At 34.6% G+C, this 69,120-nt stretch overlaps 11 protein-coding genes across 21 annotated transcripts; 4 read left to right on the top strand and 7 right to left on the bottom strand.

The window, feature by feature from the left end:
- The first annotated feature begins 1,320 nt into the window (after positions 1–1,320).
- Positions 1,321–5,407, top strand: LOC18039892 (histone-lysine N-methyltransferase, H3 lysine-9 specific SUVH1). 5 transcript variants are annotated; one of them, XM_024181795.1, is made up of 4 exons: positions 1,321–1,381; positions 1,495–1,542; positions 1,657–3,941; positions 5,080–5,407. In XM_024181795.1, exon 3 carries the CDS (start codon positions 1,711–1,713, stop codon positions 3,874–3,876), a length of 2,166 nt encoding a protein of 721 aa, XP_024037563.1. In that variant the 5' UTR covers positions 1,321–1,381; positions 1,495–1,542; positions 1,657–1,710; the 3' UTR covers positions 3,877–3,941; positions 5,080–5,407. The 5 variants fall into 5 exon arrangements, with proteins under 5 accessions (XP_024037563.1, XP_024037564.1, XP_024037565.1 ...); XM_024181796.1 differs by having other exon boundaries at positions 5,172–5,407; XM_024181797.1 differs by having other exon boundaries at positions 5,227–5,407.
- Positions 5,408–9,590: 4,183 nt separating this feature from the next.
- LOC18039790 (nascent polypeptide-associated complex subunit alpha-like protein 1) lies at positions 9,591–11,534 on the top strand. Its single transcript, XM_006430390.2, has 4 exons — positions 9,591–9,742; positions 10,106–10,193; positions 10,715–10,842; positions 10,941–11,534. Exons 1-4 carry the CDS (start codon positions 9,683–9,685, stop codon positions 11,277–11,279), a joined length of 615 nt encoding a protein of 204 aa, XP_006430453.1. The 5' UTR covers positions 9,591–9,682; the 3' UTR covers positions 11,280–11,534.
- Positions 11,535–12,313: 779 nt separating this feature from the next.
- Positions 12,314–15,237, bottom strand: LOC18039791 (probable E3 ubiquitin-protein ligase RHC1A). 5 transcript variants are annotated; one of them, XM_024182191.1, is made up of 2 exons: positions 15,041–15,237; positions 12,314–13,525 (listed from the first exon to the last, which is right to left on the bottom strand). In XM_024182191.1, exon 2 carries the CDS (start codon positions 13,505–13,507, stop codon positions 12,578–12,580), a length of 930 nt encoding a protein of 309 aa, XP_024037959.1. In that variant the 5' UTR covers positions 13,508–13,525; positions 15,041–15,237; the 3' UTR covers positions 12,314–12,577. The 5 variants fall into 5 exon arrangements, with proteins under 5 accessions (XP_024037959.1, XP_024037958.1, XP_006430457.1 ...); XM_024182190.1 differs by having other exon boundaries at positions 12,314–13,588; positions 15,041–15,236; XM_006430394.2 differs by having other exon boundaries at positions 12,314–13,596; positions 15,041–15,236.
- Positions 15,238–16,982: 1,745 nt separating this feature from the next.
- Positions 16,983–18,610, bottom strand: LOC18039089. 2 transcript variants are annotated; one of them, XM_006430396.2, is made up of 5 exons: positions 18,453–18,610; positions 18,324–18,368; positions 17,660–18,059; positions 17,448–17,564; positions 16,983–17,210 (listed from the first exon to the last, which is right to left on the bottom strand). In XM_006430396.2, the coding sequence occupies exons 3-5, from the start codon at positions 18,032–18,034 to the stop codon at positions 17,133–17,135; spliced, it is 570 nt and encodes a 189-aa protein (XP_006430459.1). In that variant the 5' UTR covers positions 18,035–18,059; positions 18,324–18,368; positions 18,453–18,610; the 3' UTR covers positions 16,983–17,132. The 2 variants fall into 2 exon arrangements, with proteins under 2 accessions (XP_006430459.1, XP_006430458.1); XM_006430395.2 differs by having other exon boundaries at positions 17,660–18,066.
- A 1,781-nt stretch (positions 18,611–20,391) lies between these two features.
- Positions 20,392–21,666, bottom strand: LOC18040012 (vacuolar iron transporter homolog 4). The gene has a single exon (XM_006430397.2). It carries the CDS (start codon positions 21,249–21,251, stop codon positions 20,496–20,498), a length of 756 nt encoding a protein of 251 aa, XP_006430460.1. The 5' UTR covers positions 21,252–21,666; the 3' UTR covers positions 20,392–20,495.
- A 95-nt stretch (positions 21,667–21,761) lies between these two features.
- LOC18039722 (polyglutamine-binding protein 1) lies at positions 21,762–27,888 on the bottom strand. The gene is made up of 14 exons (XM_024182095.1): positions 27,525–27,888; positions 27,387–27,421; positions 27,213–27,291; positions 27,054–27,132; positions 26,765–26,842; positions 26,514–26,686; positions 26,164–26,220; positions 25,562–25,721; positions 25,150–25,369; positions 24,312–24,425; positions 23,316–23,435; positions 23,171–23,222; positions 22,446–22,614; positions 21,762–22,232 (listed from the first exon to the last, which is right to left on the bottom strand). The coding sequence occupies exons 1-13, from the start codon at positions 27,639–27,641 to the stop codon at positions 22,462–22,464; spliced, it is 1,437 nt and encodes a 478-aa protein (XP_024037863.1). The 5' UTR covers positions 27,642–27,888; the 3' UTR covers positions 21,762–22,232; positions 22,446–22,461.
- Positions 27,889–36,526: 8,638 nt separating this feature from the next.
- LOC18039545 (calmodulin-binding protein 25) lies at positions 36,527–37,653 on the top strand. Its single transcript, XM_006430401.2, has one exon. The coding sequence runs from the start codon at positions 36,644–36,646 to the stop codon at positions 37,358–37,360; it is 717 nt and encodes a 238-aa protein (XP_006430464.1). The 5' UTR covers positions 36,527–36,643; the 3' UTR covers positions 37,361–37,653.
- A 5,055-nt stretch (positions 37,654–42,708) lies between these two features.
- LOC18039546 (protein sym-1) lies at positions 42,709–46,361 on the bottom strand. The gene is made up of 8 exons (XM_006430403.2): positions 45,754–46,361; positions 45,068–45,155; positions 44,669–44,763; positions 44,279–44,351; positions 44,106–44,198; positions 43,856–43,942; positions 42,996–43,076; positions 42,709–42,748 (listed from the first exon to the last, which is right to left on the bottom strand). The coding sequence occupies exons 1-7, from the start codon at positions 46,134–46,136 to the stop codon at positions 42,996–42,998; spliced, it is 900 nt and encodes a 299-aa protein (XP_006430466.1). The 5' UTR covers positions 46,137–46,361; the 3' UTR covers positions 42,709–42,748.
- Positions 46,362–47,518: 1,157 nt separating this feature from the next.
- LOC18039547 (protein ROOT PRIMORDIUM DEFECTIVE 1) lies at positions 47,519–49,509 on the bottom strand. The gene is made up of 3 exons (XM_024182631.1): positions 49,304–49,509; positions 48,087–49,230; positions 47,519–47,989 (listed from the first exon to the last, which is right to left on the bottom strand). The coding sequence occupies exons 1-2, from the start codon at positions 49,507–49,509 to the stop codon at positions 48,231–48,233; spliced, it is 1,206 nt and encodes a 401-aa protein (XP_024038399.1). The 3' UTR covers positions 47,519–47,989; positions 48,087–48,230.
- Positions 49,510–50,542: 1,033 nt separating this feature from the next.
- LOC112097406 (putative F-box protein At1g32420) lies at positions 50,543–51,673 on the bottom strand. The gene has a single exon (XM_024182632.1). The coding sequence runs from the start codon at positions 51,671–51,673 to the stop codon at positions 50,543–50,545; it is 1,131 nt and encodes a 376-aa protein (XP_024038400.1).
- A 7,211-nt stretch (positions 51,674–58,884) lies between these two features.
- On the top strand, positions 58,885–65,154 carry LOC18039668 (aladin). 2 transcript variants are annotated; one of them, XM_006430406.2, is made up of 14 exons: positions 58,885–59,291; positions 59,378–59,433; positions 59,537–59,701; positions 60,387–60,501; positions 60,665–60,761; positions 60,855–61,034; positions 61,289–61,347; positions 62,100–62,187; positions 62,285–62,360; positions 63,087–63,186; positions 63,909–63,960; positions 64,091–64,228; positions 64,422–64,509; positions 64,744–65,154. In XM_006430406.2, the coding sequence occupies exons 1-14, from the start codon at positions 59,234–59,236 to the stop codon at positions 64,804–64,806; spliced, it is 1,335 nt and encodes a 444-aa protein (XP_006430469.1). In that variant the 5' UTR covers positions 58,885–59,233; the 3' UTR covers positions 64,807–65,154. The 2 variants fall into 2 exon arrangements, with proteins under 2 accessions (XP_006430469.1, XP_006430470.1); XM_006430407.2 differs by having other exon boundaries at positions 58,888–59,291; positions 60,662–60,761; positions 64,744–65,153.
- The last annotated feature ends 3,966 nt before the right edge of the window (positions 65,155–69,120 follow it).

Below are 69,120 nucleotides of genomic sequence, written 5' to 3' on the forward strand. Positions count from 1 at the left end.
CAGTTTGTAGACGGAAATAACTAAAAAAAAAATTAAAATTGTTGGCGCGAAAAGCACAAACCCTATTTTTTGACAATTTTATCGTTGTCAATTCCAAATATTTATAATATCATAGGTAAAGATTATAACTATTTTATTTTCAAGTTTTTAATTTTATCTTTTTTGTAGGAACTTTAAGAAAATATCAATAATTTAAAGAGGATTTTTCAAATTTTTAATTTTATCTTTCTTGTAGGAACTTTAAGAAAATATCAATAATTTAAAGAGGGTAAAATAGCCAATAATTTTAATTTTTTTTAGTTATTTCCGTCTACAAACTGTTGTTAAGGGTAATATTGTCTTTGCACAGTCAACTAACGGTCAATGTTAAAGTTAACTGACGGTAGGGGGTTTTTTACAAATAAATAAATTCTCGCCATCTACTTGCAACAAGCCCAAACTTCAGGGGAGGTTTTTAAAAATTACCCTCCGAAAAAAATGTAAATAAATAAATAACTATTTTTTTGGCAAACTCAGCCCGGTTAGCAGACTATTTGGGTTTGCATAGGCCCAGGCTTTGAAGCCGACACGCCCCATCAATTGGGCCTGTTATACCCACAGGCACAGCAGAATTGACAAAAGAAAAAAAAAAGGCGCGAATGATAGATAGGGATGCAAGTTTACTTTACAAACATATTTTTTACATAAATAAACGTGTTAATACATGATTGGTTTAACGATTTTCATACGAGCTCACTTTTTTAATACATCATTGAAATGACATATAATTTTGACGAAGTTTTGATTCTAATATTATTAGATTATGATAAAAAAATAAATAAATTTAAAGTTTAGATTACATATTCAAATACGTGTCTTCTCTATTAAGTATCGAGGAATTGATTAGAATTCTTCTAAAAAAATTTAAATAACTCACACATAAAAATGTGTAGTGTAAGAATATTAATTATTTTATATATATTATTTTAAAATTTCATCTTAAATAATAGGATATTAAATAAATAATAATATAACATAATTAATTCATTTAAGACTGGTGAAATTTATCAACTACTGTAAATCAGACGTCACACTCAAAATTATGTTAGATGAATTTTTAAGATAAAATTTTTTTGGATATGTATCATTCGCTAATAAAAGAAATAAACGGACCCGCCCCAATTGAATTCAAGTGCAAAAGAGGCGATCAGGATCTATAGACGATCTACACAGTCGCACCGAGAGCCCACTGGTCCGCAAAACACACGAATATTGCTGTCTGAGTAATAGTATGAATCAATAAAAACTATATATTGGGGTATTCAAATCAAAATTGGAAATCACTACAAAAATTAGAAATGAAATGATCAGGTAACGACAGTAGATGCAAATCCTCTCTTCGGTATTTGACTTTCCCCCTGATCTGTTTGAATATCGATTTCTTATTAATTATTTTATGTATTCTTGAATTGTTGCTTGACGACCTCTGCATCCATTTGCATGTTCATGTGGCAGGAATTCATTCTCTTCAACAAATTTAATTTAACCAAAGTTTGCTTGCCGGTATGAAAATGAAACCTCCTGTGACTTTTAACATTTTTGTTTCCATCTTATGTAGGCTAAGTAGCTTTTATCCATTTTGGTTTAATTTTCGTAACTGTCTTCGTCTAATATTAGGAGCTGATATTACTTGAAGAATTTGAGTTAGCATAACTGGGAATTTTGTTTATAATGGATCAAACTTTTGGGCAAGACTCGGTTCCTGTTTCTGGGCCATTGGATAAGTCTAGGGTTTGGGATGTAAAGCCATTGCGGCGTCTTGTTCCTGTATTCCCTTCTGCACCCAATTCATCTTCCTCTTCAGCTCCGCCAGGTGCTGCCCCATTTTTTTGCACCGCTCCTTTTGGTCCTTTCCCTTCAGAGGTTTCCCCCTTCTACCCGTTTTCTGCTTCAGTGGGGGCTCAGGGGCAGCCCCAACAAAATGCATCTTTTGGATATGGCAACCCAGTTACTGCTGCTGTTCCAATAACTTCATTTAGGACGCCGCCGCACTCAACAGCTCAGGTAAATGGAGATACTGGGCCATCTAGGAGTTCTAGAGGTCGTGTTCAATCACAATCCCAGGGCAGTTTTGGAGATGAGGATGGATACTGTGACAGCCAGAATCAGGGTGCCCAGTTTGTGAGTAGATATAGTATGCACATTGCTGATGCGGAGGTTAATAGTAAGGGTGGGAGGCGGAAGAATAAGCCCCAGAAGAGGACTAGAAGTGGGCGGGATATCAATGTTACCTTGCCAGATATTGATGTGGATTCAATAGTTAACAATATTCTCTCATCATATAATCTCATGGAATTTGACACGGTACGGCGAACTGATGGTGACAGGGACTCTGTGGGATATATACTTCTGATATTTGATTTGCTTAGAAGAAAACTATCGCAGATTGAAGATGTGAGAGAAGCAATGCCAGGGGTTGCTAGACGGCCTGACTTGAGAGTGGGTACAATCTTAATGAATAAAGGGATTCGAACCAACGTTAAGAAGAGAATTGGAGCTGTCCCTGGTGTTGAAGTTGGGGATATTTTCTTTTTCAGGATGGAATTGTGCTTGGTTGGGTTGCATCATCCAATTATGGCAGGAATTGGTTACATGGGTCTGACAGTTAATTTAGAAGAAGAGTCCGTGGCGGTTAGTGTTGTTTCGTCCGGGGGATATGAGGATAATGTAGAGGATGGGGATGTGTTGATTTACAGTGGACAAGGAGGGAATATTAATAGGAAAGACAAGGAAGTGACAGACCAGAAACTTGAGAGGGGTAATCTTGCTTTGGAGAAAAGCTTGCGTCGGGGAAATGAGGTACGGGTGATTAGGGGTGTGAAGGATCTGTCAACCCCAACTGGCAAGATATATGTCTATGATGGTCTTTATAAAATCCAGGAGTCATGGACTGAGAAAGGAAAGTCAGGCTGCAATGTATTCAAATATAAGTTTATTAGGGTACATGGGCAGCCTGAAGCATTTATGACATGGAAACTGATTCAGCAATGGAAGGATGGTATCTCTTTGAGAGTTGGGGTCATATTACCAGATCTTACTTCCGGGGCAGAAAACATACCTGTTTCTCTTGTAAATGATGTTGATGATGAGAAAGGGCCTGCACATTTTACATATTTGGCTAGTCTCAAGTATGCTCAACCAGTTGATTCACTTGAAATTTTTGGTGGCTGTGACTGCCGCAATGGATGTGTCCCTGGTGATCAAATTTGTCCATGCATTCAAAAAAATGCTGGCTATCTTCCGTATACTTCAAATGGTGTTCTTGTGACTCAAAAATCCTTAGTGCATGAGTGTGGTCCTTCTTGTCAGTGTCCTCCTACCTGCCGGAACCGAGTGTCTCAAGGTGGCCTGAGAGTACATTTGGAGGTGTTTAAAACTAAGGATAAAGGCTGGGGTCTTAGGTCTTGGGATCCCATCCGTGCTGGGGCTTTCATATGTGAATATGCAGGGCAGGTTATTGACATTTCGAAGATAGAGGAACTTGGAGGTGAAAATGTAGATGATTATCTTTTTGATGCTACCCGTACATATCAGCCTGTAGAGCCTGTGCCTAGTGATGCCAATGGGGTTCCAAAGATACCGTTTCCCTTAATTATAACTGCAAAAGATGTTGGAAATGTAGCTCGTTTCATGAATCACAGTTGCTCTCCCAATGTGTTTTGGCAGCCTGTTCTCCGCCAAAGTGACAAGGGGTATGATCTTCATGTTGCATTTCATGCCATCAAACACATACCTCCCATGAGAGAGTTGACTTATGATTATGGCCTGCCAGACAAAGCAGAAAGAAAGAAGAACTGCCTTTGTGGGTCATCAAAGTGCAGAGGCTACTTTTACTAATGTTTGATCAACAGATGACATTGGATGGGAATATGGTCCTGGCGAACTAATGCATTTAGAAGAAGGTTAGATTTCTCCAACCTACTTTTCTAGGCTTTTACTAGTGATTCCAAATTTTTAATTTGGATGACTGCTGTGAAGAAATAATATTGCATTTTCATATCTGCACTAATAGAATGTGGTTTGTTTGTTAATTAAATTTCCCTAATATCTTATAAAAGTTGAATTATCAAGTAGTTTGACATAGATCCAAACAATGTCATCGTGAGTATGCTTTTTTTATATAATAGTAAATATTTTACGGTCCAATATTCCTAAGACTAGTAATGCTATTCAGCATTCTTAAAACAATGCATAAGAATACTAATACTGTTCAGCATTCTTAAAACAAAGCATAATTCCTACTAATACTGTTCAGCATTCTTAAAACAAAGCATAATTCCTGAGGCACCAGATATATGGGTGAGGAGCTCAGCAATGAGCTAACCTTTTTTGTATAGTCTGCGTGGTGACAGGGCTTGATCCTCATCTTGTGGTGGCCTGGCAGGATAAATGGAAGGCATGAAATTAACATTTGGACTTTAACATTTGCGTATAGTGCTCAAGGTATTCCAGTTATGGAGATAGTGATTTTACCTTAATTATCTTTTTCTGATTGCTGTGACACCAAAAAACATTGACTTTTTATTAGAGCTGCTGTGAGAGAAGGCTGGTTTTGATATACTGGTTGCAGCCTGAAAGCTTGTCTTGTGTAATGTCAGAAGGGAATAGATTCATTTTTTGATAATGGAAGTGAAGAAAAATTCCCTATTTGGGTTTTTTTAGGAGATTCATAGATTAATTTCTCCGTCTGGGTATGTATTGCTAAACAAGGGACTGAGATACTTATTTCAGTTTTGGTTAGTTATTTTACTTAGAATGAGCAATAACTTGCCTCCTCTCTCCATGGCTATAAGTGTTCATAGGTCTGAGCTTGTGCTTGTGGCTCACATGCTCATGCTTTTATTTTTTATTATACAAAGTGTTCATAAGTGTTCATTTTGTTCTGATCTGTTATTAATAGTTTGCATGCGTCTAAATTATATGAGCCATGGTTCTGTTATTTTATTATTGAATATTTACATGGTCTCTCATTAGATAGAACATCTGGGTGTGCTTAAACCATGTTCTCACTCTTGCTGGATTGCCTGGTCCTTTCCTTAGGTAATCTCTAGTTGCCAGGGGGACAAGGCTGCAGAGTGACTTGAAAACGCAAGTGTTTTTGCTGAATGCATTGTGGTTGAACTGTATTTTAGTTTTACAGATATTTGCAGGAAAGAATGCTGAGAACTATCTTGTTTGGTTTTGTAGTCATCGGCACAAGAAGAAGTTTTTTTGCAGCTTGTTCATGTGCTAACATTTTGAAGATGTAACATAAGAATTTTTTGTGTAGAATCCATCCAAGTTGTAACATGGAACACTATACAGTGCTCCTGTATAGTTTAGTGTAACTTGCTTCTCCCAATGATATTGCCTACACTATTTTGATGCATTTGGCCATTTGGGTTTGTTATATAACATGGAGTCAACGATACTCCTGACCTAGTCAAGGATTTCTACTCTGTTCATTTATAATGCGTCACGGTTCATACGTTTCCAAAAAAGTCTATGCTTCAGGATGATATGGGTGGGGTTTCATTGTGCTTGTATGTATCATTCCTAATTTCATGGAGCCTTAGATGATAGTGGCCCTTTTACTGTAATTGATTCTGTTGTTGCTTCTAGGTCTAAGAGAGATAAACTAGGGGTATTTTGGTTGCATTTATTTTAACGAGATACATAATTGAATGTACACGGGTTGCTTCCCTTGAGCAGCCTAGAGATGAATCAGGGAGTTGGCTTGGAAAAGTTTCATCTTGTGAAGAGGAATTTACAAATGACAAAATTCCCTGCAAGGCATAATTTACAAATGAACTAGCAAGCCACCTGTGATTGTATCAAGTTCACAAAGATTATAATAAAATAATGAGAAGTTTTATTATAATAAAATAATGAGAAGTTTTTCTTGATTGGTATATCATCAATTTTGTATACCCTTTAGTTGGATAGAATGAAAATTTGGTACCAGGTCCAAAAAAAATGTTACCGAAAAGAGAAAAAAAAAAAAAAAAAGAGAGAGAGAGAGAGAGAGTTTTGTACCCTTACTGCAAACTTAGTGAAAAGATCTACCCATTTAAAATAATAATAGTAATTATACCCTCCTGGAAAGCATGCTGAAAGCTTTTTTAGACCGAACTTCTTGATTGATTCATCTAATCCTCTGTAGACTTGATTGAATAAGATGTTGGTAGTGATGCTTATATTGATTAATCTTGATAGATTTAAGCTCAACCCAAATGGATGCTTCGATAAGGAGTTTGAATGCATCAGTACAATTCAGGTAATCATAAAATTAGATAATTGCGGTATAACCATTACCGACTAAATGCTCATGTTGATCAAGAAGAGCTTGTTCAATCATAGGCACTGGTTGTTTTTCTTCTTGGTTAATTATTCTGATCAATAGAGGACTCAACCTGGTTACGAAGACTGTTCATTTTGCATCTCCATCTGAAGATGAAGATTTTCATCACAAGAAACAAGCACACACTGAATACGGTCATCAATCACATGACATCTGTTGTAGAAAATATAAAATAATCAATAAAAGTGTGCAGCAAAAAGTAATGCTCCTAAAAAAATGAGGAGCAGAGTCATGCTCCCCCAAAGAATGGAGAGTAAGAGTCATGCTCCCCAAAGAGCACGAACCATGGTTCCCCAAAAATAGGTAGCAGGAGTTATGCTCCTACGGAGCAGAAACCATGGTCTCCAAGAATGGGGAGCATAAATCATGGTTTCCACAAGTGGAGGATGGCAAAAGTCGTCGATCTTAACCCATGAGGACTCTTGACTCAATTTTAGATTATGGACTGTACAGAAAAAGTCAAATTAAAATAGAAGTGCTATTGTTGAATTAAGCCTAGTAAAATAAAAGTCAACAATAGAATGATAGTGCTTGGTCCAGAAGTAAATAAAATAAAGTTTGACAGAATACAATTTGTAAAAAGATAAAAATATTTTAATTCAAATTTGAAGGGATAGAGGAGAATTAGGAGAGTTTAAGTGAGAAAATGATTTTATTTGTAGAAAGTTATAAAAATAGAGGTCTCTTATAGTATGGGGGTACAAAAAAAAAAAAAGAGAGAGAGAGTTGAATTGTAATCGCGGCCTTAATAAAAAATTTATTTGATGTAGAGTAGAGGCCGAACCACATTAATTTTCTTTGTCTTTTTATTATATTACCCATATCTAAATTAATTATCTAGTTGATCAGAAATCCGCGTCTAACAACTTAAGTTGTCGACTTCTCATGTCCTGGTGATACAGCCCAAGTTGATCATAATGAGAGATCTCTTCAGCCGCTGACAACTCTTGAATCTCTTCGGGTTAGATGATAGGGTATGCTGCATACACCGGAGACACCCAACTAATGGGCTCAAGCCGGTCACGAGAAGTGCTTTGTTCACTCGCAGGCTTATTATATTATATGGGTGATTCTCAACAACAGACTCATCATCACATTGTCATTAACCTGATCTTCAAACTTTACCATTTTCCTTGATTTCGTCTCCCCTGCTCGCTGATGATCATTGGCTTCAACAATCTTGACATTACATATAATTTTATGGGAATAATTCTCGCAAGTGGTTGTAAAATTGACATTCCCTTTCAAAAAGAAATTGCAAGACATCACCTACGAAAGAACACGAAAGTTCCAAGTTCATGAGTGCGCTTCATGTGATTGCCATTTTATGTTCCGTTTGATGTTTAAAGGATTTTCTCTAACAACAACAACACCGACTCCTCTAATCATTTCTTACAGGACAGGACACCGACGTCGCCAAGGGCCGAGCTCCTACAATAGAAGAACAGCGTTTTTGCAGAATCATTTGAATTTCTGAATAAAATATGATAATATCATCAGTTTCAAGTGAGAAAATTTCATTTTAATTAATCCTGCATATTTTCTCACAATATTTTATTTTACTTTGAAGAAAATATGTTGTTTAAATTATATGGTCTCATAAATAAATTTTGATAATAACTTGTAACTTTACAATTATTAATTTATTATTAATAAAGTTAATTATGATATCCTTGAGGTATAGTACCCTAAAGCTCATATCTTCAGACGTTGTCAAATAATAAAATTTTATTGATTTTTATTGACTTTCTAAACATCTAAAAATGCTCATATTGTGAGATACAATTTTATGTATTCTATTTTAATTAAAAAAAAATTACATTATTGAAAAATAAACGTTTTACATGTTATAACCTGCACATCTCAAAAACAAAAAAACAAAAAAAAAATTGATCAATTTTGAAAATTTTAGGTTATGGTTTGGCCGTATAGAGTTGAAGTCCAAACCCGCCCCTGGACGTCAGTAATCAATTGCCTTCTGTTTGTTGATGCCAGTTTTGTACTATTTTAATGTGTTATTATTTTTTTGGATATTTAAAATTCCAATTGAGTTTAATCATTGACACTCTTTAGATTGACCTTCTTGGTTACTAACTACACACTGTTGTTTTTTATTACGTGTTTGGTATGAGTTATTTAATTTCAATTTGATATGACTAATCTAATAGTCATAACTACTTATTTAATCTTATAATCTCTTTTTTAGATTTTTTTTGTTGTTTATTTTTTTTTAAAATAAAGCTTCCGAAGATTAAATAAGCTATTTGTTTCTATTCTTAAAAGTTCAAATTTTAGACTTTTCAAAAAAGAGGTTGAAATTTTTTTAAATGTTAAAATATCTTTTATTAAATGACAATCTTGTTTGATTCATTTCATAACATAACTTTAAAAAATTTACTTATTAAAATAATTTTTAATTTTTAATGAAAATTCCCATTGACAACCAAACAAATTTTTTTTTTTTGTTAAAGATCGCTTAATGCTTGGAAGTTCCTTTATTCAATCATTTTCCTTCTTGTTGCTAGATATCTCATTCATACATGTCTTCTTTTTGCTTCTCAAGCCTATAATTACTTAGAGACAAAGTTCGAAAATGTCAAATTTTTTATGATTCCACCATACACGATTGAATTGTTAAAACTTCTAGATAGATATCCCAATTCCCACATATGAACTGAATTTTTTTTATAAAATTTTACTAATAAAAGTTCTACTTAAATAAACTCTATTTAAAAAAAAAACTATACTAAATGGAGCCTTAAAGATAATAATTGCTTATTTAATCTTAAAAATTTTTAATTTCATTATTGTTTAGTTGTATTTTTAATAAAGATTAAATAAATGTTTTATGTGTTCTAATAAAAATATAAATTTTAAACTTTTGAAAATAAAAATTAGAGAAAGTTGTAAAAAAACTAAATCATCTAAAGTGCCTGAATCTAAATCTCAAGCGATGAAGGTTCACCGTTAGTCATTAACAAAAGGCGGGAGCTCCGTTAAGAAAAAAGAGCCAATGATTATCCTTAAACTAAAGTGAATGTAAACCAATTAACCAACTCCGATTGTATTATAAATAAAATAAAAGATAAAAAAAAAAAAAAAACCAACTCAGACTGCAAAATCCCATTTTATTTCCAAAAATAAGGAATATTTGACCCGTGAACCATCAACCCGAACCCGGGTAAGACAGAGGTCCATGTCTATAAATTGCTTTGGAGAATATAATCGGGCATTTAGGGTTTTAGTCTTCTCTCTTTCGTGTCCGCTTCTCGTTTTCAAGTCTCAACACCCAGCCCAAAAAAAATGACTGCTCAGTCTCAAGAAGAGCTCCTCGCTGCCCATCTTGAAGAGCAAAAGCTCAACGTAAGTCCGTTTAGTTCTTGAAGTTTTGTTTTTCCGTGTGAAATATCTAAATAGGTCACTTTTAATAATTTTCTTTTCTTTTTGGGGTCAGGGAATTGAATTTCTTAGATAACCTATTTGATGCTGAAAGCCTTGTAGATCTTGTTGGATTGATTGGACTCAATGAGGGTTTTGATTAATTTGCATTTTAGATTCCATACTTAGTTGTTTTTCCTAGTTTATGTAGATTATATTGGACACCGTTTCTATGTGGGAGATAAGTTTTCACTTAATTGAGTAAATCCCTAATCCTCCCCGGTTTGGTAGATTTACAAACTAAACCTAGAACAGATGTTGATTGATGTGGCATAATATATATTGCAGCCCGATGAGCCTGTAGTCGAGGACGACGATGATGAGGATGATGATGAGGAGGATGAGGATGATGACAAGGATGAAGACGATGTGGAAGGTAAGAGAATAACCCATACATAGATTTGATATTAATATGTTTTATGAATTTTTTTATGTTAGATGTGTATATATAGGATTAAGTCATAGTATCAATCTTTACTTCCGATTATAATTAATTGGATGATATGTATCTTTGTGAGAAAGCTTCCTACGCATTAAATTTAATAGAGGGTCTTATATGTGTTTGTAAATAGTGTAAAAAAAATTGTTATGATGTTTAAGATTTTGGAGTGCTAGTGATTGGCAAGGAAATGTATTGTTAATGGAATGGAAAGATTTATGAACTTGTAGTAGTGGTTCAAGCACAATTGATCTGGTAATATATCAATATCAGATTTAGAGTAATGGAGTTCTTATTCATAATTCATTCACATTGTAAGGTATCATTGTGCAAAAATTGGAATTACTGAACAATATGATGGGCCATATGCAAACTAAGAAGTATATGCTCTGTATTTAGTGTAAACATTAATAAATAGAAAGTGAGCATGCAGTTACTGACTGAATTCAATATGGCAGGGAAAGGAGATGGAAGTGGTCGCTCAAAACAGAGCAGGAGTGAAAAGAAGAGTCGGAAAGCAATGTTGAAACTTGGAATGAAGCCAATCCCTGGTGTCAGTCGAGTTACAGTTAAAAAGAGCAAAAATGTCAGTTTTTGAATTATTAACTAACTTTTTGTGTCCTGTTGCTTTGGTTCAAACATCTATATAGCATAAAAACTGATGCCTTCTTTTTCTTTTCCCAGATTTTGTTTGTTATCTCCAAACCAGATGTTTTCAAGAGTCCTACATCTGACACATACATTGTCTTTGGGGAAGCAAAGATCGAGGATCTGAGTTCACAACTGCAAACTCAGGCTGCAGAGCAGTTCAAGGTCCCTCCTCCTAACACAGGTAATGTGGCATCAAAGCCTGAGTCATCGGCCATGGCTCAAGATGACGAAGAAGTAGATGAGACTGGTGTGGAGCCAAAGGACATTGAGTTGGTAATGACTCAAGCTGGGGTACCGAGGTCAAGGGCTGTGAAAGCACTCAAAGCCGCAGATGGTGACATCGTTTCTGCCATTATGGAGCTAACAAATTGATGGTCACTTTCTTAATTATGTTGCTCTGCTGAATGATCCCATAAGGAAATCTTTTTTTTTTTTTTTTCTCGCTGTTACCATTTACAATTGAAGTTGCAGATTTTTGCAGGCTTTATAACTTTTCTCTCTTTTTTTTCCCCTCTTTTTCCCTTGTGTATCAGCATGAAACAGCTTTTACTTAGTGTTAGACTAAGAATGTTGTTATGCGAGATTCCAATCTGGGTGTGAGAGTCAAGCCAATGAGGTTTTGATATATCTATTACATACTTACAATAGCTTTGGGAATTGGGAATCTTAGAGAAGGGTGGGGGATTTAAGAGAATAGTTCGTTTTATATCCTCCCTGTTAAAAAAGCAGCAGTTTATTTTGAAAACAAAATCAATAAAACACCTAGCTATGTACAAACCTTTGCTTCCTGTATGAATACGACATGTTACCAAATTCAATTTTTTTCTAATGTCTTAGAGAATGGACATAATTAGGAAAATCATTTGGGTATATTTTTCATTTTCAAACACAAATTTGGTATTCAGAACCAAGAACTTTGAGTTGGTACTTGAGTGAAGGTGCATGCGGGTGTCTATTATCTTCACCATAAAGTATAGGTGTCTATTATCTTCACCTTAAAAATATTTTGAGATTGGCATTAAGAGATGTACCAAATTAGATGACAACTAAAAGAGAGATTTGATTCATAGACTTGGATAGGGAAAGTTTCAATAATTAAAAGTCGACACAATGCTGTCGGTGAGTGACCAACCACTCGAAGATGCCTTCCTTGGCCTTCTGGTTTATATCACGTCCAAAGTCTGGATCACTGTTTTTGCTACTCTGTTTGTTCTGAATGTTAAAATTTTGTTACAAACTAAAGAGCAGTGAATCAAAAACGCATCAGTCCTTAATATCCCTATTTGCATAATCATGATGAGGCCACACTTTCAATTGAGGTTTTCAAGTCCAGAAACCATAGGTCGGAGTCGAACCAGGTCGCTTTTTTACGTTCATGGAATTAAGAAATGTGAAAAAAATAAATAAAAAGTAAAAATATTAAGAATTAAAAACTACGGGAAATTTTGCACGATAGCTGCAGATACAACTGAAAAACACAAAAAAGGGAAGTATAATTTACATAAAAGACGGTAGAACACAAACGACACCCAATTACTCTTTTAAGAGACACACTGGACTTGTAGATTTCAATGTCCCAATCAATTCCAAAGTTTTAAGAAGTCCTTTTTGGTATCAATTGAGACACCGACTTATCATGAACAATTTATTAACACACTGACTTCTAGTCTTTAATCAAATGGCCATCCGGAATACCCCATGTGAGGGTTATTCTCGTGCATTGCTGGTGAACTGCTTTCAGTTGTTCCATTGTGATTAGAGCTTGAATTCGAAGATCGGAACGGCCAGAAACCAGAGAACAAATTCCGTCTTCCTTGATTCTCCCTTCCGCTGCCATTACTACCAAAACTGGTGCTTCGACTTTGACCACTTGAGCTTTGATGAATACGACTGCTACTTGACCCTTGCAGTGGTAATTCTTGGCGACATACAGGACATGAGTTGTGCTGCACTAGCCATGGCACAATACAATCTGAGTGGTATATATGGTTACATGGCATTTGTCTAGCTTCAGACCCCAGCTCGAATTTATCTTGGCAAACTGGACAGTGTGAATCAGAACGGAGATGCCTCTGTGTGATCCTAACGGTGGGCATAGCATCAATTGCAGATCTCGCCGCTGGGGGAGGGCCACGTCGACCATTAGCTGAAAGCTGCTCAAACAGTTCTTCCAATCCAGGACCTATAAAATAATCACCAGTATTACCACGTGCAAAGCCAAGCCCCGGAGCACCACCAAAGATTGCTTCGAATCCACTATTTCCAGACAACCTTAAAGGAATTTGGCCACCAAATATCAACAAAGGTCCAAAACCCTGACCGTGCTCAGGAGTTGAATCATATCTTCCCCGAATATCATGGCTATGTCTGTCTGCCATTCGGTGCCTCATGAAGGCTGAAAAAGCTTCCATAAGTCCAAGCCTCTGGTCACGTTCTTCATCATTGTCCAGGCCAAAGAAATCCAGAGGACTTACACTCACCATATCATCAAGTTCTTGAACAAATCCTCCACTGCAGTAAAGGCAGACTGCATCTTCTCCTTGCAGGCGAACTGGCCTCCTGCATCTGTAACACCAATGGGTGTTTCTGCCACTTGACATCCTCTCCTCTCTTTCTCCCTTCAAAAAGTCTCAGAAGTCAAAAACTAAAACTTGCACCCAGAATTCCACGTAGCTACTATCCTGGCATACTGGCAAACAAATCAATTAGATAGCGTATTAATATAAACCTTTGGTCATCATCAAAGGCTATTTGATAACTTTTAAAAAAATTGAGAAGTTATATAAAAATATGAATCAACAAAATGGTTTCTCTGATTATAGATTCATATTGTCATGATTCCTACTTCTACAAGAAAAGAAGGTTTAAAATAAACTTGTAAATCATATTCAATTGACAGAATGATGTAAAAAAACAAAAAAAATCCAACCAAAAATCATAGGATCTGGTAGATAACATATTTTTTTTTTTAAGGAAAAAAGAAAATTGTTTCTGTAAATTGCAAACAAGAATTATGTGCAGTAGTTGAATTTTAAGAAATAAACCTCTTAAATGTACTTCAATAACTGTTTTATGCCGAAAAAAGAAATGAAATCGTAACTGGTACTAATATCTGAAAGTTTTTGAAGTCAATAAAGAAAATATATCAGTTTCAAATCGTCAGTTCAAAAATGCACAAAACATCCTGGAAGCACCATATTCAAGACTTCTCCATTTCTGGAAAGAGAAAACAGTATTCATACGTGCCAAAGCAGTCCAGTGAAAGTGAATAAGGAAATGTAAACAGTAGAAAGCAACGACAAATGTGCAGACAAATGCAGGATAAAAATCTATACCAGTAAATCTCTTCCAACCCTCACCCAAACCAACAAAGTTACATGGGAACTTTGGATATCCTACCATCAGTATCAAAATAGCTAAAGCAGTCCATACATTGCGGTTAAGACCATTAAAGAAAATGAAAGCCATCATCACAAAGGATACTTAAGAATAGATACAATAACCTATTCCTCAGATCCAGAGTATAGTGATGTGCTGCTAACAGTCATATTAGCACATTCTAAATGATATAATCCTTTCTTTACATTCCTCGCGGGTCACTTGACTTGTGATTGACCAATTCTATGTTACATATGCGAACGAGAAAGTGTTACCACAGAAGGTAGATAATAAAAATTACTGAAAATCACACTCTTTGAGGCATTCTCAGCTTGTTACTAGTTGCTGGTCGTCAACAAGAAACCCAACTGTTAAACAGCAACTGCTAACATCAATTTACAAAATAAAAAGCAAAAACAATGATACAATTCAAAGTCAGAATCAAAGCTATGCTTCAGCTATCATTTAATCTAACAGAAACGCAAAATTTACGAAAATTTTCAATTCTAATTTGTTCTTCTTCTTCATTTAAATGATCAGCTAAAAACTGAATTTATCCGGTACGAAAAAATAATTTCTAAATTTCGTTTTAATTTCCGCTATTTCTCAGCGACCAAACGGAACAGAAAAGCCGGAAACGATGACGTCATTATTATTGAAAGTGAAAATATGACAAAATTTTATGGAATCGTATTGTGATATAAACAATCGAACGAGAGATTAAATGAATCAAAAGACACGAAATCGGCACGTACCTTTAAGAAGAAATGCTTCGATTTTTTTTATTTTTTTGTTTTGTTTTGGGGATGATTTATTGGGGAGGGAGGGAGAGAGAGAGAGCGAGAGGAGGAGGAGAGAGAAACCCTAGGCTATGGGCTGGAAAATGTGAACTTGGAGATTTTTCTTTTTATTCTTTATTTGTCGATGTTGCTATTTCTGTCTCAACAGATAGACTTTCGAGAGACTTGAGTGAGTGACGGTTCTGAATTTGCTAGCTAATTTACGCCGGGTGCGTACTACGCTCACTTTGCCTTGCAAGTCATCAGCACGTGCCCTTTTGGTCTTTCCCAGGCTACTTCTAGTCTACTTCTTGCTTTCTTAGTTCTTTACTTACAGGCATTATGGAATTTATACTTGTCCAATATTATTTTTTCCTTTTAAATAAATATTATTAGGATATTTTAAAATTATATCTTTACTCACGTCTTGCTTTATTTTTTTAAATATAGAATCTATTAGCGAATAATATCTAAATAAAATAATGTGAACTTAATTTCTTACATATTGAGTTTACACCTATGATTAATTAATTAATACCTAATTGAGTTAGATGGAAGAATTAACTTTGGGGGGGTTTTTTTTTTTTTTTTTTAAATGAGATGTTTGTGAAAAAATCAAATTAAAAGTTATAGAGCTTGGGAAGAACGTAAGTTGATAAGATAAGATTATTAATTTCAAATAAATGACCTTCTCTTAAATGTTCACAAATATTTATGAAATTGTAGAAATTGTAGAAGAGCTATATGAGTATTAACATGCCGTGCGTTGGCCGTGGGCCGTGGGCAGGCCAAGACATTTTGGCTTTTCTTCTTCTAAACAATTTCTTCGAGCTATATCACACAAGCTTAGAAACAAAAACATTAATAGGTTCCCTTGACCAAGTTTTTTCTATTTATTATTTTATTTTTCATTTTGTAATCACCAACGAAGTACAAAGATGTCACAATATAGTTGCATTGTCTTGTTATTTTTTACATTATTTTTTCAAAATAATAATCTCACGTACAAATTCTAGAATTTTTTTGTTGCATAAACAATTGGTTTATTGGTAGTTAATAGAAATTATAACATTAATTAAAATTACACACTTGCACTTTACTTTCGTTAGATCTTCATCTATTAAATTCATTTAATGGATCCCATAATAATCTTCTAATGATTCATCAACGCAATTGACGGAATTTATTGAAAAGTTACAAACACTTTTGAACACAATCCATATGCAGATGCTCGTTTATAGTGAACTATTGATTGCTTTAAATGTAAGTTATTTCTTGGTTATCAATCAATTAGATGGCTTTAATTTTATGATCGTTCTACACAACAAACCCTCATTAATTTTTCATAATTTTCTTTCCGATGGGGTGCCATTTTTTTGGCATGGTATTGTGTGCCATAACGAATAAGGACACGCCGATTTTAAGGGCCCAGCAACACTTTCTCCGTTTCATAATGGCTTCGACAACTTTTTGATGTGGGCCTAAATGCCATGGGCTTTTTTGCATGCTTTCACATCAATAATGGCAAATGATAAAAGGAAGCTCTAATAATTTGTATCTAGAATGCATTGGCTTTGTCCCCATTTTATTCATCTCTCTATGCTGTTTTGGTGCCAAATGATGATATGGTGTGCAAGTGGAATACAACCGCGGTCAGGTTTAGCGCCCGCACTCTCTCTGTTGAAGACCCCGAGTTTTGGTATATCTTACATAATTTATATTGAGTTGGAAGTTGAAAATGAAAAACTTGAGTATGACCAAACTCGGGGTTTTTCAAGCAGAACACGAGTGAGTTGTACCTGACAAATGGCTATACCATAGTCATTCTATGATTATGAATCAATTGATGTCCCAACGTGATTCCAAGTAATGAAAGGCTTTTCTGGGAAGTTGACTCCTCAGACAGAGACAGACTGTATTTTCCAACATACTATTCCTATTTCTTGCGGAAGCAATAATGAATTGAACAACAAAAGCTTATAAACAACTAAGAGAAATTCTCATGCTTCCTGGAGAATAATCCTATATAACAGCTAATGTCGAAAGAGGGAAAACAAAAAAAATGGTGTTACTTATAGCCGTCTCTCCTGTCTTGTTCTTCAGCTTCCTTGTTAGCAACTTGAACCGATTTGAACCAAAGAAACGCCTGTATGTCACATCAGGTTAGATAAATAAATCGATACAATGTATTTTCTCCTAAACTAACATATTTCCCCAACCTTCAAGAAATTTTTCCCAGTTAGTCAATTAAATGAGTAGCATCTTTCTGGACCAATGCTCCTCTACACAAATATTGATAAAAGCTTCACTAAGCCAAAGATACCAGCATACTCCCTACATTGAAAATGCTCCTTGAATATTAAAGCAAATTAAAAGAACTCACAGAAGTAGGGAAGCCGGTAAATGCAAAGAATCCAAGCAATGGAGCGTAGAAAATGCTGTCTGAATTGAGAATCCCAAAAACTGGATTCTTGTTTACATACTCAAAAATCGAACCAATCTGCAATCACAGGTTTCAAAATTACTTAATATTTCATATTTGCTTACTAGTGAAAATCTAAAAGATCAAAAGAGAATAAGATGCAGGAAGCTTACTGCAGCAATTGCTGTGATTGTTGAGGTGAGTAAGTATACATAAAAGGGAATCTCAAAGCTCCCTTGCGATGTCAAGCCTTTGCCTTCATCAGTAGCCCAAGGAGGGGGCTCATCAGAATCGGGTTTAGCCCAAGAGGGAATAGTTTCTTCAGATTCACTTGACTTTGCCGAACCTTCTGTCACAGCGAAAACAGAAAACCTATGAGGTAGCTTTTTATTTTGGAAGGCATGATAACTCGGGTTCCTTTTTGCAACAAGTTGATTCAGGATCCTTTGTCCATCGCCTAGAAATGGCTTGGGATGTGACGGTATTTGTTTCCCAGAACTACGGATCAGATTACAACTGGAGGAAGATAATATGGTTGCAGACATCATCACTTCCTTATCTTGCTTCTCTGAACTGTTACCTAGAATTTAACATAATATAAATTACTCCAAATGCCAAATTGTTATAAGGATACCATGCTTGTCACCAAGTACACTTGAAAAACTACCCCAAAAAAAAAAAAAAAATTCACGATTATGCAAATAAACTTCTGAAAGTTACAATTAAAATTAGATTATCATGTAAGAATCGTCACAACAGTTAATTAAATTCTTCCAAAAACATAGCTACTAATATTTTCCAAAAATTATTTCAGTATTTGCATTCAATAACACGAACCTTCGTTAACGACCGCCGGAGGAACGGTGACAGAGAACCTGCCGCCTGTTGGATAATGAAGAACAATCATATTATTACTTTTCTTTTCATTATATTTATCTTTTCCCCAAAAAAAAAAAAACAACTAACCTCACTTTGACGGCTTCACAGCGACGGAGTGAGGATGAGGAGGGTGGCGGATGTGAGCGGGAAAGAGAAAGTAAATTGTTAACGGTGATGGCCTCTTGCTAGCCCTGTTCGAGTTATGACACCGATGTCATCACCAGTCACTCACTACCTCATCCACACACAAGCCACCACAAAAAAAAAAAAAATCCCAAAATAAATAAAGATATTTCTGTAATTTCTCCATCTCATCTGTACAAATTTCTTTTTCTTTTTAACATATATATAATTTGTAAATAATTTGGAGAAATTATATATTTGTCTTTACTTGCAATCTCTACTTATCATATTCTTTACATCTATAAATTGAGCCCATTTTAATACACAATCCCAAGCCTAAAGTATATAATTGATAATTCAAGCGCATCTAAAAAATTAAATAAAATCAATTTTAAAAATTTTAAAATACATTAGAGGTACCAACCAACCTAACTAAAGAGTTGTTTAGATATATATAAGGGTAAAAGCTCGCCACTTGGGCTTGTAGCCTAGTAGTGAATCATTGCCCTCAAAGTTAAGCATGACTATGAGGGCAATGGTTCGAGTCCCCACGTATTCAACCTCCCTCAATTAAATATAATTGTGTGGAGACTTCTTATAACGTTTTTCTCCCTTGCGAAATGCGAGTGGAGTAGAGACATCCATTCTCCGTGAGGGGTATTTGGATGGGCATGTACTTCATAGAATAAAAATGTAATAATATAAGTCTCATGTATATATCTGATTGTAAATATCAGTGTAATGATGGGCATGTACTTCATAGAATAAAAATATAATAATATAAGTCTCATGTATATATCTGATTGTAAATATCAGTGTTCATAGAATAAAAATATAATAATATAAGTCTCATGTATATATCTGATTGTAAATATCAGTGTAATGACCTGCTGTCATAGCAGTTGTATATATCTCTGTGTAATACAGTAACCTGATGCTTAATCAGTTCAAAAAAATGGTAAAAGCTCATTTAGTCCCTATATTTTATGATTAGTATCTATTTAATCTTTGTATTTTTTAAAATACCTCGAAACATCCATACCGTTAAAGTATTAATATCCATACAATTACTTTTTATTTCTTTTGGCTTATTTTTACAATATTACCCTTTTATAATAATTTTTTGTTTGGACATTAATAAAAAGAAAATAATTAAATTATCAATTTAACCCTAAAAAAATAAAAATAAAAAATTTATTAATTTTTTTGCAAGCACCATTTGCAGCCTTGGTAGTTTGCATACAATTTTTAACTTTTTTGACAATTAAAGTTAATATATATTTTTTAGGGTTAAATTGGTAATTTAATTATTTTTTAATTAATGTCCAAACAAAAAAATTATTATAAAAATTGGTAATATTGTAAAAGTAAGCAAAAATAAATAAAAAGTAACAGTAGGGGTATCAATACTTTAACAGTAGGGATGTTTCGAGACATTTTAAAAAATAGGATTAAATGGACACTAATCTTAAAATACATGGATTAAATGTGCTTTTACCCTATATATAATTTGTAAATAATTTAGAAAAAAATGAAAAGTTACCTGTCATAAAATTATTATTTTTAATTATTGTGATAAATTCTTTATTACCATCACAAAATTTGTTTTAACTTGAAATGTACTATATAATGCAATACAATGATAAAGTTGGAAAGTGGAATGAAAATTTGTCAGATATAACTATTGTAAGATATATTAATACGAAAATAAAAAATAAAAATTCTAACAAATTTCATAGCAAGTGTCGTAATATTCGTCGTTTATTTTTTTTTTTTTTTTTAAAAAAAAATTCTGCTAAAAATGATCTTCTCAACAATGACATATAATGGATTCACTTGCATTTCTTTGATTATCAAGAGAACAAACAGAAAAACTCTACAAGGGGGAACGTGATTCCCCGAGCGCATTTTCAGTTGGCCACTTTCGAATAGTGGCTTGATGTTTATTAAGGCAGTAAGCATGTAACACTCAATACGGTGCGGTATTAAGTATTTGTTCAATCCGAATCAATCATTTCTGCCCTCACTATCAAAAGGCTTAAGCAAACCATAAGTAACTCCCATGGCAATCCATCCTCCAACTAGAACTCTCACTGCTGACACCCTAACCGGTGAGCCTCCAAGGTGAGCTCCAAAACCCCCGAAGAGCACCAGTGCTAACGAGGTAACCATTGCAATCACCACAATCCTAACAATGTATCGAGCAAAAAGAATGGCTGGCAGCAAAGGTACAAATGAACCACACAAAAATGCCAGAGCCGAGGCAGCTGCTGCCTTAAAAGGATTAGGCAGCACCTCCTGCAGGTCATCCCTCAATTCCGAACTACTCGGAAATGTCTTTGCATCTTCTATAACCACTTTCATCATGGGAGAACGTCCTGGAGAGAAAATTGTGGGCAACTTTGGCTCCGTCTCATGTAGCTTAGTTTCTTTAACCCTGGTGATATCGAGCTTCATCACGCACTCGCAGTTGGTACTGGTAGTTGCTTTCTGGATATCTCGTTGGGTTGAAACAGAAACAAACTCTCCGACGGCCATGCTACATGCACCTGCAACAGCACCAGCTAGTCCAGAGAGGACCATGGATCGCCTGTCCTCCTTCGCTGCACCTACACCAAGCATCAGTGATGTTGTGGAGAGCAACCCGTCGTTGGCTCCTAAAATGGCAGCTCGAATCCACTGTCCTCGCTGTATTCGTTCCTTCATCATCTCAAGGTTTTCATGATCGGGAGCACAAGGCTCTTGTGTTTGAGAGGAGGCCATGCATATAATATGTAAATGAAGATTTCAGACACATACGGCTACTGGAGTGTGGCTTCCGAAGGTGAGGCACACTCATGGCACGTGGATATATGTAGAAAGACACACCGCAGATTCCAATTTCGTACAGCTATGGGGATTCTTACGATATAATAATATGCTTGGGTTACACCGTCAATAGTTACAGAACAGGAACGTTAAAGTCTAAGCCATTCTCGTCTCTTAGTCTTAGAACCCCAGATGACTCGCGCATCTTTTTTGTACTTGAATACATTATAAAACTATATCATATGCTGATGTCTCTTTCCTTTTTATTCGAAAGACTGATCCACGTTCACATCCCAACTAAGTTTCTCGCCTGCGTTCCTGCCTAGGCAATATAATTGTCACAATATTCAATGTTTTGCTTAACGGCACAAGTATCTTCTACACAATAAGCAAAATACCACCAATAGATCTTGATCCCTCACCCACCTATCGTGGGGCTCTGCTTCTGCACATGACCAAATTACAAAAATAAACAGCGCCACAAGAGGCTTAGAACTAATTTCTAGAATTTACAGCTATTTTAGTATCAATGTCGTAATCCACAGGGAAAACATAAATAATGACACTAGCTAGAACCACCTCCTTTTGCTAAGCTCTACCTTTTCACCAAATAAAAGTTCTTTAAGTTGCACGAAGCAATAAAAAAATAAAAAATAAAAAATAAAAATACAACCCTCTGCTATACTCAGGAAACAATGATTTAGATATCAGTATACTTTCTTTTAGGATTTCATTTTAACTTCATTTCAAGGTTGTCTCAGGGATTATGCCACCACACACAAAAATTCCTGGTTTCCCCCCATCTTTTGAAACTTCTTGACGGCATGGCCTAATGCTTATCTAGTTCCAATATTCCATGATTTGATGAAGTCAAACAGCTGAAGATCAGCCAACCCAATGCAGAAGAGAAAAAGCCCTCCTCAAAGTCCTTAGCACCTGCATAACTACCCATTGTTATTGCTGCAATACATCCTAAGGCAAACATCTCTGCTAAAGATATTCAATTTGTAGTGGTGCTACAAGAGAAGCATCCTTAGATATTCAATTTGTAGTGGTGCTACAAGAGATGCATCCTTTCCTTGGACGAAAAAGTAAATGAGAGACAACATATAGCATACTGAATACCACAGAACTAAAGATGAAGTTTACCCAGTGAAATCAAACCTCAGTCGGCTTCACCAAGTCCATCACTCCCATCCCCTCTCTTGGATATTGCTGTAAAATGAGGGCTGCTTTTCTTCGATTGTGAAGCAATTTCCGCATTCTTCCTCAAGACAGCTCCTGGAGAGGGGTATGGACGCTGTTGAAATAGTGGACCCAGAGGGGTATGGACGCTGTTGAAATAGTGGACCCTGAAATTCACAGAAAGATTTTACAAGCAGCACAATAAGCCTCAAGGCCTGGTCAGACCCAAAGTTAATGTAAACCAATGGGATGATAAACATGTGTATGCACTTCAGCATGCTTGCACACAAGCAAAGAGAGACACAGGTAAGCAAAAGCTGTCACATGGCAATGCTTTTGACCAATATTAAGAATTACAAACAATCTATTAACACAACGAGGGGAGAGACCTCTAGAAGGAACCAGCATGGGCATAAGAAATTTTTATCAATCTCTTGTATTTATGTGCATCATATAATAAATCAGGCCATCCACGGCAAAATGCTACACTTCGATAAGAGGTGCTGATAATCTGGTTTCACCTAGTGATCGGTCGTGTCACAACCGGCAAAATTAATCTGGATATAAGTATTTCCTATTCCAAAGTAGCTCTGTACGTTAATGCCTACAAATTCGGACATTCAGCTGTATCTACAGCATTATCAAACATCCATAGTTGAACAAAGATAAAATAAATGTAATCAGTATACCGTGGCAGTGGTGTCTGCTGCCCGGGGCTGCACTCCTTTTAGGCCAACAACCCTGCAGAATTATTACAGGATTAAACTAGATAACTCAAGCACAATACCAGAACATAATGAGAAAAAAAAAACAATAAACAAAATTATGATGTACCAGCCACCGCGGGGTGCATCTGAGTAAGAGCTTGGGTCCATGGGATCCAACTCATCATCCTCACTGAAAGCACATTTTCTGCTATCTTTTCTATTTCCTCTTCCCATAGGAGGTTTCCAACTGGACCAAGAAACTCATGGTGAGACCTTTGTTATTCAAAAAATAAATGCATTACTACTAGTACACATACATTATTTCAACTTTTTGCATTTTTTTTTGGGTTGTTTTGGTGTTTTTTTTTTTGGGTGATTCCAACTGGTGTCCAACAGTCAAAGATATAAGCAAGACTTTACCAGGTTCAAACTTTTATACATGTCGACCCAATATGCAACAGAGACACGGCTTTATGCATTTGCCAAATTCTATTACCGTTCTGACGTTCTGTAAGAAAGAGCTAGTTGATTGAAAGCCAAGAGCCAAAGTCCATAACATTTGATGATAGTACCAAATGGAGTTAATTTCCATAACAAAACAACAGCAAGGAAATATCAATTCTTCTAGACAGCACCTAAAGACTTCAGCCAAGTAAACCAAGGTGAATGTTTTAGTCAAAATCCTCAACTAATTTCAAAGTTGCAGGACTGCAGCAAAACAAAATCAAGCCTTTATTCCATGGTAGTGCATTCCATCGATCATTATATTTTATTGGTCTTACATCTCATTGTTTATCCATCCTTTCTCATAGAAAGTTTTGAGCACAGGTGTTTTTAGGGTTTACAAAGTCTCTGTGTCCATTCACAAAAATGAAAGTGATAATGTTTCCTATCCTTAGAGAGGCTGATAAGAATGCAAATATTGGCCCAGCAAAATCACTTGTATGAAATTAAATGTTTTCTTCTTAGAGCTCTTCCAGATTCATCTCTTTTTCCGAATACGACTCCTTAGAGCTCTTCCATATTCATCTCTTTTTCCGGCTATGACAGCTACAATCAATTCAGTTGATAGCAAACCCCAAATCAGTTCACATAACCTAAGTTTTAAAGAAAGATCAGTTACCTCTGTTTTGGTCCGTTTTTGCCAGAATCTTCTTTGGCATTTGCAGAATTGCTGGTCTGCTGCTGCTTATTCAAACTGGTCAACAAGTACTGGCACTGTGGAAGATTGAGAACTCTGCATGGAAACAGTTTGCAAGAAATTCCTTGTCAATGCGTCTTTCTTGGGGGGAAAAAAAATCATCATATGCTATTTTTATGAAACCCAGAGAGTCAGGATAAATTTGCATGAGACATCCATGCACTGAATATGTAGTATTATAGATAAAAGGAAGTATTGTAGAAGAAACAAGATCCATGCATTTAATAACGTTTTTCTTACAGACAATGGATCATATTCATCCACAAATCCTAACTCAATAAAACAGTGACCTTCTTTCACTAGTCCTAATAAACCAACTTTGGTAAAAGCAGTGATCTTGGAATATTAAGCAGAAAACTTAAATCAATTAATGACGGAACAAAAATCTAAAATCTCAATTTAGACTTGAGAGAATACATAAATATGCAGGAATTGTAAATTGCTCAAACCTAAGTTTCTTAGATAAAAAATCATTTAACTTTAGAAAAATGATGATTCAACCTTCAAAACCTCACATCTATGGAATGCTACCTAAGAATCCCATAAAAATAAAATCTAGAAGAAAGCCAAAAAATAAATCGTCTTTCATTGGCCAGGTCAAAATTTAAACAAATTAATCAAGATGGATGATACCACAAGATTTCTTTCAATAATTTTTTTTAAAAGAATTCTAACCACCAAATGACATGCACACTGCTACATATTTCAAGGTGAAGTATGCTAGTACACAGAAATTAGTGAGCAAAGGGCACCGTCCTACCTTGTACAGTGATTGCAGTAACCCCACGTCTGCACAAGACCTACTCCCCAACCACCACAGTGCAAGCATCTCTCCAGCCCAGATGATGGGTTATCCCAGATCCCATTAGTTGTATTTCTCGAAGCATTGCTATCAGACTGTTCTGATGCAACAGGCTTTGATGAACCGGGGTGCACCCATTGTGATACATGGGTCCTTTTATTATAGTAATATTTATGTCCTGTTTGTTAAGAGCACAAAGTTTAAGATGTTAAGATAAGATGAGAAATTGCATTATCTAGTTGATTCATATGTTCTCTAGAAGTTTGACCATTGCATTAGCTTCCCAAAAAAAAAAAAAATTCATAATTGTAATTGTGCAGAATTAAAGAAGAGAAATGAATGATGGAAATATGTTGCATATCAGGCATACCAGACGTTTCATCTACTGCCTCAATCCAATCTTCCATAAGGGATAAATGTGATGGAGTTTGTGCTCTGGAAGAAGTTTCAACAGGTCTTTCCCACTGACTCTTTCCTGTACTTTCATTGTAATAATATGAAGCACCACTTGCAGGGTCTTTTGCCTCCACCTAAATGGTTATTATTAGATGTTAATGGAGGCATGAAAGACCAAACATCTGTAAGAGGACTATGTCTAGACAAATTTTAAATATTTAAAGTCCCGGTAAATTCGAATCTATCTTGCATTTCTCCATGGTTGTTCACAATAAGGTTTTTAGAACTCTTGAATTCTATATGAATGTTCAAAATCAAAATTCATGTTCTCACCAAAATCAAGCATACCAAGCCTTTGTTCCTCATACTACAATTGCAGTTCCATCTGTATTTAAAAAGACCTAAAATGAATTTTTTTTTTTCAGAAATTTAAAACATAAGAATTTGAATGAAATCTCATTGTTCATATATGATCTCTTATCAACATTACATGATTTAAGGAGCAAATTCTATACAGATATGCAGGCTAATAAAAACCAAATTAAATAAGAAAAACAAACTGCTATTGGAACGCACCCATCCAGGAAGCAACTTTTCTCTATCATCAAGTTGAGCCGAAGTACTCTCCAACTTCTGAAATCAAAAAATTTGAAGTAAACGGTTATGAAAATGTACAAGATGGCTTGAAGATACAATTTGTTCATACAAGTTGCAGTCCAAGTAAAGAAGCTTGCAATAAGTTGGCAGTATAAACTAGAGTCATATCTCACAAACATGAATCTAAAGAGTACGACCATATGGTTGGGACAGAGGTAAGAAAATACATATGTAACAAAAGAGAGAAATTTGTATCCATTGCATTAATGTTATTAAAAACCAATAAATAGGGACAATTAGTAGTGCTAAAACTAAAGACAGAAACTTGCATTATTAATTCTTGGAGGATCGCTATTTTCTGAGGTATCTTTAAGAATACCCCTTGCTCTCAATCTCTGCTTAAGATACTCGGGCAATTCTTTAGTTACAGGCTTTTGTTCTGACTCACTATCCAGTTTGAGATTTCTCTGGCCCATCCCATCATTTCCAGCTCCCTGAATTCCTGAAGCACCACAAGATATTAAATACTAATTTACTTCACAATCAAGAAAAGTAGCATGTTTTCATTGGTAAGTCTTACTGGGTATGGCAGTACTCTGAACATTGTAATAAGCAACGCCACCTGGCACACCATACCCATTTCCAATTTCTGTGTTACCTGGAACACAAGAAAAGAATTAGCAAACAAAATTCTTCTCAGATAAATCTAAAAAGAGCTACTCAACTGCTTATTGAGTTGCTGCAAACTTTGAGTACGTCACTATGCAGACAAGCAATCCACAGAGAAAACAATAATCGAATGGGTGGTAAAACTTGTTCCACTAGTAAACAACATAAATTAACATCAGCACAATAAACAGAATACCAACCTTGATTGGGAACTGCTGGCTTGCCACGCTTTAAAGCCATTTCTGCACGATGTTCTGAGGTCATCTTCAGTAAGTGCTCCTGGCAAAAAAACTCATAATAGCTAACAATACCACCCAATATGGTACCAAATAGGAATAAGAAATATATAAGTTACATACTTTAAGAGCATTGGGATCACTTCGTCTAGCAAAAATGTCTGCACCATCATGGTGACTAGCACCCACAACTCCTTCCTCTCTGAAATCAAATTCCAAAATACAAGTTATTAAACATAGACGCCAGATTGTTCATCGATATAAACCATTCAAATAGGAAGCAAAATGATATCTAACCTTTGTCCTTGAATGATTTTTTGGGTTTCAATTTCCTACAAGACAGCGACAAAACAATCACGTCGTCGAATTTTTTTTTTTCCTTCTTAAAATAAGGGCAAGGAAATAAACGAAAGAGGAAAAGGAAGAGAGTGATACTTGTTCACGAAGCACAGCTTCTCGGGCAGCAGCTTCAATGTCATTGGCGCTGGCGTTGGTGCCGGCGATGTTGCAAATTGATGAATTTCCATACGTATGAGGCGGCTTCTCACCCATTATTAAGGCCCCTGCCGCAACCAACTTCGACGAAAGACTTGCTTCTTCTTGTTGTTGGCTCTTGTGTTTCTCTTTGTCAATAATTTCAATTTCAACAATTTATAATTGATGATTTCCTTGCTGGGTTTTGTGAGTGAAGAAGAACAATTAGAGAAGGAAGAGTTTTAGTCAGTGGCTAAACCAGGAGGTTAAAATGAATAAAAGTAAACTTGCGGGGGGCAACTATTCAAATTATGTAAAACACGGTGGTGTTCAAAGAAACATTTTAATTAGAATCGAGTAAATTTCAATTAGATCCCTACCTCCTCCGAAATCATTTTTCGACCTGGACCGCCCCTGGTTTTAGTGTTGGGTTTCGGCCGAAGGGCCCATGGGCTTTTGACCGAATACCCAAGTTATATCTTCATTTTTTTTTTTTTAATTATGCTCTCACATCATTAGAAAAGCACTGCAACATTGTACCTTTATTATGAGTAATAGAGTTTGTTTCACACAAAATCCCTGTTAAATGATGTTCATAATTACAACTTTGAAAAGAAAATTCTATCTGAAAAAATTATTTAGTAAAACCAGCTCTTTTAATAGTTCTCTACTTCAACATACAAAATTACAAAGCTTAATTTGAAAAGTCATTTGGTCCTACAGCTCCATCACTAGCCATCTGAGCATCACTTAGCACATACATACAGGAAATTTTGTTCAATAAGAAAGTCGAAACTTAAAACATATAAGAGCAAACTTGTGAGATCTCTCGTGATGGCTGATCCGGAAGCAGATCCATTCTATCGGTTCTTGACTAGGGCACGCCTGCGAATTATACAGAAGGAAAACTATATGAGATGAAGAAAAATGAAAAGCTTTCACAAAACGTATTCCGCTCCATCATTAATAGTTACAGGTTTTAGACATCAACCATTTTCATAGTCAACTAAAATTTTAGAAATGCTTTGCTTTTTCCTGTATTTCCATAGTCCACTGGTGTAAGCCAGTCAGAATCCAAATAAGTTTCTGAAGTTAGTGTCAAGGCAGATCAGGTCTTTTTAATTACCTATGTTCCACCTTTGTTTAGTTCATTAACTTGAATTAATTTACAAATAATTACAGAGGTGGGTAAAATACAAATGAGTTAACAGAATATCTGTCAAATATATTTGCTGGGTATAAAAGAAAATGGAATGACTGAGAATATGTGAAAATGTGAAAATCGTACTATTTCCAACATTTGAAACTTATCCAATGCTCGGACAATCTTCAGAAGTAGCAATCACCATAATCAATATATAATGACTTTTTTTATCAAATCTAAAATGTGTAAGCAAATAGCAGTATAGGAAAAGGAGATGGAAGTACTGAAATTTGAGGAAATATGAACAAATCTTGTAGTTAGCAAGAGTCTTGGAAACAGATTTCTTAAATTCATACAATCTTCAGGTCATAGCAACAGCCAAGATACCCATAATCAAAAAGCTTTACTAGGTGCAACAAGTTCCAGCAGTTCACCAATTTATTAAGCAGTGAAATAATACCGTATAGAATTATTGACTGGCAGATTTGCGATTCTTGCTTCCTGTAGTATGCTCTATCCACTGCAATTAAAAATAATGAATAGAAGGGGCGCTAATGAACAGTAGAAATGAATCCATGCCCTCAAGTAGAAATTTTAAACGCAAATGGTAGGCAGTGTGTGACTGAGAAACATAGTTACAACAATCAATCATTCCAGCGAAGGAACTACCGAACTAGGCAGGATATTAATTATCATAAAATCCCCTGATCCAGCACAATTTCTTCCAAGCTCACAAAGAACCATTTTATGGAATTAACAGCAAATATCAAACAATTGAGCTAAAATTGTTTTTGAGGAAAGAAAATAGAGGAGCAGCATTTCTTGCCTGGTTGAAACTATTCGTTGTAGAAAGCTAGGCTCGCGCTAAAAGGAACTACTTTTCGAGTCATGTCCATCAGGACGATAGCTTGGTAGCAACTTCTCTGGAATTTCCTCGGAACCAAAATCACATGACAAAACAACTGACACAGGCATGCAGGCAACCAATTCACAGCTCCATTGACAAATGCCATCGAAACCTCATCAAGCGCATAGCGTTCTACGGTAACTCCAATCATCATCCACAAATTGGCGCTCGCCGCTCAGCGAGTAAACCTCAACTTCAGCTGGTTTCCCATCAAAGAAACCCGCGTACAAAATCCTCACAATCTTGAAGTCATTACTCTTTTGGTCAAACCCAAGCCCAAAAGCCAAGGCAGTTAGTTTTACGATCCTCCAAATGGGGAGGATAGCAAGAACTCTGGCTCCGAAGAATCCTGAACTTCATAAGTCGTAATGGAGGGATTCCAGAGGTATAAAGTTCGACAAAACGGCCGAGAATGGGACAAACAAATCAACCCATTAGAACACCAACAAGCCTAAACAGCTTGGTCTCAGACTCACTAGTAAATGGGATTTCAATACTTGAATGCTCAACATAAGTCTTGTCATGCATTAGGGCGAATGCATCCTTGCCAGTAGCGCCAGTCTTGTGATGAAAAAGAAATCCATTACCATTACTATTATTATTATTAAAATTGAGACGTGAGGAAATGAAATTAGTGTAAGTGATCAAGGGACCCCGTGCTTTGCAAACACACGTACATTCTAATAAGGTCCTTGGCTGGTAACCGGACAAGTATGTTATGTAGAATATCGTCAGGAAGATGAACTAAAGACATTTTTAAACGTGTACATCAATCGAATGGGAAATTTTTTTTTTTTTGTTTTAATCACAAGGTATTTTGGAGAGGACCCCAACTGTGTGAGGTACTTTTAAGCCCGTACCATAACTCATGTTAGAAGTCTCCGTTCGAACCGAGAGGCACACGTTCGTCCAACAAAGACGACTTCCCTGCAACTCGAACGAGGAACAAACCCAATCAAGTCACTTAAAAAGATTACATCGCCAGTGGAACCAATATTTTGTTGGTTCAAATGGGAAATTTTTGCTGTCACTTAGTTGGCTCTCTGCGTGTACCCGTGCTTCATTCCACGTCACTACTCACTAGTTGGCTGCTCGAGTACAGTGACGATCAGTGAATAACTAATAGTACAACAATAATAAAAGCTTCTTCGCTCAAAGGCTGAAAAAAAAACACTTGGCCCATGGGCCTAGTTGGACCATTAATTATCTTTTACATGGATAAAAATGAAGCAACGGAGCAAATATTAAATATCAACATAGTCTCTTCTACTTTTTTATTTTTATTTTTTTAAAATACTGATATATTACAATTAGAACTCTATTAATATTTAAAACCAGATAGTAATCAGGACTCTCCATGATCACAAAGCGGGGAGCCAAATAAATCCTCTATCAGAAGGAGACTCGAGTCCCAGCCATTACTTAAACTCGAACTCATGCGCCCAAGGTTATTGAGCGCATGAGTTGCCAATGAACTTTTCTTTTTAGTTTTTAGTTTACAAATAAAAATATATAATCTTCAACATCTAATAAATTATATGAACAACTTTGAAAATCTTATAAATATGTCTTTGCACTTCAAAATTAATTTCACAAGGTTTGAAATATAATTTACCAAATCAAGGTGTAATTTATAACTTTGGGGAAAATCAAAGTATCGGAGATTTGAGCTCACAATACAATAATTTTAAAACATTAAAAACAAAACCTAAGCTTGCTTATTCAGCTTTGCCTTTGAATCTTCATAAGTGAATAGTGCGTCCTTCAGAAGGTAATTTTAAGTTAACTGTGACTTGGGGATTTTTTTTGGGGGTGGGGATTATCCAATCATCCTTTTCTTGAGCTAAACGCATAGAATAAAGTAACCCGTCATCTTTTTGTCCAAAGTGACTTTCACTTTTCATTCAAGTTTGTTGTTGTTGCTCTTTGTTCTATTTTTGGGCCAATTTGATTCCTTCAATTATCAACTTGATCGCCAGGCAATGGCCTCGGTAGTGGGAGACAAGGGAAACTTTTAGAATCTTCTCTCTCTCTTTTTTTTTTTTTTTTTAATATTTGCATCTTTATCTTTTGATCAAAGCTTATTTTTGGAGAATTTTATTTTTATTTTTATTTTTAAGATTAAGTGTTCACTCCATCCCAAGTTGCCAACAAACTCTCTACTTTCTCAAACTTTATATTTGATTCATTCTCTTTGTTTAGCTCATTAAGTTTTTAAAAGTTTAAACTAAAAATTGGATGTTTTATCTTTAGGACATCCAAGTAAAACATTGGTATGATATAGTATCACATGCACCCACTCCACTTTATCTAAAAATAGTGTGAATGAAAAAAATAAAAAAGTATGTAATGTTGTTATAAATCATCCTCTACGCAAAAATAAAATCCAAATGGTTTGAAGAGGACAATCCTTTGCGAAAACAATTACATTGAATAATATTCAAAAAATATTTATTGACTCATTTTAATTGGAATTTTTAATTTCTAGACAATTTTGTTTATTTTATTTTCAATCGACACGTTAAAAATGAAGAACTACCCACTATTTAGATAGTAACTCACTTTTCTTCTCACACATGTATAAGTGCCTTTGTACAAATCTGTGGGAGAGTATTTCTTCCAAATATTTGAAATAAATTTATCCTAATTGAAAAATAATATGAACCCTACCTCAACTCCATAATCCCACCAAAATAAAATTTTGAGATAGCTTTATTATTAATTCAACTTTTATTTATTCTTATGTGGAATTGAGTTGGAAGGTGTGGAGTTAAAGTGGGTTCTCTATCATTATTTATTCTATTTCAACCTAATTATTGAGTTGCTCTATATCAGATAACACAACGAAATTAAAAAAAAAAAAAAAATGAATGCTTACAAATATTTCCTTAAGAAAAAAATAAATAAAAGTGAGATTCTCAGTTAAAGTAAGCAGGTGGGGTTCGGGTAGCATCTATGAAAATGTGAACTTGAGTTTTAAATGAACTGGATTAAACGTCACCAATCACTTTCTTAATAGTAACCTTAAAATTTATGCTACACACATATATATTTTATTAACAAGCATAAAGTGTTGAAGGATATCAGTGTATTAATGTAACATTTGTGGGCAAATGCCAAATTTTACGACCTAAAACAAGCTAATTAATTACATTTGACCTAATAAGTAGAAACTATGGCAAAGTCTATGTCTACGGCATGCATGGTGTAGTAATTTAGCAACATCAAGGAAGGTGACCACAAACAAAAGCAATCAATTCAAAACGATAAGGATATGTGTATGAAAAGAGATGATAAAAATTGAAAATTTGCGTGGCCGGAGTGCTTCCCAAACAACACGAAAGAGGCCCACAAGTGCTTTTTTATACATGGAATAAAGAAATGAGGTCATCAATGCCAGCCATGCAAGCCTTAGGCCTATCAATAAAGCAAGAAAATGTCTTTTGTGGATGGATGGATCCCCACTCCATGTGTTACTATCACTCGCAATGAATAATCGTCGACCCAGAAACCAAATGCGTCAAGCAAGGCTGTCCTTTTAGAGTCGCCAATTGCCCTTCCAATCCCTCATTTGGTCAGCTTTAGTAGTTTTGAATGCATTCAATGCTCCCAATAAATTTTCAGTTTCAGACAGAGGCCTCGTTATTTATTTAAAAAAGAAGAAGAAGGAGAAGAACTTTAATGCAATATTTATGCCTCCGGAGTATAATTAGAGTTTTCTTTTTGTTTATCTTTTGTACCTACATATTGACACCTAATCTACAAATAGTATTTTCATAGAATACGATTGTCAGATGAGAATTGACACACTTCTCATACAATTACGGGTAGTTATTGTTATTGTACCGTACAATTACGTATGACAAAATCGGGGCACACCAATGGAGATGAGGGACTGTTCATAATATCATATCCCCATTTGCATGATTGCATCCCATCTTTTCCCCTATTCCACCGCAGCTGATGGGATGCACCTAAAACCAAACAACCTACTACTGCTACACGTGGCGCACATGTGTGCGTCTGTAGGGGGGCGGGCAGATAGGATTCTTGCGGGTCTCTACTTCCGTTTCGGTTTGCCCGGGCCTCGCTGGCCCAATTAAAAGTTCCCCAAAATTATTTTTTTTATTTGCTATTTTGTAAGTATTTAGATACCGGTTTAGTCATTTATTTATTTTTAAAATAACTATATTGCATTCTCAAGTCAATGCAAGACCCACAAAAATCACGTCGATAATGGTGCTCTGATAAAATAATCCTGGATTGGGAATCTGTTTTTATAACTACAGTTGGTGACTCTTGACAAAGTTTAAATTCGTGCAGTCGTGTGTATATTTTGAAATTCATGTCGTTATAATACTAGCTCCAAAAAGATGTCACAAATTTATGGAAAAGTTGAAATTTATACAATTCTAACGTAATTTGAAAATCGGAAATGTCGGATTATATAAAATCAATGACTCAAAATTTTAAGTAAAAAAAAAAACTAAATTAAAATCTATTTTGGTAAAAAAAAACTAAATTAAAATCAATGATTATATAAATCTATTTTGTTTCTTTCTTATTTATTTATTGTCAAGAACATTTTTGATTAACAAGTAGCTTTAAAAACCCTGATATTGGTAATCGATGGGGAATAAAATAAAAAACTTAAAAAAATTTAGTTTTTTAAATTATATTTATATAATTTATTAAAACGAAAGACATTCCTGTTCAATTAATTAATGAGAGGAAATAAATTAGTGATATATATATATATATATAAATAAGGATTTTTAGTTGGATGTAACTAAACGTCGTTATAACAGCGTTAGTAATGTGGGTGAAGCTGAGGAAGGGAGCCGAGCCGAGCCGAGGCGGGAGAGGGAGGGGGAGTATTCTTGAGGAACAAGACTGTCACCTGTCAGTGTACTGGGAATAAAGGCAGAGCTTTCGGTGTAAGCATCAAGTGTCAAGTCAAAATCCTATCTCTATCTGTACTAGTTGTATAATTTTTTTTAAAAGTATTACTTGTACGTCACCATTTCGTCATGCCACATCACCACCTAACGTAATCGCTGGCGCCTTCCTTTTTTTTTTTTTTTTTTTTAAATTTCAAATTTCATTGTCCTTCTAGAATGGTTACTTACACTAGTTAAATTCTTTTATTGTTCATTATTTTTTATTGAGTTACAGTGATGTATGTGGTACTGAACAAAAATATAAAAAAAAAAAAAGAAAGAAAGAAAAGTAATAATTATGAGGCTAAATAGTGAGTTCTAAATAGAGAAGTCGAAGGGCAGCACAGTGAGCATTCCTAAACAGAGGGAGAGCATAACGAGGAAAATTAATTAGAAAGGAACATAGCATGTATACGATTGCAGACACATCAACTCCGATGCTACCTAATCCCTTCTTGAGAATCTCACCTTCACCGTGTGGGTCCTCTCTTCAATTCCGAGTCATGTTACTTACTTTATTTTGTTTTCTCCTGAAAAAAAGTTTTTCTATTCTATTTTGCCATCAGTTTTATTTTATTTTGGAAGGATGATGCCAGGTGCCAACCTCAACGTTCGCTTGATACTTGTGGTTTGAGATTTACGTTTCTATTTAAGATTTTGTTAAGTTACAACCAACGTAATTTATAATTATTGTAAAATATATAAAAATTAATAACATGATAATGAGACTCACTATCATATTATATGAACTGTAGGTTATATTAATTATAACATAACAAATTTTTTTTAATCAACGCATCTCATTATTTAAAATATTTTTTTAAAGTGAAAGAGTGAATAAATGTCAAATCAATCTTTTAATCCCTATTTTTTTAAAATTTAAATTCAAATGATCTACTAAATAAAAGTTTAAAGATCATAATATTTTTAATTATTGAGTTGCTCTAAATCTTATCTCACTTCAATCACATCCTACTATTTTACTTAGAAGAATATAATTTTATAATTAGTAATGCCATTGTGGTTTGGATACAATTTTGGACCATGAGATGGAATTGAATATAATTTTTGTAAGTATATTATTAACATTAATATTATTCTTCCTTACAACAAAAGCGTGATATTTAATTAAGAAAATAGTGTGGTGTTCACGAAATTGATATACAAAAATATACGTAACACTTGAAATGTATCAGGTACTTTCATTAGTATGATTTTGCCTTTGCTTGAAGTGATTTAACTTTATATTAAATGCAAGATGTTGATTGATATAAAGATTCGAGTTACATATGTGATTGAAGTGCGGATAGAATCATAGATCAAGCAATGCCGGCCGTCTCTAAGTTTTTAGTTACAGTTCTCTGAAGAATTAACCAAGCGAGGATATATTACTTCCATTAAAGATTCGTGATGATTAATTTAATTGTTGCTTATCTGGTGACGGTCTTAATTGGAGGGAAACGTCGTTCAAGCCTTACATATGGATAGAAAGAAAGAATCTCGGTAGGCTCAATTGTAATTTTGTAAATTTTGAATGAAAATAATTTGAAACAGTTGGGAGGATTTTGAATATACACTATTCGCAAGTCATATCACGGATCCAATCCAGGATCAATAATTGACGGTAACGGCGCAATTATAATATCAAAAAGGGCCAACAAATCACAGAAAAAGAAATAAAATAAAATAAAAAAGGGGATAAGGAGGAGGGTGTCAGAACGCGTAAACAAGGACGCCAATCGAAACGACGCGGCTTGACCGTCAAAATCAAGTCACTCACTCGCTCGCACTGTCTCACAGTCTTTAACACCAGCAGTCAACTATTCACTAAACCATGGTTAAATTTACATTTTTTATATCCGTACATCCGAACAACCGACACGTGTCCCCCCGAAAAACGCGGTTTCTCTCTCCCCCCCGCCCCGCCTTCACCGCCCTATTTATTTACGAGCTCTTACTCCCTTCGTCTCTCCCATTTCTTCCTCATCACTCTCTAAACAAACTCACAATGAACTGAAGAGAAACACCCCAAGGCCCCGACCCGAATTGAAATACCATCAGCCCTTGATTACACCAAATATTTACGAGAATGACATCCTCCGAAAACTTACCCAGCGTCGACGCGTGGTCGTTTCGTGCGGCTTTCGCTGATTCTTGGCTATCTGAAGCCTACGCACGCGACACCGAAACACTTACCAAGGCCCTTCAAAAAACCTTCTCTAACAACAACAACAACAACAACAACAGTAACGATATTACTTACTCCGTCACTGAAACGCTTGCTTGCGATTTCACTCCGCCCTTCGTCGCCCCCGAAACCCCCACTGTGTCTAACGTCTCGGGCTCCGACCCCGAAACTCTCCCGAAACGACAGCGTACCGCCGCCGTCGGTGGCCCGAATTCTGGGAAAATCACGAAGCGGAAGGCGCGTGCCTCGAAGAAGACCCAGACGACGTTCATAACGGCGGATCCGGCGAACTTCAGGCAGATGGTGCAGCAGGTGACCGGCGTCCGATTCGGCAGCGCGCAAGTGGCCATGGCGCCGGTGCTGAAGCCGGAGCCGCAGAGGCCCGGCGGCAGGTTGCACGGAATCGGCGGTGGGTCCTTGCCCACGCTTGACACGTCGGCCTTCCTGTTGGATCATCACCAGCAGCTGGGCCAAGCTCCCGGGGCGGGAGTCGGGTCGGTTCTCGGGTCGGGTCACTTCGATTTCCAAACCTCGTTGGTGTGTGATGGCGCAAGTACTGGCCTAGAGTTCGATGCTCTGTCCAACTTTCCCACTCTAGAGTCGTGGAAAGTGATGTGACCAATTTAGTGTTCTTTTTTCTTTTTTTTCTTTCCTTTCTTAATCTTAATTTTAATTTTATGAATATGTTATTTTCCTTTTTTGTTTCTTAAAAAAAAAAAATGCTTAAATTAGGGTGGTAATTTTTGTAATGGGTGGTGATGGGGTCTGTTCATATATTGGGGGGACATTTTGTTTATGAGCTTTAGATCGTTAGTGATGCAGTATAGTTTTTGTCTTTAATGGTGTAATGGGTTCCAAGGGTATTATATTAGAAGCAGCAATGAATGAATGGGAATGGAAGCTTATTTTTACTCGCATGTGTTTGCTAACTACAAATGTACTCGATTACTATTTCCAAGTTATATATACAGACATTATTATTAGTAACTTATTTTCATCAAATCTGCAGGATGTTGTAATAAATGCACAAATTATTTATGATGATGATGATGATGGCCAAATTAATCAGGCAATGATGTTATTGTGTACTTGTTTGTTTCCGTGAGTTTTTTGTCACCCCTCGTAAGCATAATAAAGTGTGTTTCCGGAGCCAGATCTCCAATTACATCAAAAGTAAGGTGAGATGGTGGTTCATGAGTCACGACAAGAACTCGGTGTTGATTTTAAGATCCGTTTGCTGAAGTCGGTGAACAATCTGAAAACTAGACCACCTTCTTACCGCATCGGCTCTCTCTTCATTTTTGGTCCGTGAACGATTTGACAGATAATAATAGAAGAATGTGATTATTATTTCTCAGTTCAAAACTTCGTGCTCAAGATCTCTATTAAGTACCTAGGTGTTAGATTATGGAAGAATGTGTTATTATCTGAAGTCCAAACATGTCTGTCTTTAGTAGATGACGAGTGTTATTTCACTTCATGCCCCTATTTGACAATTATGAACACGAATTGTCGTCTATGGGTTCGATTTTCACATAATTTTTAATCTACCAATTATACTCCTGTTTAAAGAATTCTAACTCCGTTGACAGAAAAAAAAAAAAATCAAATGTGTAATTTGTAATTTGATTGTAAATATAGACAATTCTGTAAATGTAAAATTAAAATAAAACAAAAAAATATATTCCCAAATTAAGTACTTTGTTGCGGAATATGAATTTCACAATTTGTAGTGGTTTGTGCTCAGTTTGTCGAATTTAAAGATCAATACCAGTCGCTCTCAAATTTTTAATCCATACAGACAATAAATAGCATACAGGAAAAAAAGAAAAAAAAAAGTTTGAGTGCTCTCCAATTCTAAGCAAGTTCCCATTCATCTCATCACATCCATCTAATACTACCATTTACTTACTTGATTGACTTTTCGATTAAATTTTATTCTTTAATCAACGTGCTATCAGTTATAACAAAATTAACGAATCCTTAGCATTTCAAGCATATTGAAATGCATATTATTAGCTTATAAATATGAACTAGCCAGGAGCACAAATTTACTTAAAATAATGTTAAATTCTTAAATGCGTAAAGATCAACATGCAATTAAAACAGATTAGTCTTTTGACTTTACAAACAAGTGCCGAATTTTTAACACAACCCAGAAGTAGTGGTGTGGCAGGGGAAGGGGATCTTGATTTTTCAAATAACCATGGTCCATGGTATAAAATCGAATCCCATATTCGTTGCAATTTTTTTTTTTTTTTTAAAACTTCATCAATTGACTTCTAAGCTAGATGGTAACTGCTGAGTTTAATAATTAGTCCACCCATTTTGTGTTTCCTCGATTTCAATTAATAAATGCTTAAACAAAGCTAGTTACATTCACTTGGCTTCGGTCTTCTAGAAAATTTGTTATTATTATTTAGAAATTATAATATATGAAAAAAAAATATCTAGTGTTTATGGTGATTTGGTGGATGCGTTAGCACCCGTGATTTGATTAATACAATTTATGTTCAATAAATTGACGAAGAATACATATATAAAATAGTGCAAGTGCTTTCTTAAGTCAAAAGGTCCCTAAAAATTAAATTAATCCTCTAATTGCATGGACTTGTGTCTCGGCAGACCTATTCAACTTCTTTTCTTCCTTTCAAGTCAAGCAAATTGTTATATTATCGATAATTAATATATATATATATAATAATGGATATTATTATAACAATATCCCCCCCCCCCCCATTTTTTCTTCTGAAAGTATGCCTTTTATTAATTTTTATAAGTAACTAGTTTATGTTATAAAAGTAATATTGATTTTTTTTTCATGTTTTTTACGCATTGTATGATTGAAAATTATACCTCTTATTACCCAATTGAAAGATATTCTAATATGTTATTTAATTATGTTTAATATTTTAGTTATGTTAAGGACAACGTAATTTTTTCTCAAAAAGTTTTTTTTTTCTTTTTTAGGAATGAAAATTGAAATACCTCAACAATTGTGATGTGAACATAACTTAAAAATTCAAACTTTTTACACCATATATCCTACAAGATTTGATCACTAAAACAACTACCACTCACTTACATACAACTTTTTGTTAGTAAACTAATTTAACTAAAGAAACTTCTTTCATGAAGTACACAAGTTGTGCAATTTTAATTCAAATCTGGTTTGATAATAATATTGTATGTGGGAATTTGATAATAACATTGTACAATTTTTGCAAGGATGATGCACTTGATTTAATTTTATTACTTTTATTTCTTAACTAGTTATTTCAATGAGTAACTTCATATTACAGTGCCCTTGTAACAAGTCTTTTTTTCCATTCAACAACTAATTTTAGTAAGTAGTCTCTTCTAATTAAAATAAATGAAAAAAATTAAAAAATAATTTGAGATAGTTTGTATCTTGTTTTATTTTATGAATAAATTTATTTCGCCTTATTTTAACAAATTATAAAATTATCTTGGAAAACATGAAAACATCAAATTTGAAACCTAGTAAACGTCAAATAGCGAAAGAGATATAGAAAAAAAAAATGTCATAGTCTGTGGTCACACATTTTAGTGTGAAATAGGCATCTTCATTTTATTTTATTTTATTTTTCCTAACAATTTTTATGAAAACAACTTGCGACTTTTTTTTCTCTCTTTTTTTTTTATAAATAAAACACAAAATGATTGCTGAAAAAAACAACAGCAATCGGCAAACATTTTGTTTCGATTAAAAGGGCATCAACAATTTGCATGATATGTGTGTCTGCTTCCCTTTTCAAGTGTAAGAAAGAAACTAATCCCATTTTACAAATAGCTTTAAGGGCAATAACATTGGGGTCAAGAAGTTATTACATTTTCTTAGTTAAGATATATAATTTTGTATTAAATTAAATAAGTCGTCCATCCGGAAACCATTATTTAAATGATCAATGAATTCTTTTATTATTTAAAACTCTCACTTCAGTAAGTAAATATAATTTTATTGTTTAGATTTTCATTTTTTAATAAGTAATGAGGTTGACAAAAATCGTCCATCCGGAAACCATTATTTAAATGATCAATGAATTCTTTTATTATTTAAAACTCTCACTTCAGTAAGTAAATATAATTTTATTGTTTAGATATTTATTTTTCTAATAAGTAACGAGGTTGACAAAGGATTTTTTTGCACGGTATCTTTTTACAATATTTATTCGCTTCATTATTAATATTTAAGGTTCAAGTTCCCTCACTTATGTTTTGAAAGTTAAAATTACAATTACTCAATGCCAGTCCTAAACGAGACCTCAATTTTAGTTAAAATCAAAATTTTTAAATCAATTAGTTTTGGTTCAATTCGCGATTCCTTGAAATTGAACCAAAATCCAGTAAAAAGACAAATAAAATCTTCTCACATCGGATCCGATTTGATTGGAACCCGAACTTGCAGGAAGAAAATCCAATGATTTTAGTTACCGTTTAATCTTGAACTTGATCGGCGTTGGGTGGCGTGCCGGAGGCTTGAGGAATCTTGTGGGGCAAGTCAGAAACGGTGTGCTGTACTTGATTGTACATTTTTGTCGTATTTGTCTTGACTGACAGAGACTTTGCCACGCCATCAACGGCCGCATTCATTGCACTCTCCCTACGTGTCCCCAGCATGTGCAACGTGTGTCTAGGTGTAATCTCTTTAGTCTCTTGTACAACATTAAATTATTTCCGAATCATAGACCGTCAATTATCCTCCACTAGATGAGATCCAACGGTGCAAGCTAATAGCGTTGACTGTTGACTGCTGACTGAGCCAGTCAAGTCAGATAACGATATCTGCAGCCTTCTAGCAGTGGTAACATGATCACATGATAAATAAAATCAACAATCATCCCGCCCCCCACCTTATTCAATGGGATACGTAAGAATTTTTCAATGAAAACTTGATATATATATATATTTTTTCCTTCCCCTTTGAAATGTCCATGTTTAACTATTGGAGTCTAAAAATATCATGAAAAGAAAACATATCAAAATATTTACACAATATGAGTAATGTTTCTGCTCGTATAACTAATAATAAATTATACTTACGAAATGAATTGTTGTATTTCTATAAAACGATATAATAATTCCGTTCAAATTTTGATTCAATATTAGCAAAACAAAAAAAAAAAAAACAAAAAATAAAGTTGCAATGAAGAATTGAATCAAACCCAGTTCGTTTTATTTAGTTAATTAATTAAGTTTACTCCAATTGGTTTTTGACTTGTACAGCCGTAATCAATCGAACTGGGTTGAGGCCACTTCTAATCTTAAATATCTTGTAACATAAAATGTTAACAATCCTATAAGAAATTACTAAACGCTCTTCTAACACAAGACATAAAACTATTGAACGACAATTTTGGTAATAAATTACCATCGGCATGCATTAGAATAATTATATTTAATATAACCAAGTTAAATTTTTTTTTATTTTTTTTCAAAGGGAAATTCAAAATAGGATGCTTCAGTGGCCGTGACATTTCATAAAAGAAAGTGAAGCTGTGGTGTTCACGGGGGGCATATCATAGTGGGAGAGGTTGTTGACCTACAAAATACCGGGGGGCCTCTTTCCGAATAGAGACAAGTCTTCTGGGCCCACCGACTGGTGACGTGTCTTCTGACTTTTATCTGTCGTTTTCATCTGTCACTGTTATCTCTTGCGTTGCTGTCTAATCTTTTCTTTCTGATTGACCGCCGATGGCCGATGGTTTCTCCGTTACCTCATGCTTGCATATGCCATGCCGTCATGTTTTATTTCTAGTTTCAATTCTTTCCGCAATAAATATTTTTAGCTTCGTTTTTTTTTTTTTTTTTTTCCATTAACAAATATCCTTAAAATGTAATATCCATGTATCAGTGCATGGTGGGGGGGGGGGGGGGGGGGGGGTGGTGCTGGGCTAATCAAGGACTTGCATTGACAAACTTCTTAGGAAGGATTGAGACCGTAATTAAACTACAGCCCGGCAAAAATGGGCTGACTTCATTGACCTGCATTCCATGACAAGTCCAAAATCAAATAGCGGCATAATTTCATGCTTAGAGCACAAAGTTTCAGCTAAGCAACAAAATGGAGACCATCAAAAGACCAACATCTCAAGCCACACCCATTTAGATGAATACATAAATTGAACAAGATTTCAAGAATTTTCAACTTCTTAATCAAAATACATATCATGGACAACAGAGCAGCAGTAAATGCATGGAATATCAACAAGAGTCCTTCGCTTTCACAAACCTATTTCTGGAGGATCTCTTTGTGAGCTTTAAATGAGAGGATCACATTCCAAGCTAGAGCAATAACATTAGCAGCAAGGACCTGAAATTTACCGCATGGATGAAACATCACGTCCAACGACCAATATGGCAGATAATGTGAGAGAGTGAAAAAAGGATGAAGTGATTGATTCTAAACAGCAAACAACAAGCCAATAACATAAGAGACTAGCACAATCAATAAACAATGTTATCAAAGATCAGATTTTAGAATATAGGTCAGATCCACCAAGCCCAAAGCATGGCCCTGGGATGTCTCCTTTGAATAGATTTGACTTACTTAGAAAAACTTGATGGCTAAAGGTTGAAATTATAGTTCATATCCGAACGATGGGTCGATAGAGCAGCCACGAATGAGCATTTGTTATTTCCATGCTCTAACCGACAACCTTTTCAAAATGGAGCAACAAGCTGGCAATTTTCACTAGCCGGTAAATAGCTTATCTCATAACATCCCAAATTAGACAATCAAAATGATGTGTTTGAAGTGTTAACATATACAGATATACTATTTCCAAGATAGGTTACTGCATAAACATGTTGACGTAAGGGGCTAAACAACAGACCTTTTATACTCCCTAAATGGAATAGAAAAAGCCCACGCAATGAACATATCTACATTGCATGGCTGCTCATTTATTTGTCTATAACATAAAGCCAAACTACTTTTTTCAAATATCACATTCGAATTCTGTAATCAATTTGGAAACCTTCCATGTACAAAACAACACATTTGCTTGATGAGGAAATATGATCCAACCATGTCTGAGTAGATTATGCTAATGTACCACAAATAGTTTGGATAAATATAGCTATCCATACCTGGAATTGTGGTGGGACAAATCGAAAGTTGAGGAATTGGAAAGGTATCCACAGTTGCCAATTAGCTACAACAGAAGAAAACCACTCCTAAAAATGAAATGAAAGTTCAACTTCAGTACAAACAATTTAAAATCAAATATACGTTTCATAGGTCCTTTCAAAAAGCTGCTTTTACAGTTAAATTAGAATGCATGGAAGGTAACTGAAACTTTAAAATAAAAAAAGGAGCAAAATATTATGCATTTTCCACCTGTTGAAGTTTGGGTAGAACTTCCGATGGCCTTCCCTCAAGTGTTACCAACGTAGATAAGAAAACTCCAATAAATATGGGAGAAAAAAGGAACTGCAACACAAAAACATACCTTAAATGATGAAGCGATCAAGGACTATATTGGAAAAATTAAAGAAGAGAGATATAGTCACCTGATCTGTTAGAAGGCGTAGGAATGCACCTGATGCTCCAGTCATTGTCACCATTTTATTCAGATGTGAATACCTAAGATAACACAAGTTGTCTTAAGGGAAAGATGTAATAACCCCTTCAAAAAAAAAAAAAAAAAAATTTCATCTTTTTTCTTCTTTTGGTGATGAACTCACAAAAACCTTGGTTTTTATCTAGTATTTTCAGTGGCATAAAAACAAATATAAACAGAAAAAATTATGAAACCACAAATTAAAGCAACTATAGAAATTGCAAATCATTAAAGAAATCAAAAGAGATATCTATACCTTAGAATTAGAAAAAGAGTGCAAACTTTACTATAATTATGCATCCAAATCTATGTAGACAAATGTATTGATGCGAGGCATTACCAGAAATGCAATGTGGGTCCAACTAACACCAGCCCCAGCAAAGTGAAGAGGAATGTCCTTTTGAGGTCCAGTGAAGGCACTTGCTCAACGGTGAGCTGCAACAACAACCACAACATAGTCATAAAATTGAACTTGTCATTATTTAATTAATGACAGATTAATTGAAAACCACTAGATTAAGCTGGCTCTAAAATACACAAGGATTTTGTACAAATAGTCTATAAGTGTGAGTGATGGGCAAATAACTGTAAAATCCAGCAGTGTTAACATGAAGTAGCTTATGGAAATCATAATTCAGTCAAGACAATGACAAAGTAGTGAAATATTGAGAACTCGACCAATGTAGTAACAGAGGAAACAGACACTTAATCTGGTTTAAAGTGAATGAAGAAAGTTTACCTGGCAGATTAAGTCTCCAATTAAAGTCAAAAGTGCAGATGTCACGGCTTTTGTTGCCACAGGATATTTGGCAAGAAGAGCTAAATACCTGCAATGACACACAATTCCAGTTAATATAGAATAGTTGACCATTTTATTTACCACATGATTGTGGAACTGAAATGAAATAATTAGGAGATGCACACACCAAATTATTCACAGAATAAATATTTAAAAATGAGAAGAAGCATACTAAACATTAGCCTCACACAAGGCCCCGTTTCATGATTTATTCTTACGATAATTGTGATGTGAAAACATATATACTAACTAAAATCAGTTTGCTTAGAGATAGCCTATCATAAGACATTTTTAAATCTATTCATCCTTAGAGTTGTCAATGATCAATTAAAATCAGAAATCCAAAAATTGATAATCTTCAATTTGAGCTTGACAACCTCAAAATCAAGTAAATGCACTTTGCATTTTGATTTCCGCCCAGCGCAATGCATAGGTCTTGTGTTGTTGGCTAATAATCCGAGCAGTCAAAAATGGAACAAAAAACAATGGTGGGTCAATCTGTTTCAGTTGAACTAGCAATATATAGCCAAAAAGCACATACAATGAACAAAACCGAAGAATCGAAAAACAAAAGCACACTAAGGCACAAACAACCAAAAAAAAAAAAAAAAGCCGAAGAATTTTACCATTGAAGGAAGGACCAGTTACTCCCACCAGAACCGCCTTCACTTCTGCCTCCAGAATTGCCATCCCCAGAGCCTCCTGACCCACCACCGGTACCACCACCCGAGCCGCCATCGGAGACCGCTGAAACGCGAACACGACCAAAGCCCAGTTGCCCAAATCTAATTTTAGAACCACCCAGATCCTTAACAACAGTTCCATGACCAAAACTCGAAGTATAAGAAGTCAAAGAAAAAGATGAACAGCCCCTGAACGCTGTAATTTGAGCTTGGTTTGCGGGAGTACGAATTTGCCGGCCAGTATGAGAAATGGGTTTGCGAGAGAATCCCAGGAAACGGGACAAGAGTGGGGATTTAAGAGTAAGAGACAAAGAAGTTGCCGCCATTTTTCCTTGAAAATTGCGAAGCTTTACCCTCTCAGTTTCAAAAGTAATTAAAGGGGTTTTGGAGGGTTTTGCATTAACGTTGCGTTGGGGTGAGGCAAGTTCAAGTACAGAAGTGCTCGTGCTCTTTCCCTACCAAAAGATTTTGAAATAAAATTACTTTTATAAAAACAAGCGCCGCGGCCTACCCACACTATCGAATTTAAATTGCAACGTTTATCAAACTTACACTCAAAAAGGCATGTAAATGTTAGAAAGATATTTTGATTTTAAGCGTGAAATATATATTTTTTTGATTCAAGCAATATCAGTATATTAATTAATTGATTAATTGGTGTCTTGGTGAAGACTCACTTATAGTTAAGAGAATATTATTGTCATTGATAAAACACAGTAACACACCATATAGCACAGCCGCATAGCAAACACCAAATTTATTCGCCCTTCATAAACAGGGTTTGATGTCCTCACTAATAAAATCTTCATCGGTCCCAAAGACAAACATGACAAAGACACTTTCTGTACTTCAGATAACAAAATTTACATATGTATTATAAAAGCATATACCACAAGTTTCTTGAATTTACTGCCTCCCAGGCTCCTTATTGTGTCACAAAAATGCATATTGCCAGACGAGAGAAAGGAGCTTGCAAGGGATCACAGTTCTAGCCCAGAATGGATACATTGGTCCTCTTAATTTGGAAGCCCCACTCAACTTCAATCCAGTCAACTTAAACCAAAAGTGATTTGTCTTCATTCTTCAATTTCATTTCATTCTTTGTTAGAGGTTTCATTTAACAAATTGCAGTTTGACCCTTGAGATTTACGTGTAGAAATGTATCTTCACTATGGCATGCCGACAACTATAAAACTGTCAATGCCTAGCCTAGTTTCTGACTTGCAAGACAGTCAATTCCTGCTCAACCACATTGAAATCTGGCCGAAAGGTGAATTAGTACAGGGGCCCCCATTCTACAGTGCATTTCATCTGTTTACCTCAAGAATAGAAAGGGAAGGATGGGCCAAAAAAACAAAAGAAGGAAGATAAATTCAATTAACAGTATAACAAAAAAACAGTTCACAGACCAATTTACATTAGGCAGTGTCTTCCTGTTAAAGATGCTGCTAAAATTGTCATTACCTAGCAACAAATATAAGCAAGTTACAAACAAATGTTACTCAAATTTGGTAAAATGATTACATTGCATGTAATCTGAAATCTATCAAGTGACATGTTACTGCTAAATTCCCTATATATCACCTTCTCAGATTGGATGTTTCAATCATACTTAAATTGTGATTTGTGATTAACACCTTATGATAGCAGGACACAGCAGTTAACAGATATCCAGTCTTCATTCTTAAAATTCCACCATCTAGATATTGAAAGGAAAACTCAATGAGAAATCACAAAAGAGGTAATTATCATTTTTTTTTCTGCTTCTCTTTTAAGAATATTGAGCTCCAAAGCAAATAATCAACTTAGAAAACATGAAAAGAATGGCCAAGAATAAGCATAAACATTTAATCACAACTGACTATAAACTTAATCTAACAAGAAAACAGTTACTTCACAACAATACCATCTCTTACCTATGATGAAGGATGCCATAAGTTAAGAATTTTGTTCCAAAAGTAAAGCACATCAAAAAGAGTATTGTAACTTATACTAAACAAGGGCAGAATAGAATTCCAAGAAAGCAAATCAGTTTATGCAGCCAGATCAAACTATTTGAAATTTATTCCTTCACCAAAATCCAAATGACAATTTTTCACATGCTGGTGATGCTTGGTATGAGAGCAATGATTCTCACAGGTATACAAATGTGGCGCTGCTGTGATAAACCTCTTACAACCTAAAATTTTATTAAACAAAATTATTAAATTATTTTACAAGATGTGATGCAGCACTTGATTAACAAAATCGTGGATTAAAGGGAAGAAGCAACTTACCACAACTAATATTTTAGGGCTAGTTGATAATTGTGTTGATGGACAAACTGTTATGTAGACTTCTCAGCATCCATGCCTCTGCATTTCAATCAGAGAAGAAGATCTCATCTTGAAGGACTGAACATGAGTCACCATATGGCCAATTTAATTCATTCTTGAAACTTGAAAGTCAGTTTCACTACCACTATTTGCAGAAACATCAAGCTCTTTGTCCGATAAATCACAAGTTTCATCTAAATTATCATCCAGATTGTCATTTTTAAGAGGTTCAAAGATTGGAACAACCCAGTCCCCGCCACTTGTACCTCCATCACCTATTTTACCAACTAAATTGTCACTCACCTGCTTAATTTCCTCTAGATGTTTCAATTCCTTAGTATTTCGACAACCTAGCAAGACAAGGTCTAACATTTTCCTTCTAATGACGTAAATGGGATTAGGCTCAATCAAACACCCTCTACTGTAAGCCTCCCTAAGAAAAACTGTTTGAGTACCCCCTTTTGTAGATATATAAAAAATCCCAGGATGCTTAAGTAGCAACTCCCGCACATTAACTTCCATGGCAAAATCTTTCCTGAAATGTGACAACCTCTCAACCTCAACCCTCTTCTCAACCGTCAAGCTCAACAACTCATGAATAACAGCAACTGAACGCTTCTCAAACCTCTCAAACCCTCCACACGTACAGACCCTAACCACATTTTCTTTTCTTTCATAAGGCTTGACATAAGGAAGCCTCTGCCAATTCTTCAACTTTTCCCTAAACCCTCTCTCAATCTTAAACCCCGTTGGAAAATTAATCGGGAACGCAAAATTAGTCTCGAATTCACTCAACCATTTCTCCCTATACTCATTCTCCCTCCACTTTTCAACGACGGCATCGCCCAAATTCTCATCTCTATTAACCAGTTCGACAATTTCCAGATCAACTAATCTAAAATCATTCCCATATTTCCCTAAAATGGAGTCTCTGAAATCCTCGGGCAAACCCAATTCAGTCCTAATCAACCTCAACGCGTGGACATGAAGGGTCCCACTTTTGGACATCAACAACAATTTCTTGATTCTAATCACGGCATCCGATTCGCAGCGTCTTATAACATCAACTTCTTCGTTAATCAAATTTTCCATTTTAGGAGTGTATCTACAACAGAGGTTTTTGTTTAGAGGGTGAGTGAATAAATGGAAAACGTGAGGGTATTTGTGGAGGAAGTTACCCATGGTGATGTTCAATCCGAGGATGTTCTTCCAGCGGGACATTATCTGTACGGAGACAAAGGGGCCCCGCTTTCGAGTGGACATGAGTCGGTGGGTGTTGAGAATCGTTCTGAGTGTTCTGAGTTTGGTGGCGAGTTTGTCGAGCTGATGGTCTCTTGTTCGGTTCTCCAGTCGAGTTTGAGCTGAGTCCACTGCCTTCTTCCATCTCCGTTGCTCCACAAATGGGAACTTTGGTGACAAATTGCTGCTGCGATTCCTTAGACTTTTCAATGCAATCATCTTCTCTGAAGCTTAAAGCCAAGTTCCTTCGTTTAAACTTTAAATTAGAGGGGAAATCCTATAAATTAAAATTTCCCGTCCCCCCCCCCAAAAATCCTTGAAATTAATATTGTTACCATACATTTGTGTAACCACACATTCACACCCCCCACATTTGACATAAACACTGACACACCCTTATTTGTCTCCTAACTTGTCGTCCAACTTTGCAATCTACCACTAGCAATCCAAAAACTTATAAGGGTAACGGTATAGCTCTATAATAGGATTGTCAATTAATAATAATATGTAACAGTTGTTCATATGACTGGGGACAAAAATATGGCTATACCGTGACACCATACCCCCAATTTTGTCTTTCGTGATTGTGTTACTGTCAAATTTCATGCAGCCTCTTACTTTCTTTTCTACTTCTAATTTATTTGTAAGTATTAATTTAGGTGATTTTTAAGAACTCCGTAGCCGGCAAACAGTTGGATTTTCTGAAATTGAAATGGCTTACTTTAATGGAAAGCGTTAAGTGATAATGGAAAGGCAAAAATAGCTAGTTTACCTTCAAGTGACTCGACAATATATGAGGTACTACCATTTGCTAATCTTCAACCCAAAAGCTACAAAATCAGAACATCAAAAATGCGTTTAGCGGAGATAGAGCCGCCGCCAATGTGTTCGAGAGACATGCATACAGAACGTGAAAAAGATGGGCTGGTTGCATATACTCGAAGACATTTTGAATCACCCAATATATTTCGTTTCGGTTACCGTATTTACGTTTTAAGAGTGGAAACCATCCGCCATTTGATCAGGAAATTAACCCGCAGCCTCGGTTTTGAAAAACAAGATAATTATAATTAAACATATATGAACTAAAAGAAAGAAACAAGGAATAGCTACTCAAAAAGTCACACGAAATATATGATCTTAAACAAGGGCTAGTTTCGACTGCTGTAATCTCTCAGTCATTCGGCTGGTAGTGAAGCAACATAAGTGGCAGAAACCCTAGCACGCTTTAGATCCAAAAACTTGACCACATCTTGTTCAGTTACCGGAGGGATCTTGATTGCTCTTCTTTCTTGTGTCTTCAAATCATAGATAAAAGCCCTTGAAACTAGAGAAGATTTGTACTCAGTAAGCAATATTTCACCGTTATTACTGTTGCTAACAGGGATAGGAGGTCGAAACATGATGGTGTCAAACGGAAAAACATAATCCCTCCTAATCCAAACCTCACCACCACCACGACCGTAGTCTTTTAGTATCCAAACCCTAATTTTGTTCTTGGACCTAAAATCGTCACAATCTAGCACGCCCAACTTTTCTTCAGCCTGAATCAAATCATGATGCTTGCGTACCTCATCAGGAAGTTTTACAATATCAAACTTCTCCTCCTTAACATCAAACACTGCTAAAACTGGCTTGGTTTTTCTAGGATTGGTGATGATCCAATGGATGAATCCATTAGCACACAACCCTTGGCGACGAAAATGTATTCTGGAAGGCGGGGCATCGATTTTTCTCCATGAAGTAGTGCCTAAAGTAAAGATCTCACACTCTGGGGTTCCATGATTATCAATCATCCACGCGTAGGATGAGCTGTTCGTCGTATGTTTATTAGATATGTTCAACACTTTGTAATCTCGGGAGCTTGGATCAAACCCTAGGAAATACTCCCTGAAATAACTTATCATTGGGCCGGAGAAATCTTCATCATCATCACTGACGACAAAAGTTGATTTGGGAAGATCAATGATCTCTTGAGTAACGACATTCCGCATTAAGATTTCGAAGTCGACGATGTTGTAGAAACATATGAAGCCGTTAATTAGTTGGGTGACTCGATGTAGCTTAAAGTCGGAGGGTACTGTTAAGAGGTGAGATGCTTCATCTGATTGGTGTTCAATGGTCAAGAAGTGTTGCTGGGAGAAGGAGCTGTTCGTGAAGGAAACGATGAGGGGTAAAATAGTCCCTTTGATTGATGAGTACCAAGTTTTTGATACACATTTGAAGCGCATACGAGCCTTCTCTGGAAGTATTTTGAGCACATCCATTGCCACATCATGCGGAACTGTGTCTCTTCTTTTGTTCTCCATTTTAGTAGTCTTTGTGCTGTTCATATTGCTAACTAATTTGATCATCATTATACATTTATAAATATATATACTGAAACGATCGACAAAATACCGCTATTAAGGAAAATGTTTTAATTTCAATATTCAACTTCCATTTTACACCTTAAAAGATTTTGCCGTTTTTTGTTTCCTTTTTAATTGATTGCGCATTCATATTTACATTAGTTTCTATTTCAAACCTTGATTCCCCGATATTATTCTATGTTATTCAAATCTTGTGCATTTATTGCTGACAAAACTCAAAATTTTCTTTCTTTTATATACACAAATTTAAGGATCAATCACCCCTGGGTGACAAATTTTTTGATAAATTTAAAAAAGTGAACCATTTTTTAAAAATATTTGAGTATGTGACAATCCGTTAACTTTTTCGTTAACTTTAATGGGACCAGTAAATTAATTACAAAATAATATTTTTACCCCTAGAATTAATTATAAAATAACATTTTTACCCCTATAATAGCTACAAAATGACATTTATGTCCCTAAAATTTGTTACAAAATATATTTTTGCCCCTACTCAATTATTTATTATTTTTTAAATAGAAAAAATTATAAAAAAAATTACATCTAAGTGCAATTAACGGGTTTTTTTTGTTAAATCATACAATTTTTTTTTAATTTCTCGTTCAATCAAACTTTGCCATTAAAATTTATAAAAAAAAATTATTTGATTGAACAAGAATTTTTCTTTTAAAAATTGTGATTTAACCCAAAAAAACCCGTTAATTGCACTTAGATGTAATTTTTTATAATTTATTCTATTTAAAAAATAAAAAATAATTGAGTAGGGGCAAAAAATATAGTTGCAGCTAATTTAGGGACATAAATGTCATTTTGTAGCTATTATAGGGGCAGAAACATCATTTTATAATTAATTTATTGTTTCTGTTAAAGTTAACGGATTGTCACTTGCTCGAGTAGCTTTAAAAAATGTTTCACCTTTTTTAAATTTGTCAAAAAATCTGTCACCCAAAAGTAATTAACCCTAAATTTAAATCAGGTTGTGATGCTTGATTTTAGCATAGAGTAATGATATACCCACAAACTCTTGTACAAATTTAATTTGTACAAACTAATATGGCATGATAAAATTAGTTGAATTAAATATCTGTTGACGCACATGCTTTATTTCTATTATTTTATATTTTCATTCAACCAATGAATTAATGTTATATCAGTTTGTACAAGATAAGTTTGTACAAGAATTTGTAACTGTATCACTCTTTAGCATATTAAAAAAGAATCAGTTTTTTTCTTGTTAAATAAATATCTTTTAGTTACATTATGCTCATATTTACGTACAATCACATAGAATAATGATCTTTAAAATTGATCGTTAGTGGTACAACTGTAAAGATAAAGGTAAAAATTACACGCTTACAGAATTTCCACCATATTTGATAAGCGCCAATTCATAATCAATTAATCATCACATAATTGTGAAGCGATATTAAATAACTAATTAGCATGTGACGGTACTTTTTACATTCTCATGTCATTGGCCAAAGTAGTCATGGCTTAATTTTTCTATTTAAACTTAATTTTCTCCCAATTGCATATCTTGACACCACCATATGTTGTCACATACACACAGCAATTAATTAAAGAAAAAAGTTATGAAATCGTTCGGATGACCCGTCGTCCCCTCCATTCGTACAACTGACACGTGTAAATAGCATGTGCTGGTGCATACTCTGTGATCCGTCTTTTACTTTTGAATGGAAATGACGCATCATTCTTCTTATTAACATGCTAACAACATGACACTCCATGCTTTCTTGGCAAGCGACCCATCATCTACGGTGTTGAATTCCAAGTTATTTTAATTGAAGTAAGAGATTAATCATTTTTTAGCAGTTGCATGGAATAGCAATCTTAACAATTGTAATTGTCCTATAAAAAAAAAAAAAGAACACACACACACATGCCTAAAAGTACTAGTAATCGCAGCATTTGAGTTCCAACTATTGTAGGTCGCTCATCTATCAGATAATAAATTTTATAATTTACAAAATTACTTATTTTTTTTTAGGAAAACATGAAACTTCATTAAACAAATAACTGAGAAATCAACCAAGGAGGTGAAACATGCATCCACTATCCCAGACCTGACAAAGAAGCCCCGCCCTAGCAACAAAATGGGCAGCGGAGTTCGCAGATCTCCTAACAAAAGAGAAAATAACATCGCCTAAGAATTGAGCTAATGCTCTACAATCACCAATAATAAGGCCGAAGCCATTAGGACTAAAACTATCAACAAACAAAGCATTGAAAAATTGTAAGCTGTCCATTTCAACAATAACAAGAAGGAATGGTAATCCCCTGAGCCAACTAAGAACCTCTCGCATGCCAATAGCTTCAGCTTCTCGAGCTATCCATTTAATAGAAACGTTATTCAACGTGATTATGATAACAATTCCAATTACAACTACAACTATTAATTAAAATTAAAACTATGATTATTGATCATGGTAAAATAACAAGATAATAAACTTTGGCCATATAACCATTGGCCATAACATTTTAGACTTGAAATCCACAAACTTCAAAAATTTTTCTCATATTTTTTGAATATAAAATTCAATTTTCAGGTTTCGGTCCGGTATTTTTCCCTCAAAACCAGAACCGAATAAAACAAATAACCAAAACCGAATAAAAAAATTAACATTCTTTTTATATATTAAAATAGTGCTAGAAGGCATGATTTATATACTAAAATAGTGTTAGAAGGCATAATTTAGTGGACACGAGAAAATAAGAAATTAAAAAAAGTTAAATTTTGTAAGAAAATTTTAAAAAATTATAACTATTTAATGAACCTGCACGGAATTTTGGTTTAAGTTCTATTATTTTATTTTTTAAACTTTTTGGTTCTATTCTTATTAGTTCTTTAAAATTCAAAACCGAATTGATACATTGTCCACCCATAATTAGCATTTAGCCATCAACATTATTATTTCTAAATGACAATAACAACAACAGCGACAATTAAAAAATATTAAAAATATTTTAATTGGCACTCAGATTGTAAATGGCATGATCTTTATTGGGTTTCAAAAAAATAACATGTCGTGCATCGGTAAATCGTTCGAAAGACCCGTCGTCGTCCCTTCTATTTGTACGACCGACACACGTAAATATTATGTATCAACGCATACTCTAGGTGACTCACCGTTTACGTTTTCAACGATAACGACACGTCTTTCGCTTTATTAACTTGTCGACAATTTGAAGTCCCTATGCTTTCTTGGCAGACGACCCGTCATTCGTGGTGTTGAATTTCAAGCGATTTGATGAATATCATAAGGCAAACACTAACTTACAGCACTCACAAAAATATGCGTGAACAGTAATAATCCCATGTAGTTTTTGTGTGTGCTGTAACTTACAGCCGGCTGTAAGTTAGGGGCTCCCATATCATAAACATCTTTGGCTTTTATCCTTATCCGCCACGTCAGAGCCAGTGAGCTCAGAATTTTGACTTTGATCCAAGCCAAACTGCCTGCATGCATAATAGCTCGATCATTTGACCCTTGAACCAGTCACTTCAGGGTTCCAGTGTTAGACAAAGCTAACCCTTTATTCTTCGTAGGCTAGGACCCGCTACGTCAGTAAGATCAGACATCATATTATCGTTAGTGGCAGTATATTATTCTCGTTCGTTTATTATTTTATTTTCTTTCCCAACTTTATCAATTTGGATGAAAATTATGATATTTCATGAGGGGATATATGCTTGTGCGATCCAAGAGGTACCTGTCTGTCACACACACAAAGTGTGTTGATAGTTGAGGTAAATATATTCGAAATTTTTTTTATATAATTATTTCTTAACAAAAATAAAACATGATTAGAAAGTGTCACTGTGTCAGGGGTATCTGTCCATTTTCCGGAACTCATTGGCATATTCCGATTTGGCATCACAATCATACCATTTCTGTCCTACAATGAAACATTGACTGAGCTTCGTGTGGTTCAATAAATGTCCCTTTTTTTTCTTTTGCAAATTCTCACGCTTTACCATACACAGAGTATTCCCACCTGTTGATGTTCAAGATGTTAACCGTTAATCGTTCAGTGATAATCACTACCCCAACTGTGGAAAGTTGGGTAAGCATACTGATTCTATTCACTTGGCTGGCACGGCATTAATTTCCACAGAGAGTTTGATTCCCTTTTTGTGGCAATAATTTTGAGTGCAAATTGCTTCTTCTTTTGACAAGTATTAATGAGTCTAATAGTTTTACGTTCTCAGCCATTAATTTATTAATTAATCTTGCATGCATGCATACTTTAACCCTTATTTATGTTAACTAATTTAAACCTTGATTCCATGATATTATTCTAAATTTTCTCCAGGAAATGTTATATTAATTTATGTATATTTATTAGTATGATAAAACGTAAAATTTCTATTCTTTTTTATACAAATTTAAATGAAGGTCATTTTGTAACGTGATTACTTGATATATAAGTTACAAAATTTCCATATACGTGAAACGATATTTTAGATAATTGATAATCAGAACATGCCTATACTCACATGCATACTGTCACATCATTTGTCAAATTATTAATTCACAGTCAAAATTTTCCATTTCGACAAAGTCTTTTAATTCCCGATTGAATACATTAACTTCACCATTATGTGCCTTACAAATTAAACACAATTGATTTATTATATGATTTTTATTTAGTGATAAGTTATCCGATGTTCTCTACTAATAAAATCTTTCAAATGTAAAATTTTATATTAAAAAATATCAACCATAATATTATGATCATAAAGGAAAGTTTAAGTACTTGATATTTTAATAATTTGACTTTTTTTTTTTAAATGGAACCAATATTTTATACTTTTCTGAGTACAAGATATGGAGCGCGGGTATGAATAGAACGTAATTAAAAACACAAAAGTAATACAAGCAAAACAAATAAAAGCAGGGACACATAGTAAAAGCAAACACACGATTTAATATATATATATATATATTAATAATCTGATGGGCAGCCCTTCATCTTTGTTCATGACTACACACATAAACAGTCACTTATTCTATATAATTTTAGATGAACGATCCCGTCCATTATAATTTGGATAGGTTGAAGGGGGCCATATGCTCGAGCAGATTACTTGGACTCGGACTTGGACTGCAACTGCTTCTTGCCCTCTCCAGTGTAGTTATTGTCACAACTGGGAAAGTGCGGTCACCAATTGGAACGAAGTCAGCTCCGGCAGTCGGTGGTGGTGCCTCCGAGTTACTTGCACTGGCACCATCATTGTGGAAAATGGACCTGGTCATCCTTCCTCGAACGTCTCCTTGGTTTGGTGGTGATGGAGGTTGGTTGGGTGGTGGGGGTGATAAACCGAAACATACTGGAAACCAGGTTTCTGGTTGTTGTTGTTTTCCCGAGACATTTTGGCTGCTGAGATATACTACTGGGCAGAGTTTAAGATGTGCAGGATGAGTACAGATGAGGCGTAACACATCTATTTATAATTGACTGACTTACATGAGGCTGCAAAATGCACCCTCGTGTCCTTGTTGATTGGAGAAAATTTAATCATAGACCAAAATTCTAAGCAATGTATTACCAGCTGAGTCCTCCTTGTTTATAGCTTGGGAAATTGATTTTCGAAACTTCTGTTGTCTAAATTATATTTCTACAAACAAAAACTATAATTTTCAACATTATTGGAAATTACTTATCCCCACATGCTTACTATTTAAACTTGCAAATCTTTTCTGACGTTTGGACCATGTAACATACCTATTTTCTGACATATGAATGTAATTAACCTATTTTTCTCTAATTTATAAGTTCTCAATGTTTAATTGGCGCATGGATAACTAAAACCTAATTGACCATAAAACCATGACAAAAGGATTTGCATTTTCTTCAATAATATTTAAACTTCTTGTCGGATGTTTTATCACTAGTTGATCAAGAGTTGCTACCTTGCTGGTTATAGATTCATTAATCATCTTGATCGTTAATCAGTGCATTTAAGCAACTAATTCTCATTAACAAACATGTGTTTAAAAGTGTAATTGCATACACTACACCTATAAGCGATAAGTGAAAGTGAAAAGTATAATAACACACTCAAACACACACATATATATTTTTAAGTGCGGACGTTCTTATTTTTTTTTCAATGCAAACACATTATTAAGACATATAATTTAATAGAATCAATGTTTAATTTACTATAAAGCTATGTGATTAAATAACATATATGTTTGCACTCACTCTATTAAAATGCATAGTTTAATAGTATGTTCACATATAAAAAAAAAAGATATAGTAACCGCATGAGAAAAGGACTAACTATATATAATGAGGACATTAAAATTGCATTTTTTTTCATTAAAATTACATTTTTTTTAACAAAATAATGAAGTGAGGATGTCGCATGCGTGTGTGTATGCAGAGAGAGAGAGAGAGAGAGTGGAAACATGTAAAACCAAAACAAGAATGTGAAAGAAAAAAATACCATGACATGCAAGTCTATTATAGCTTGCATCATGAAAAGTACAATAACATGGATCATGCTACGGTGCAACTGTGGCACCGTGCCACAGTTGCATCTAGCCGTTGGATGCAGTTAGATTGGTGGGGTCCACTGACATCCAACGGTTAGATGTAATTGTGGCACGGTGCCACAGTTGCACCTAAAGTTCCCCCCTATAACATACACATAGAAAGTAGAAACATGTCACATGTGAAACCAAAATGTAAAAGAAAAAAATATCATGATGAATAAGTCTATTATTCATTGCATCATATATAGGTGTTGTTGCATATTGAAATCCTAATTGTCACTGTTCACATCACAAGTGAATAATTTTCAGGAATAATCATTCAAGTTTCATTTAACATATTGTTTACCAAACTAATTAATAACGTTGTTATAAAATCGATTATATATATATATTTATACGTTGTTAAATAAGTATAATGTAACAACGACTTTACGTTCATACTTTTGTTTAATAATTGAATGAAGAAAAAAATATTTCATTAATTCTTTTTATAATTTTATAGGTCAGAAACTTAAAATATAAATATAAGGAAAAGATGCTAAATTCGGTTAGCCGCGACACCGTCGACTGTTTGGGGGTTTTAATCAACTGAAGAAAGTGTGCACCAATCTCGAACCTGAAAGTCCGCAAGACGACATGAGCACTGAGCAATATCGCTTTTAATTTCCAGCCGTTTGATTAGTTACCTTGACGTCTTACGGTTATTTTAAATACAGACAAAGTTAATGGTTGATTATACCTGGGGGTACGGTGGCGGGGTAGTTACAGATATTGTGTTGCTTTAAAAAAAAATATTTTCTGATTTTCTTAAAAATGTGAGAAAAATTATTTCGGGTCGGGTTTCCATCAGTAGCTGTAAAACCCTATTTCAGCTGCCATACAAAACCTCACGGAGCTATAATTCTGGAAATTTGGAAAAAAAAAAAAAACTGTCTTAATTCTCAAAATCATTTGCATTTAGAAATCAACAATGCCTTCGTTTCCTCGTCCCGGCTCTGTAACAGTCTGCGAAATCAACCGAGACTTGAGTACGTTTCAACTTCAGTCGCTATCTCATTTCACATACACATTAAATAAAAGAATTTTTGTATATATAAATTAAATGTTTCTGCAGTTACCGCAGACAATCTATCGGATGATCGAGCTAAAGATACCTATGGAAAAGTTCTGGTATGATTTTTTTTTTTAACAAAATATTATTCAAAAAATTGATGTATGTATGTAATGTACTGGACAGTGATTTAATTTCTTGATTAATGTGTTAATTATATAGGGAATGGTGTTCGCTCCAGTGCCGTTTCAGTCGGATGAACTGGCATCGTCATCTCCGGATACGCAGGAGTCTGAACAGCGAGGCAGAGAAGAGGGAGAGGGTTTGTTTTCAACATTGCATGGGATTATCAGTCACTCCATTAAACCCCTTCTTCATCCTGATCATGTATCTTCTTCTCCCTTTTAAATTTCGTAGCAGTATTTTTATTGGCATAATGAATGGTAATTGTGTTTTTTGAGACTCCTTTATTGAATCGTCGAGTGCATTGATGTATTGTGGATGGATTCTAATTGAAGGCATTATAGGACTTGTAATCGTACTTGGGGTTTTCATATGTGTGTTTTACTCTTTTAATTCATCAACGAAAAAACTGAACTTTTGAATTAGTGAACTCTATGTCAGTGGCTTAGAATTTAACCCACCCAGTTGAAAAATGACAAACTTGCTAATGAGGTTTATCTGTTATAGTCCACTTTGCCATTGGCAGGTATTGGATTCTTTTAAATCATTGCAATTTGGGTTTATGGTGAACATTTTAACATTTTTAATTTTTAAAGTTACAAGTACAACTGTGTCAAAAAGTTGATTGTCCTGCTATCTGTTGATCCCAAATTTTGTTTTCTTGCCCTTATTCCCACATTTTGTGTCATGTAATGCATTTCAATTAAATGATCTATTTTTTGTTTCTCAATAGTTTCTTATTGGCTTATAACTGTGATCGAGATAATTATTACTTCTGATACTATTGGAGCATTATTCAAAGTCATCCTTCATGTGGACATGGCGTTTGCTCAAATAAGAGAGCTGAGTCGTTTTTTTGGTTGTTTTCTCACACCATAAGGTCCTATAGGTACACTTGTTACCAGAGGTTGATCTTCAGGGAGTAAGCTGGCACCAACATAAGCACATTGTTGCATTCATCTCTGGTTCAACTCAGGTCATAGTTCGTGACTATGAGGATTCAGGTTAGTAATTTATCTTAATTTTCTCCTTTGAGATATCAGTAGTGTGATATTATTCAGGGTTCTAGTTAGTTACTTGCTAGTTTTGTTGGAATATGTTTGTTAAAGAAATTGCTTGTCCTCTCTAGTAAGGAGTTGCTTATACAACTTTGATTTCAAATAGAAGGGAAGGATGCTTGCATTTTGACTAGCGACTCTCAAAGAGATGTTAAAGTTCTTGAGTGGAGGCCAAATGGAGGGAGATCACTTTCTGTGGGATGCAAGCAAGTATCGCAATTGTTACATTTTTTACTGTTATATACATATATATAACTTTTAGAGCTATTAGACTTCTTATCTCTTGTACTAAATTTCAGGGGTGGAATTTGCATTTGGGCACCCTCTTATCCAGGCAACGCCGCATCTGTTAGATCTGGTGCTGCCTCATTCTTGGGGGCACTCTCTAGAGGCCCTGGAACTCGATGGACTCTAGTCGACTTTCTCCGAAGTCAGAATGGGGAACAAATAACTGCCCTTTCATGGGGTCCGGACGGAAGATATCCAAATTGATTGTCTTATGCACTTATTTTTTTTATCATGTTATTTTGACTTCATTAGTTACATTAGTCACACCATCCAAGCATTTTACATGCCATTGACACATTATTTTAACAGTCTTCTCGCATATGCCTAATAAAAATTGCCTTGTACTGGCTTTATTGTATTAGTTCCTCCTTCAGAAATTTCTACTTTTACTTGTGTAGGGTGTCTATTTAAAAGTAATTTATGAATTTCCTTGACCTACCTTTACATATTTGGCATCTGCCTCGTATGAAAGCTCATCATTTACTATATGGGACGTCGCTCAAGGTGTGGTAACGCCTTAATTTAACTTGTTTTTCCTTGAATAATATCTGTTTGCACTCTAGAATAATTGACGAGCTAGCAAGATGAATTTAGACATTATTATATGACATTACTTTTGCCATTTCTTTTTGATGCTCTCATCTCCCTTGTTGCTCCAAGAATAATCTAACCAATGTAGATGCATGTGAAGTGTAGAAAACCACACTTTTGGCTGCTTAATCAATTTTAAAGGCTTGACTTTAAGGTGAAATGACTCATCCATACATACATCATACCTTGAAGTTCGACCTCAGTTACATGTAAATGGGTTTGATGGTATAACATGACTGGAATTTAACGGTTCGATATTTGCTTCACTACATGTGTTGAAGCTCTGAAATAATGTTTCTTAAGTTTATCCACAGGGACAATCTTAATATCTTACCCTCATAAGGTGAATGCTCTGGATGTAACTAACTTAAGGGATCAAATCCCACCTTAAGCAATAGAGGAACTTGGTCATTAATATGTGAAAAGTTTTGAGGGGATCAGTGAGGTGAAATCATGTTAAGACCAATTTAGTTTGGGACTTCTTTGGCCATTGTTGGCCGCGCAGTTTTGTCAACATCGAAATGATTGAATTAGAACTTTGTGGTCATCTATCTCCTTTTGTGAATGAATTTATACTTTTTATTTAATGCCATGTGGTTAACTTTTTATCCACAAATCTCATCTGTATCTGAGTTGATAGTCTTTTACTAATTTAACATTTCCAGGGCTGGGGACACCCATTCGACGAGGATTTGGTGGCTTATCAATTCTTAAATGGTCACCGACTGGAGATTACTTTTTTGCTGCAAAATTGTATGTCATGACAGAACTTTTGTATTTATTCATATGCTCTGATTTTGATTAAATGTATATCAGTTTGAGAGATGTGGGCTATTCTCTTTGTTCACAGTGATGGGACATTTTATCTTTGGGAGACAAACACATGGACATCTGAACCATGGTCTTCAACTAGTGGCTTTGTCACGGTAATAAAATAATTTGGATGTCAATTTTGATAGAATATAATATTCATGGTATCAACACACATCTTATTAAGATTATCCAGACATAATTTTGATTATTATTATTATTATTATTATTATTATTACTGTATTGCGAATACTAAATTATGCCTGGTTTAATCATCTTGGAGCTTTACAGGGACTTGCTCAAATTTTTTGAATCTTTATAATTCAAATATTAGTGCATGCAGCCTAATAAAATTTGGCCAATGTTGGTATGTAATGACCAATTTCAAACAAGGAGTATGTGCTCTCTAGCCTAGTAACATAAGACAGCATGTAGGATATTTTGCTCTCATTTGTAATATGTACCCGCATGTATTTTTGTGTAAGTATAACTTCTACCATTTGACATATATGACTACAACAATACCATTTATGCATAATTAACAGCAGAAGTAAAAGTAACTCTTAATCAGTTCGTAATTTGATTGATTGAATGACCTTCTCTGAAATTTTCTTATATATGCATGTGCATATATTCATATAATTTGGTTCAATCGTGTGTGTGTGTGTGTGTGTGTGTGTGAAATTATTGGTTTCATGCCATGAAACCAATAAGGAGATAATCAATGTTAATTGGTATTTCTGATTTTCAGTTTAATGTCATCCTCTTGGATGCCCTATCTAATAGTGGGGAAAATTTGTAATCTCTAGCTTTTGATAATTTTTTTTTAATTTATTTACCAGGGAGCAACATGGGATCCTGAAGGGCGCATGATACTACTGGCTTTTGCTGGATCTTTAACATTGGGTTCTATTCACTTCGCATCAAAGCCTCCATCATTGGGTATGCTTGTTCTACCTTAGGTTTAAAAATCTGTTTGTCTTTGGCCAGTTTTTAAGATGTAAAGACTCAAGATAAGGGCACAAAGACAGTGCACTGGTGTGCCTCAGGGTTATTTTGTCTTCTTTTTGTAGAAATAGATACGTCCCCACCCTCCAAAAAAAAATACCCGGAAAGGTGGAAATTAATTCATTAATTGCGTTTTTATAGATTGTTAGTAGGAATTCTGAAGGATAAATGTAACACTTTGAACTGATATTAAGAATATTTGAGAAATTGAAAAAATAAAAGTTCAGGCTTATGCAATATACCATGCTCAATGTCCTTCGAGTAGGTTAATGTACACTAAGGCTCTATTTGATATAGCTTTTCAAATAGAGCTATTTAAGTAGAGCTTTTATGAGTAGAGTTTTTACTCAAAAATTTTAGTTGTTTGGTTGTCAATGAGAGCTTTTATTAACCATTAGATAAGTCATACCAAACAGGCGCTAATACTGATTAAGATGTGAGAAACAAATATCAAAGGAAAAGAAAACAGAACAAAATGTTGGTATAATTGTTTTTTCTGATAGATACTTCCCTGCTGTTACAGAATCCTGGTTTTTATACATTTTCCCCAGAAATATGTGTAGTTGTTTCTTTAAAAGTTGATTAATTTAACAGATTAATATGTTAAATGTCAATAAGCATGATCCTAATTTCTTGTGTTTGATGATTCTTTCCAGATGCACACTTATTACCTGTTGATTTGCCAGATATAGTTTCCTTAACAGGCAGGTAGTGATACAACTATTTTCGTTCAGTGTGCCCAATATTTGGAATTCTCTGAAGGTTTCTTTCCACCCCTTAGCGTCATAGCCACATAATGGCATTAAGAAGACTCTTTTTTCGCATGTTGCATTTGCAGTCAGGGAATTGAGAAGATAGCCTGGGATGCTTCTGGAGAGCGATTGGCTGTATCATACAAAGGAGGCGATGATATCTACAAGGGTCTGATTGCCATATATGATGCTAGAAGGACGCCACTGATTTCTTTATCTCTAATGTGAGTTATCTTCTTATCATGGACCTTCGTAAAACTGCAGTGTGGAACTCTTTAAAATAATGTTATTATATATGTCATTGTCGTGAGCATCAGTTGTTGAGTTTTGTTTATTCTGTATAAACTAAATAAATGCAATGGCAGTTATGCCCTTAACTGATAGTTAACTTGGGAATTGGTATAATGTGAATTACAGTGGTTTTATCAGAGGGCCAGGAGACAATCCAAAACCAGTTGCCTTTTCATTTCATGACAAGTTCAAACAGGGACCTTTGCTGTCCGTGGTAAGCCTTACAACTTCTATGTCATTCCTTTTCTTGACTTTTTTTGTCTTTGAAACTTCTCCACTTAAGCATGTATCCTACCCTATAATGCATATCCGTACTTGCATGGTGGAGAACTGTTGAGAACTTTTTGAATGGAGAATGATTCATGGAGTTGAGTCTAATCATATAATTCAACAATTATCAATTAATTTTGAAAAAATAAGTTAGTGATTGTCTCTTCCACCCATGCAGTGTTGGAGCAGTGGATTCTGCTGTACCTACCCACTCATATTTCGATCTCATCTTCTTCCATAGTCAATGTATACAAGGCGCTGCTAGTTTTTCGATCTCTTATTCTTCCTTGGTGACTCTTATTTTCGGCACAGCAGGTTGATGTACTTACATATGCAATTTAAGCTCTTAAATGAGATTTGTCACCTAGTTTTACATGGCTATGCAAATCAAAAAGTGCTAAACATGGTACCAAAGTTTTTGAGTCCTATTATTGTGCAAATCCCTTAAAAGCTACTTGGTTTATAAATGTTTATCTCCCTCAAAGCTCCATCTAGTCAGCTATGAAGAAGAATCTGGGTCCTAGGGGTGCCACCTTTTAGCTGTATAATCTCTCTCTTATCTTTCTTTCTTTTTTCAAGCAAGAAAGAATTAATTTGGTAAGATATATATTACAAAGAGATAAAATGGTTTTGAAATCAATTATGATGACATAATATATGAATACATGATCAGGTATATGTAATTGAATTGAAGCAGACGAAATGCTATGTCCGCTTAAACCTGTAAATATTAGTTTCATGGTGTAATTAAATCTTCACTTCACTAATATTTTGCTTTCGAAAATCTCACATCTAATTTAATCATCTTATAAAACCACAGCTGTTTGACAAATATTCTACCCAGCACATAATTTCTAGCCCAAGAAGTTTATAAGTACCAATATTTTCTTCAGGGGAAAATTAATGGACCACTGAGCTTATGCTTATGCTGTATAATCCCAAGACAGATATTTAAAAGAGAGAGAGAGAGAGTCGTATTTAAATGAGTGTGTTTTTATGTGGACATTAGTGTTTCAAAGGGACTTGAAAACGGGAGTTTTGACATTACCTAAGGAGTTTAATCACAACTTCTGAAGCAACTATTGGATCAACTATTGTTTTGTCAATTTATTGTAACAGAAAATTGAGGTGTATCAATTAATTAACTTTGTTGAATAAGTAGTATTTTAAAATATAATATTCATAAATTCAATTTAGAACATATAATATGCCCTAATCTTGATCTTGATTTGGGCTCTACTTGGGATAATATAGATAAAAAAATGATGTGTTAAATACTTGTTGGGAGAATTTTACCGCCCTAGTGATTCTACTCGGCTCGAATATGAATTAGTTAGGGCCTAATGTGATCTTCGGATACCAGATAGTTGTATTTGGGCTCTACTTGGGATAATATAGATAAAAAAATAATGCGTTAAATATTTGTTGGGAGAATTTTACCGCCCTAGTGATTCTACTCGGCTCGAATATGAATTAGTTAGGGCCTAATGTGATCTTTGGATACCAGATAGTTTAATATACCGAAAAAAATAAATAAATAAATGGTGATACCTGATTTTTTTAAAAAAATTATAAATGGGTTTTCTTTAAATTGTTTAGAATGAGAAATATAAATCAGAATAAATAGTTTAACTAAATAAATCACATATAGTTTCTTCTTCTTCTTTAATTAAAAAAAAAAAAAGCTCACTGTAATGTAAAAAAAACTTACTTCTGAACTTAAGATCTATTAGTAGTAAACAGAAAACATCTATTGCTACATAACCTTTCTGCTCCTGACTTCGTCGCCGGGTTGACCAGCTACTTGTTTGTTGCTGCTGAATAGAACAATAACACTTAAGCAACTAGTAATTACATTAAGGAATTACTCTAACCTTTGAGCGCTTCAAATTACTTGAGATGTAAGACAACTGATTTCATTTGGTTTATTTGTACATATAATCCTTGGGATTAGAAGACTAAACTCTAAAGCATGGCCATCTAGATTCTAGAATGATGAAGTGGGACAAGTAGGAAAGATCTAAAGTTCATATACAATGATAAATAAGCTGTGATCTTGAATTTATATAAATGCTTATTGTAGGAGAAAGTCTTTTTATCATGTATATAAATTGTGACAAGTATGTTTGAATGCAGCTACTGATAGATTGTTTCATGTGCAGCCACTTATTTCTGTGTTATCAGAGTAGGATTGCATCCTAATATTCCAGAGTTAAGATGATAATAGAACCAGTTATTACGTACGGCAAAAAAATTCATGAAATTTTTGTATCATTTAGTTCTTACAACAACTTTCCTCAAATTTAATTTTAACCACTTCATCATGCATACATGACAAAGATGGACATCCATGGATACTGATTTAAGCAAAAGAAACACAAAGCCTATGGTTTCATAACAACTAATTAAATAAATGAATGAAAATTACCTTACTTCTTCTTCTTCCATATCTGGGACACTATACTTTGGAGGTTATGTACTTGTTACATCTGTAATCTATGCTCTAAAAGGAGATTGTTACCTAGAGTTGTGTTACGTGGCTAAGCAAAGCGAAAAGTGCTAAACTTGGTATTAGAGTCCTATCTTCGAATCTACATGATTTACAAATGTTTACCTCTCTCAAAGGTTCATCCAATCATCTGTGAAGAATCTGAGTTTTTGTGGCACTATCTCCTTACATATTAAGGACTTGAGATTCTGAAATCAGTTAGGATGACTTAAACAAACATAAGATATGAATACATGACGAGACTATATTTAGTTGAATTGATCTTCTTATAAAAACCGCAGCTTATGACTCATCAAGCCATAAATACTATGTGGTGGTGTTAAAGTTTAGAGGGAGTGAACTTCGACAGTGCTAATATATCTATGTTGCTTGGATTATGTTTGACAGGTGGCCAGCAAATAGCAACTGGAGCTCAATCACTTTACCTGAATTCCGGCATAACTTGATAGATGCTATATGGCAAAAAATTGTTGTGAAAAGTATACCATATTTTAAAGTTCGTTCTAGGTTAATTGAGGGGGGTTTTATCCAGCCAATAGACATACATGAAAAAAATATTGAATCCATGCCCCCAGCAATAAAAGTTGGAGTTGCAGCTTGTTGAAGAATCTCTCTATCGGATGAATGCTTGTCTTGCTGATGAGTTAGACATATGGGTTCTCGGGGGTTTAGCAAAAAGCCTTTGGATTAAGCTGTACGATATTTCCCTTTGATCCATTGTTGGTGGACCAAGTTCTTTAACAAGCTTTTTAGACCACAGAATACAGATTACGTCCATGTTTGGTTATAGAGCTGCTTCGGTACAGTTAACGACGTCTATTCTTTTACATTTTGGGGATGATCATCATGCGCTCTATTGAATGGTTAAACTTGGAGAATTGTGAGTTGAAGAACATATTGGTTGAATCTGAACCTGACTTTTTCTGTTAAATGGATCCGTATGACGATTTAGTCATTATTAGCTGAAGACAAGATGGAAGCCATAGCCTAAACAAAAAGCAAATGCTTCATCTGCCGCTGCTTTTCATTTGGTGCAAATACTTGGTTATGGTCTTTCCCTTTTCCCCCCTTTTTTTTTCTTTTTTTTTAATTATTAGTGAAAATTCCAAGTTTTTGTATAATTGAAATTATTAAAGATTTGGATTCCTTCTTTTAAATATAGTTAATCTTTTTTTTTTTTTTGGGTTCTTTTGAAGCATTATATGGACTCTCAAATTTTATGTTCTTAATTACAATTGATAATAAAACGATTTGGTTGGTGATTTGCCAATAACTATTTTATCCTAATCGGGTAAATAGGGTTACAAAACGTATCAAATTTTATGTCAATTATTTTGATTATGGGGAAAAAAACTATTAAGTTCTGATTGATTAAAATATTAATCCCATCTTAAAATCTTATAATATCTTAAATAAAAATTGAAACAAACATAAATATAAAAAAAAGGGTTTTCACAAATTTTATTCCACGACACAATTATCGGTATTAAGGAATAAATCTTAACCATTGGTTAAGTGCGTAGTTTGAATTTTGAATGGAGTTTTCTTTTTTACTCAAAAAATCGAAAAACCAATATTTTTACATTTCTAACTTTACAAATTTATAAATATTAAACAAATAAAGGTTAAATCATGTTCAATTTAATACAATCCTTTCATATTCTAAATTAGTATATTTAATCAATTTTATTGTAGTTTATCATGTTTTTATAGGAAAAATATTCATAAGAAATTATAAAGAAAGTTAACGTTAATTTGAAGATAAAATGTTAAAATAATAATAGTTACCACTATGTTATCATCACAAATTATATAAATGAGTAATAATACTAATTATTGAATTTTATTTAAGGATAAAAATTACCTAATTAAATATAAAATTTTGAAGAATATCTTTTATCACTTTAATTTAGACTTTGTAGATTAAGAAAAAAATTAAAAAATTACGTAATAACTTAATAATTAAAAATTTTCATTATATTAAAAAATAGATAAGATAAATAAAAAAGATCTTCTTATATTTGATTTTTTTAAAAAAAATTCCTA

Source organism: Citrus clementina, unplaced genomic scaffold, assembly GCF_000493195.1.
Source record: "Citrus clementina cultivar Clemenules unplaced genomic scaffold, Citrus_clementina_v1.0 scaffold_6, whole genome shotgun sequence".
Taxonomy (NCBI): domain Eukaryota; kingdom Viridiplantae; phylum Streptophyta; class Magnoliopsida; order Sapindales; family Rutaceae; genus Citrus; species Citrus x clementina.

Coding starts and splice junctions, on each gene's coding strand:
- LOC18039547 (XM_024182631.1), bottom strand. CDS start 49,509: ATGGAAGAAGGCAGTGGACTCAGCTCAAACTCGACTGGAGAACCGAAC. Junction 49,231..49,303: donor CGGATTGAACATCACCATGG/GTAACTTCCTCC, acceptor CCTCTGTTGTAG/ATACACTCCTAAAATGGAAA.
- LOC18039790 (XM_006430390.2), top strand. CDS start 9,683: ATGACTGCTCAGTCTCAAGAAGAGCTCCTCGCTGCCCATCTTGAAGAG. Junction 9,743..10,105: donor TTGAAGAGCAAAAGCTCAAC/GTAAGTCCGTTT, acceptor TATATATTGCAG/CCCGATGAGCCTGTAGTCGA. Junction 10,194..10,714: donor GGATGAAGACGATGTGGAAG/GTAAGAGAATAA, acceptor TCAATATGGCAG/GGAAAGGAGATGGAAGTGGT.
- LOC18039892 (XM_024181795.1), top strand. CDS start 1,711: ATGGATCAAACTTTTGGGCAAGACTCGGTTCCTGTTTCTGGGCCATTG.
- LOC18039791 (XM_024182191.1), bottom strand. CDS start 13,507: ATGTCAAGTGGCAGAAACACCCATTGGTGTTACAGATGCAGGAGGCCA.
- LOC18039668 (XM_006430407.2), top strand. CDS start 59,234: ATGCCTTCGTTTCCTCGTCCCGGCTCTGTAACAGTCTGCGAAATCAAC. Junction 60,762..60,854: donor TCACTTTCTGTGGGATGCAA/GCAAGTATCGCA, acceptor ACTAAATTTCAG/GGGTGGAATTTGCATTTGGG. Junction 62,188..62,284: donor TACTTTTTTGCTGCAAAATT/GTATGTCATGAC, acceptor CTTTGTTCACAG/TGATGGGACATTTTATCTTT.
- LOC18039545 (XM_006430401.2), top strand. CDS start 36,644: ATGACATCCTCCGAAAACTTACCCAGCGTCGACGCGTGGTCGTTTCGT.
- LOC18039546 (XM_006430403.2), bottom strand. CDS start 46,136: ATGGCGGCAACTTCTTTGTCTCTTACTCTTAAATCCCCACTCTTGTCC. Junction 44,764..45,067: donor TTGGAGACTTAATCTGCCAG/GTAAACTTTCTT, acceptor TTGTTGTTGCAG/CTCACCGTTGAGCAAGTGCC. Junction 44,199..44,278: donor TACGCCTTCTAACAGATCAG/GTGACTATATCT, acceptor TTTGTGTTGCAG/TTCCTTTTTTCTCCCATATT.
- LOC18040012 (XM_006430397.2), bottom strand. CDS start 21,251: ATGGCCTCCTCTCAAACACAAGAGCCTTGTGCTCCCGATCATGAAAAC.
- LOC18039089 (XM_006430396.2), bottom strand. CDS start 18,034: ATGATGTCTGCAACCATATTATCTTCCTCCAGTTGTAATCTGATCCGT. Junction 17,565..17,659: donor CAATCACAGCAATTGCTGCA/GTAAGCTTCCTG, acceptor CTGTGATTGCAG/ATTGGTTCGATTTTTGAGTA. Junction 17,211..17,447: donor TTACCGGCTTCCCTACTTCT/GTGAGTTCTTTT, acceptor TGTGACATACAG/GCGTTTCTTTGGTTCAAATC.
- LOC112097406 (XM_024182632.1), bottom strand. CDS start 51,673: ATGGAGAACAAAAGAAGAGACACAGTTCCGCATGATGTGGCAATGGAT.
- LOC18039722 (XM_024182095.1), bottom strand. CDS start 27,641: ATGGGTGAGAAGCCGCCTCATACGTATGGAAATTCATCAATTTGCAAC. Junction 26,221..26,513: donor ATCCTCCAAGAATTAATAAT/GCAAGTTTCTGT, acceptor TTTTGATTTCAG/AAGTTGGAGAGTACTTCGGC. Junction 25,722..26,163: donor AAAAGTTGCTTCCTGGATGG/GTGCGTTCCAAT, acceptor ATAACCATTTAG/GTGGAGGCAAAAGACCCTGC.